The sequence below is a fragment of the Liolophura sinensis genome, chromosome 11 (assembly GCF_032854445.1).
Source record: "Liolophura sinensis isolate JHLJ2023 chromosome 11, CUHK_Ljap_v2, whole genome shotgun sequence".
NCBI classification, from domain to species: domain Eukaryota; kingdom Metazoa; phylum Mollusca; class Polyplacophora; order Chitonida; family Chitonidae; genus Liolophura; species Liolophura sinensis.
Genome location: NC_088305.1, coordinates 30,594,546 through 30,666,634, shown reverse-complemented (window position 1 = coordinate 30,666,634; position 72,089 = coordinate 30,594,546). Strand labels below are relative to the sequence as shown.

The window sequence follows — 72,089 nt, the reverse complement described above, 5'->3', positions numbered from 1 at the left end:
GACCCGTATCGGCCCGGGCGGGTTACTTACCTTCGGTAAGCCGTCTCAATGAATCAGCACTAGATAACACAGCTGTGGAAATCCGTCCTGCAACATGGAGGCACATTACATGCACACTAAGGATTCCTTCGTCGTCATATGACTGAAAAATTGTTGAGTACGACGTTAGACCCTAAGCACTCACTCATTCACCCTCATCATTTATTTGTCAAGGCTGAATGATATGGTGAACAGAGAAGAATAAACTCATGAAACGGCTAGCTAGCTTAAGCTACTACAGTCGTATGGTGATAATATTGGCACCCGTACTATAATAGCTAGCATTCCGCAGCTTCTACAGCAAATGGCACCATATTGTACCGCGTACTATAATAGCTAGCATTCCGCAGCTTCTGCAGCAAGTGGCACCATATTGTACCGCGTACTATAATAGCTAGCATTCCGCAGCTTCTGCAGCAAATGGCACCATATTATACCCTGTACTATAATAGCTAGCATTCCGCAGCTTCTGCAGCAAATGGCACCATATTTTACCCCGTACTATAATAGCTAGCATTCCGCAGCTTCTGCAGCAAATGGCACCATATTGTACCGCGTACTATAAAAGCTACCATTCCGCAGCTTCCGCAGCAAATGGCACCATATTTTACCCGGTACTATAATAGCCTAGAATTCCGCAGCTTCTGCAGCAAATGGCACCATATTGTACCCCGTACTATAATAGCTAGCATTCCGCAGCTTCTGCAGCAAATGGCACCATATTGTACCCCGTACTATAATAGCTAGCATTCCGCAGCTTCTGCAGCAAATGGCACCATATTGTACCCCGTACTATAATAGCTAGCATTCCGCAGCTTCTGCAGCAAATGGCACCATATTGTACCCCGTACTATAATAGCTAGCATTCCTCAGCTTCTGCAGCAAATGGCACCATATTTTACCCCGTACTATAATAGCTAGCATTCCGCAGCTTCTGCAGCAAATGGCACCATATTGTAGCCCGTACTATAACAGCTAGCATTCCGCAGCTTCTCCAGCCAATGGCACCATATTGTAGCCTGTACTATAATAGCTAGCATTCCTCAGCTTCTGCAGCAAATGGCACCATATTGTACCCTGTACTATAATAGCTAGCATTCCGCAGCTTCTGCAGCAAATGGCATCATATTGTACCCCGTACTATAATAGCTAGCATTCCGCAGCTTCTGCAGCAAATGGCATCATATTGTACCCCGTACTATAATAGCTAGCATTCCGCAGCTTCTGCAGCAAATGGCACCATATTTTACCCGGTACTATAATATCTAGCATTCCGCAGCTTCTGCAGCAAATGGCATCATATTGTACCCCGTACTATAATAGCTAGCATTCCGCAGCTTCTGCAGCAAATGGCACCATATTGTACCCCGTACTATAATAGCTAGCATTCCGCAGCTTCTGCAGCAAATGGCATCATACTGTACCCCGTACTATAATAGCTAGCATTCCACAGCTTCTGCAGCCAATGGCACCATGTTTTACCCGGTACTATAATAGCTAGCATTCCGCAGCTTCTGCAGCCAATGGCACCATATTGTACCCCGTACTATAATAGCTAGCATTCCGCAGCTTCTGCAGCAAATGGCATCATATTTTACCCGGTACTATAATAGCTAGCACTCCGCAGCTTCTGCAGCCAATGGCACCATATTTTACCCGGTACTATAATAGCTAGAATTCCGCAACTTCTGCAGCAAATGGCACCATATTATACCCCGTGCTATAATAGCTAGCATTCCGCAGCTTCTCCAGCCAATGGCACCATATTATACCCGGTACTATAATAGCTAGCATTCCGCAGCTTCTGCAGCAAATGGCACCATATTGTACCGCGTACTATAATAGCTAGAATTCCGCAACTTCTGCAGCAAATGGCACCATATTGTACCCCGTACTATAATAGCTAGCATTCCGCAGCTTCTGCAGCAAATGGCACCATATTGTACCCTGTACTATAATAGCTAGCATTCCGCAGCTTCTGCAGCAAATGGCACCATATTGTACCCCGTACTATAATAGCTAGCATTCCTCAGCTTCTGCAGCAAATGGCACCATATTGTACCCTGTACTATAATAGCTAGCATTCCGCAGCTTCTGCAGCAAATGGCACCATATTGTAGCCCGTACTATAATAGCTAGCATTCCGCAGCTTCTCCAGCCAATGGCACCATATTGTAGCCTGTACTATAATAGCTAGCATTCCTCAGCTTCTGCAGCAAATGGCACCATATTGTACCCCGTACTATAATAGCTAGCATTCCGCAGCTTCTGCAGCAAATGGCATCATATTGTACCCCGTACTATAATAGCTAGCATTCCGCAGCTTCTGCAGCAAATGGCATCATATTGTACCCCGTACTATAATAGCTAGCATTCCGCAGCTTTCGCAGCAAATGGCACCATATTTTACCCGGTACTATAATAGCTAGAATTCCGCAACTTCTGCAGCAAATGGCACCATATTATACCCCGTGCTATAATAGCTAGCATTCCGCAGCTTCTCCAGCCAATGGCACCATATTATACCCGGTACTATAATAGCTAGCATTCCGCAGCTTCTGCAGCAAATGGCACCATATTGTACCGCGTACTATAAAAGCTACCATTCCGCAGCTTCCGCAGCAAATGGCACCATATTTTACCCGGTACTATAATAGCTAGAATTCCGCAGCTTCTGCAGCAAATGGCACCATATTGTACCCCGTACTATAATAGCTAGCATTCCGCAGCTTCTGCAGCAAATGGCACCATATTGTACCCCGTACTATAATAGCTAGCATTCCGCAGCTTCTGCAGCAAATGGCACCATATTGTACCCCGTACTATAATAGCTAGCATTCCGCAGCTTCTGCAGCAAATGGCACCATATTGTACCCCGTACTATAATAGCTAGCATTCCTCAGCTTCTGCAGCAAATGGCACCATATTGTACCCCGTACTATAATAGCTAGCATTCCGCAGCTTCTGCAGCCAATGGCACCATATTGTAGCCTGTACTATAATAGCTAGCATTCCTCAGCTTCTGCAGCAAATGGCACCATATTGGCACCCGTACTATAATAGCTAGCATTCCGCAGCTTCTGCAGCCAATGGCACCATATTGTACCGCGTACTATAATAGTTAGAATTCCGCAGCTTCTACAGCAAATGGCACCATATTATACCCCGTGCTATAATAGCTAGCATTCCGCAGCTTCTGCAGCCAATGGCACCATATTGTACCGCGTACTATAATAGCTAGCATTCCGCAGCTTCTGCAGCAAATAGCACCATATTGTAGCCCGTACTATAAAAGCTAGCATTCCGCAGCTTCTGCAGCAAGTGGCACCATGTTGTACCCCGTACTATAATAGCTAGCATTCCGCAGCTTCTGCAGCAAATGGCACCATATTTTACCCGGTACTATAATAGCTAGCACTCCGCAGCTTCTGCAGCAAATGGCACCATATTGTACCCGGCACTATAATAGCTAGCATTCCGCAGCTTCTGCATCAAATGGCACCATATTTTACCCGGCACTATAATAGCTAGCATTCCGCAGCTTCTGCAGCAAATGGCACCATATTTTACCCGGCACTATAATAGCTAGCATTCCGCAGCTTCTGCAGCAAATGGCACCATATTTTACCCGGTACTATAAAAGCTAGCATTCCGCAGCTTCTGCAGCAAATGGCACCATATTGTACCCGGCACTATAATAGCTAGCATTCCGCAGCTTCTGCAGCAAATGGCACCATATTTTACCCGGTACTATAATAGCTAGCATTCCGCAGCTTCTGCAGCAAATGGCACCATATTGCACCCGGTACTATAAAAGCTAGCATTCCGCAGCTTCTGCAGCAAATGGCACCATATTATACCCCGCACTATAATAGCTAGCATTCCGCAGCTTCTGCAGCCAATGGCACCATATTTTACCCGGTACTATAATAGCTAGCATTCCGCAGCTTTCGCAGCAAATGGCACCATATTTTACCCGGTACTATAATAGCTAGCATTCCGCAACTTCTGCAGCAAATGGCACCATATTATACCCCGTGCTATAATAGCTAGCATTCCGCAGCTTCTGCAGCCAATGGCACCATATTATACCCGGTACTATAATAGCTAGCATTCCGCAGCTTCTGCAGCAAATGGCACCATATTTTACCCGGTACTATAATAGCTAGAATTCCGCAGCTTCTGCAGGAAATGGCACCATATTGTACCCCGTACTATAATAGCTAGCATTCCGCAGCTTCTGCAGCAAATGGCACCATATTTTACCCGGTACTATAATAGCTAGCATTCCGCAGCTTCTGCAGCAAATGGCATCATATTTTACCCCGTACTATAATAGCTAGCATTCCGCAGCTTCTGCAGCAAATGGCACCATATTGTACCCCGTACTATAATAGCTAGCATTCCGCAGCTTCTGCAGCAAATGGCATCATACTGTACCCCGTACTATAATAGCTAGCATTCCACAGCTTCTGCAGCCAATGGCACCATGTTTTACCCGGTACTATAATAGCTAGCATTCCGCAGCTTCTGCAGCCAATGGCACCATATTGTACCCGTACTATAATAGCTAGCATTCCGCAGCTTCTGCAGCAAATGGCATCATATTTTACCCGGTACTATAATAGCTAGCACTCCGCAGCTTCTGCAGCCAATGGCACCATATTGTACCCGGTACTATAATAGCTAGCATTCCGCAGCTCCTCCAGCCAATGGCACCATATTGTACCCCGTACTATAATAGCTAGCATTCCGCAGCTTCTGCAGCAAATGGCACCATATTTTACCCGGTACTATAATAGCTAGCATTCCGCAGCTTCTGCAGCAAATGGCACCATATTGTAGCCCGTACTATAATAGCTAGCATTCCGCAGCTTCTGCAGCAAATGGCACCATATTTTACCCGGTACTATAATAGCTAGAATTCCGCAACTTCTGCAGCCAATGGCACCATATTGTACCCTGTACTATAATAGCTAGCATTCCGCAGCTTCTTCAGCCAATGGCACCATATTGTACCCCGCACTATAATAGCTAGCATTCCGCAGCTTCTGCAGCCAATGGCACCATATTTTACCCGGTACTATAATAGCTAGCATTCCGCAGCTTATGCAGCCAATGGCACCATATTGTAGCCCGTACTATAATAGCTACCATTCCGCAGCTTCTGCAGCAAATGGCATCATATTTTACCCGGTACTATAATAGCTAGCATTCCGCAGCTTCTGCAGCAAATGGCATCGTATTGCACCCCGTCTTGATCAACTTGATGGGAACGTCGATCCACATAACCAGCATTTAACAAGCTTATCTTCAAACAGATTCCTAACGATACATCACATGAGGATAATCAGGAAAGAGTTGCTGACACTTTGGAAGAAAAAGCATCGCAAACTACTTGGCTTTGCTGATATGGAAAAGATCTCACAAAAATTGCATTGCCTGTGGATCTGTTGTACTGATTCGTCCGGGTTATGTCGACCTATCGACGAACGAGCGTAACGCTACAGCGGACTTGCCCTTATTTGGCGGATGTGACGCTTTTCTGATAACATCGAATCGGTTTATAATCCACGATCCAAGTCCGTAAAATACTTAGTTTGTTGTAGGACATCAATTGATACAGCTTAAAGCTAAACACAAGTTTGCAAGCTTGATATCAAGTGTTGTAATAACAGATGAGTAAGAGACATTACGTACAGATTGGAGTTGATCTTGGTTCTAATGCCATTGAGAGCTTAGTTAAATGACAACCACATATAGAAAGTTCCGTCTGACATTTGGCCAGCTTTACACGATTTTACATGCGAGAATTATAGACGTAACTTAACAATAAAGAAGATTTCTGGGGAAATCATTGCTCAATTAACCACTGTTCCTGGATCCAAGTCAGCTTACAACTGTCCGTGATAGAACAGATAAACATAGTATATTTGTTGAAGAAATAATGATGAGTAGATCTAGGTTAATGCTTGATTATGTATATATTTACCAATCGAAGTCTCTTGACACGGCTTGACTGAAAGTACAATTGGTCCCAAGGGATATCCGAGAACGTCTCCAGTTTGCTGGCAGACCTACCCACGGCCTGCCTCTACGAAATGAGAGGAAACCAGCATGTGAGGTTTGAACGATAGCGATCAGATTAGTGAGGCTCCTAGATCATTGCGCTCCTATAGCAATATAGGAGCACATATTGCGTTTATGGACCTGGAACGTCCTTATTAGCTGACGGCTGGTATATGAATGTATGTTTCGATGCATAGATTCCCAGAACTAGAAGTGCCTAAAGCGGAAAAAGATGTAGAAAAACTATATAGGTGTATTAAAACATACTCATGAATATTTCACTTATACGACGGCGGTCAGCAATGTGGTCGGAGGAAACCAGGAAGAAAAGAGCTGGGGGGAATCCCAGGCAAACACATACAGTAGTAACCAAAATCAAGTGATAACAGTTCTCATACAACTCACGCTTTATTCCCTAAAACGAGTTTAACAATTTTTGTAAGAGGCCATAAACTTGAGCCATACAAAAGCCGTAATGAATCAGATGAGTTGTGCATTGTAATTTTGTCATGATGTCAAACCAAATTGATGTGGAGGCGAAAAGTGTCGATTTTCAGTTCCGGATTTCGGAGAAATGACGACTGGTTGAGACTAAAGGTTCTTACCTACTTCATCAAATAAGCTAGCCTCCATTTAAGTGTTTTCAATGTTACGTGTGCTGAAACACGATATCCTTCCATGACAAAACCTGGGCAAATTTTAACCGGTCACAACATAACAGTACAGATATTTATTCTCTATCACCAACCTTATAGTATTCGTGTATCAACATTCTCCTATCATTGCTCCGACGCTCGTCACTTTTGCTTTAAATCTCAACGAGGACTTTGATCAGAACATGTTCAGCCTCGAGGGTCATTTAGGAGTGGACACTATGTCATTACGACCAGGAATTTATTTTCGTTTTTCTTCCTCTGCTGGCAACAACCTCGTATCTACATGTGATATACACAACTCTGATACAAACAGGTATGTTACTTATCAGTCTGAGTATAGACACGTATTTCATGAGGTAATTATTCAGGGAAAATTATTAAGGGATCATTCAAGAGCAGGCTTACAGCGAAATATTCTTCGATGATGATGCAGGAATTCTGTAATGTCTCAAATCTGACCACTCAACGCGTGTGACGTTTATCTGATATATCTGATTGGAGTTTTACGCCGTACTCAGGAATATTTCACTTGTACGACGGCGGCTAGCGTTATGGTGGGACGAACGTATGTGACGTTAATTACCCTGTATCAACCCAACCGTCTTATCACGCCGACTCCAAATTACTGGTTTTTCAAGTTCAGAATAAAAGTGGCATGCTTATTTTTCTCGACGGATGTGAAATCTCCATTCTTCTGTGCGAAGTCTTGTGAAAAAACACGCTTACTCAAAACAAAATAGCTCTTTCTTTTAGGAATTCATTAGTTGGTTGAAAGTGGATGGCCGAATGTAATTTCCCGATTTAAATTAGAAATGGAAAATTGAATTAGATCCAAATCGATTTAAAACCTTACTTACTGCTCTGTCATAAACTCTATCAGCACCCTATGAATAAAACCCAGGTTCAAATCTGTGGGAAAAGTAATTCAGAGACAAACTAACACAGACAAAATAAACCCAGGAAATTTTTTGGTATAAGATCACAGTCGGCACAGTCGGATCTCTTCTCCAAAAGAGTGAATGAGTGAGTGATTGAGAGACTGAGTGACTGAGTGAGTGCTAGGGGTTTAAGGTCGTACTCAACAATTTTGCAGTCATATGACGACGAAGGAATCCTTCGAGTGCATGTAATGTGCCTCCTTGTTGCAGGACGGATTTCCACCACTCTTTTTATCTAGTGCTGATTCACTGAGACGGCTTACCGAAGGCAAGTAAGCCGCCCCGCCCGAGTGATCAAGAAGGTTATCTTGTAAGCTCTAAATTGCATAACTGAATTAACGAAACCATCTCTGTAGCACATATCCGATGTCTGTTTTTCAGTGCCTTGTAAAGTTTTTTTTTATTATAGTAAATAAAATGTCAATATTCTGCAATACATCTGAGACACATTCTTCAAAGCAAATACTATAACATCGATGTTCTAACTTCCTTGCATTCTTCCAATATGTTCTCGTCCCAGGAATAAACCACAGACGGTAGTGGCAGATTAGGCCTGAGTTTCCGGAAGCTTCATGTATATGGAACATAAAGAACATAGGATGATTGAAGAATATAAATTGCTGTAAATATGAGTCAGGGTTTTTTATTTTGGTCCTTTCACTTCGAACATAGGCCGTCTTTTACTCCGCTTGCTTTAGGAAAACCAATTCAGTATTAGGATTACCGGTGTAGATGTAGAAACTTTTGCAACCTGTGAAATGGGACTTTTACGGGTAACGAACGCCGTAATATTGGCGCTATCGTGTACTGTAACTAGGTGATAAATTCTCATCGTATCTTTTCCATCACTAATGGAATTGCTTGTTCGTAACAGTAACAGATCGCAATCTGACTGCGCTGCAACGGGAAAGAAGAGCTTGTTAGCCGATAGTTGCGTTGAAGTATGGTCAGACAGGCCGATAGAGGAAAGTCTAAAGTGCTGTTAAGATCTCCCGATCTCAAATCTGTAAGAATGTATGCGCACGACTTTGACGCGGCTGCGATGCTTATCTAAGAGGACAACATTTGTTTTATCAAGGTAGATCATCAAGGTAGAATGAGTAATTGAATACTTGGGGTTTAACGTCCCTCGTATTCAGTTATATGACGGCCAAAAATCATTACGTGTGAGTACATATACTAGTACTGTGTTGTCTTGTGACGGAATCCATGCCGCCAAAGTGCAGCTGCTGCTTAAGTATAATGCCGAAGACACCAGGCATTATACACCACACAGTCCCATTATTCCGATACCGGGCCATCCAGAACCGTTTCCTTTCTCTCGCATTTGGTGCTAAGCGCCAAACGAGGCAGCAACGAGTACCACTCTTAAAGCCCCGGGTCTCCCGACGGTCTAACCGTTAGGCCACAGAAGCGTTCTCATTAGGGTAGGAAGACAAATTATTGATGATCTGCTTTTCAGAAAAATCTGCAGTTTCCTTGGTTACAAAACCTGTGTTTTAAAGGCACAACCGTATTGGCGTGGTGTATGCTTCACCTTTCTCATTAGTTCCTGCGAAAACGCTACTAAAATATAATTGAATACGTCATAAACTTGACTCAGTCAAACATGAGTCAATGAAACATGAGTCAGTTAAACATGAGTCAATGAAATATGAGTCAGTCAAACATGAGTCAATGAATCATGAGTCAGTCAAACATGAGTCAATCAAACATGAGTCAATCAAACATGAGTCAGTCAAACATGAGTCAATCAAACAAGTGGTAAACAAAGTCAATATTCCTCTATCCATCTCAAACGGCACTCAATCAATCGTCACTCAGTCAAACACACCGCTCTGTGACGAGAAAGCAAGGTATGAATAGTATGAGTCGATCTGTTACATAACAATATTAGCCTGTCTGTCTGTGACTGATAACTCGTCAGAAGAGCCTCAAGTGTCTCTTTTTTAAAATTTCTCCGGCGGATTACACTCATCTGTCATAGGCCTTTATGCTTCGGAGATTGTATCTGCAAACTGGAAAGGGGACGTGTGACGTGATGGCAAAATTGCATTAGGAAAATTAATCTGGTGTCTAAATTGAGTTTATGAGTTGCGTAAAAAATGAAATTCTGCAATTATCCATTGTGTTTTGTCAGCTCATTTATTTCTGTTCAGACTACAGTTTGTCAAACAAAAAAGATGCAGCTTGCAAGAGAGAAAACTAAGTTGTAGGTCGTTACACTAAGGCAATGGGGACATTTGTTAAAGAGCTGAATCGTTTGATGTCAATTTCTTGTAAGGCATCAAAAGAACGGAAAACGGACTCAAGATTGCAACTTACACATCAGGAAAAATGTCATAATAGGCAACAAATTAGTAAGAGGCATTGAACACGTTCAAATGACAGAAGCAGGTGCCTGCTGTACTGTCTTTGAGAGCTCATTTAGATGAGAGCCGGATGTGCTAAGGTCTGTCTGATGTTTCACGGTCTATATAGGATCTTTTACATGAGAAAATTCTGGTTGCTTTACGAGAGAAAAGACCTTTTAAGAAACTATCGCTCAACTTACCAGTTATTCAGTCAATAAATACAACAGCTCAGGAGAGAGCAGAAATACATTATCTGTGCCTTGAAAGAATAATGCGCTAACCTAACGCGCCATTATGAAAAACGCGGAACTAAAGTACTTACACACCGAGTATCTTGATACTGTGACTGGGAAGCGCAACAGGGACAATGGGGGCCAAGATTTGGAGCTGATATAAAACTGGAATAAAAAAAACGCCCCATCTCGAAACACGAGACTAGCAATCAAATCCGGAAATCGCCGAAAAAACTGTAAAGACAGTGTGTCTTATTCTTGTACGAGGTCCATTAGTTTAATCTGCGATACACTAAGGAGAAGTTTAGATAACAGATATTGCGAGCCCAGATGACCTTGTTTGTCAGAGAAAAGACAAATCGATGTTCCGCAGATCTAGTTATTATTGTTCATTACATTGGATAATGTGCAGCCAGTAGGATTACTAAACAAAAAGTTGTACTTAACGGTCCGTGTGAAATTGTATAATTACGAATCGCAGTTATTGTAGTCAACAATCTCTTCAGACTGTTGTCCGGATTAGTTGAATTAGTAGCACTAATGTCGCTCATCCCTCATGGCGAACAGCAGCTTTTGTCTTATGATGTGATGCAAAACGCGAAACATTTCTCACACTGGAGATTGCGAGTAAAGATTGTATTTGTGTATTTGACTGACGACATTTCAGTGATAACCAATCACGTTCAACAGGCTGAGATGCATGTATATACGTGTTATATAATTATTTGTACATAATCGACTTCCTACTCCCGTGTGAAATCGAAAATAGTAACTAAGTTACCGTCTTGATTGTTGTGTGATATAGGGAGTTGTTGTTTTCAAGAACTGGAAACTGACGAAACTGGAATCGACCGAAGCAAGGAAGCAGAATCAATTGATAACACTTCACATACAATCACGCATCATTCGGGAAGGAGTTTAACAATTAGGCAAATGGCCACAAAGTCTTGGGCCATATGAACGAAGTAAAGAATCAGATACGATGCGGAATGTAATTTACTTCATGGCGGTATTCCAAATTGGTACACAGCGTAAAAACTTGAGATGATCAATTCCGGGTTATGCAGGACTGAAGAGTGGTGGCGGGCATCAGTTCAAGGTTTCCCGCAAAGAAATTGGTTTCCAGTTGACTGTTTCTATTCTTGATGTAGAACATCTCTCTAGCGTAATGACATACCTCAGAATAACCTTGGGCAGTTAGTCACAATTGTGACACACTAGAACACTTCATAATGCAATGTGTTTTCTACGCCTGTATATATTTCCATGACACTGCAGTAAAATTGTAAGAGCACAGTTGGAAGAGCACAATTTTCCAGTCATATAACGACGAAGGAGTGCTTAGAGCGCATGTAATGTGTCTCCTTGTTGCAGGACGGATTTCCACCGCTCTTTTATCTAGTTCTACTTCATCAAGATGACTTACAGAAGGCATGTTATACTGATACGGGCAAACCAGTCGTTGCACTTCCCCTTAATTCTGAACGCCGACATATCATTTTTATATATAACGTCCTATGAAAAGAAACATTTTGCCAAAGGCACATAGAGCAGTGAGACTGCAGGCTGTAAATCCTCGCTATCTTTTCCTTGGGTGTTGAACTCCGTGATTCTGATGTTGTTGCAAATAGAACGATCGTACTTTGCAATAAATGCATCATCAGTCACTTTATTTACAATAATTGCATTATCAGTCACTTTATTTCTACTAAATGCATTATCAGCCACTTTATTTCTACTAAATGCATTATCAGTCACTTTATTTCTACTAAATGCATTATCAGTCACTTTTTATTTGCACTTAATGCAATATCATAGGTGCTGATTGTTCATGTCACATGGATCGAATGGCGTGAGGTTGTCCTATACGCTAGACTCATCTTTGCCAGTGTGAGGAACAGGTGGACAAATGATGTGTTATGAACAGAAGGTAGGTATCGATGTATTACACATCTGACTTACCGACCTCTTTTAAAAACTTTAACAACCTAAGTTTCTCCAAAAATATGGTAGTTTTGGAAAACTACTCTTTTCAACAAATACTTTGCTTTGTGTTGGTTGCCAATATCTTTTATGGTGCGACGAACTGTATGCTAACATTTTGGGATTTTAACAGAAGCAAAGTTTTCTTTCTCAAGAAACAGCAACGTTTTTACTTTTTAAAATAGTAGGCCTCTACGTGTTTTTCAACAGGATGAAACTTTAAGCTCAGCGTGGCGCTTTTGAAAGATTTGTTTCCTTGAAATTAATCACAGAAATAAACAATAGAGGCCCTAGCAGATTGGACCTGAGTGTGGAAAAGCTTTCAGTAACATAAAAATTATATAGGAATGAAGATTACAGATTTTCTAATACTACATATATGATCCACAAAATTGAGTTTATACCCTTTTTGCTTAGCTTGGAAGGTGAACCAAGGGATGCTTATGTCCGATTTGGGGAAAATCGATTCTCTATTGGGATTATGTGTGGGGTTCTAGAAACTTAATCAGGGGGCAAAATGGGATTTTTACTGGCCACCAAACCCTGTAATGTTAGCGTTATCGCCTACTGCTGCATGTTAGAATAAGGTAATAAATTCTCATCGTATCTTTTACATCGTTAATGGAACTGTTTGTTCGTAAGACTGGCAGCTGGTATTTTCATTGATGCAGAAACGAAAACACGAAGTAGCATCGACTTGGTTGCCATGACAACTTATTGGTGAACTAATTGTTACCCTGAACACATTGTACCTCCGAAAATCGGACAGGGCGATGGAGGAATGGTTCGATGATCGTGAGCGTAAAACAGTGGACCAAGACTCGCTTTCACGGGGCCAAAGTATGAGAGAGCTCTGTGGTGAACTTGGAGCAGAGCTGGAGTTCATACCCCTTGTCTTAAGGGGAGAAATGAACCAGCGAAAGCTATATTACATCCTACCTTCTTATCGTATTGATCAGAGAACGATTGTCTGAAAGAAGAATAATACTTTAGGCAAATAAGATGGAGAAACTGGTTCCATTGCATTGTTTTAATGCGATTGTATATTAAATGTGACAAAAGCACGGCAATTTGAGTAATTCTAAACTAGTGCCGTCTAATAAATTGCACTTAACACCACTGCATTTTTACCTAATTCTGCTTAAGACGTGGTACTAGTGGGCGTCTAATTTGCTACTATTTATTGCATTTATATAAACAATTACGATAAAACCCTGACTGAGCTAAATGACAAGAGGCCGTATTTCACTGGTTACGAGTGACAATTTGCCAGCTATTACACTGTCTTCGCTGCTTTGGTTTTTCTCAATACTGTACGTCTTAATTATATTTTACATTCTGAAATATCTTTGAATATGCCACCAAACGCCAGTCACCTGTCTTGAGAAGAGGATACAGTCAGAAAGCTCGGCCCCGATGTGTTACCTAACTGTATTAGCGTGTCTGTGGTTGATTGACAACTCGTCAGCAGTTAGTCTGGAATCTCCTTTGTTCCAGGCAGAGGCCTGGAAGCTCAGGAAGATTTCAGGCAGATCTTTACATCGATTTTTTTTGTTTATTTTCACCTGCTGGCCGAAAGCTGCCCCAGTGTTAGTAATTTTGAGATTTTTATCTGCAATTCCCAAAGTGACGTGTGACATAAATAAATACACCGTTATCTTATTGGAGTTTATGACTGGGATGAAATCATGTATTCCGTAATTTTCCGTTCTGTGACTCGTCCATTTCTGTTCAGGCTTCAATCTGTGATACAACAAAGGGTATGGCTAGACAAAGCTATGTGACTGATGCACGGTGACAAGGTACGAGGCCCACGATATCTGGAAAAGCGTTATAATTGACGATGGTTGAGTGACGTACAGATTCAGCTTAGGGACGTGGTTATATGGCCTACTGCTTTTACTTTCAGTGCTGTGAAATGTCTATCTGTGGTAACGTCTATCATTCCTATTTGGTCAGCTTCATGGGGTGATTTAAGAACACTCCACCCAAGCAACTGGTTGACTTCATGTATTTAATCTAAATACATTCGGAGCTTTACTGTGAATTGGGCACCTAGTACCCTTACAGCAACTACGGATAAACTCTGCCAAGTACCGGTACTAGACTGAGACTTAAGTTCAGCTCATGTTGACTTCCTCTCCGGTGCCAGATGAGAAGGTTCATGGATGGTTGTCAATATCTGTGTCCGGTTTCCTCATACCATATTGCTGGCCACCGCCGTAGAAGTAAGATATTTTTGAGTACAAAAACCCGAGTCACATAGAATAAATTGGCCAAATACACAGGTTGAAGTTGTACTAAACTTGAGCTAATTTGATAGTTGGCTTGATGACAGGATTTGATAATGAGAACTTACAATAATAGATTTCTATCGGTACATTAAATAAGCCAAAAAAAGAACAGTCAGAAATCGACAGTGGAGGATAAATAAGATCTGTTTTCATTTTGTTTAAACATTTTTTCTGTCTTCAAGGAGACTATTTGGAAACAAGTGGGTCGTGTAAATTGTAAAATGTGCTGGTACGTCGTAGTTGGCTCACTGTCACGAACATTGTCGGTGTTATTTCAAAGTAAAGTAATTTTACTGGAGCGTCAAATAGAAATGGCCAAAAATGATAGAAAACATGAGAATTTCTTCGGATATCTTGGTTGAACATTTTTCGCTTGTAGTCGGCTTCAACCGATTTCTTGAACATCTAGTCTTCGATCTGTTTATTAGCCATAGCCTAATACTGGAAAAGCCTCCATCAAGGAATCATTGCTCAATTATCCATGCAGTGAGCCCTCATAGAGCTCTTTTGTAACAGTACATCCGCCCGGGATCAGACACATCTCTGCCGTGAAACAAGGATGATGGCAGACCATCATAAATGTTTCATTTTGTAAATCGAAACCCAATATTTACCCATCTAGTCTCTTGACACCACTTTTCATTGGAAGAGCAACAGGGGAATTGAGGGTCATATAAAACGAAAATAAAAAGCCGTATCCAGAAATACGAGCCCAGCAACCAATTCCCGAATCGCCAGAAAATGTCTGACGGTAGTGTATCTTGTATCGGTATGAGGCCCATGGGTTTAATTCGTTGATCGCCGAGAAGCACAATCAATGTGCCGCAGCTCTGTTTCTTTAATGTTGTTGATGAGATTGATTAAAGTACAATCAATAGAAGTACTAGGCAGAAATGAATATCTAATGGTCGGTATGGAATTGTCTAACAAAAGACCGCAATTATTGTAGTAAGAAATCTGTTTCCAGTGGCCTAATTAGTTACATCAGGAACACTACTGTCTCCACTGAAAACATGGTAAAATGCCGAACGTTCAATCTTATAATGTTATGGAGAAACCAAAAACAATTCTAGACGTATATTTGATTTCTAATTTTGAACTAATAGTATGTAAACTTCAAGAGAACGAGATTTTACATGCAGAATGTATATTTAGGAAGCAGTTCCAAATTTGTGTCTAAAATGTATATGACTTATCCCGATCTAAATGTTAGAATTGTGGATATGAGGATTTCTCAGATCGTCTTAATCCTTTTGTGGTGTGGAAAGTCCCAAGGGTCAAACATCGACTAGCGTGGACGAAATTGGAATCTGCGGAGCAAACACACTTAGTAAGCGAAATCAATTGATCACAGTTAACATACAGCTCACGCTTAATTCTTGTAACTAGTTTAACAATTTGGCAACAAGCCAAAAAACATTGAGACATAGAAAAGAAGTAAGGTATCAGATGCCATGCTCAGTGCGAATTTTTTCCATGGCGGCAGACCAATTTGACGCGGGGATCGCAAAGCGACTGTTATTTCCGGAATGAATAGAACTGATTTTCATTCCTGGGTTTAGAGGAAATAGGGAGTGATTAAGGCCAACGTGTCCAGACCTTCCTCTAGTTAAATGTTTCTTTGCAATATTAACCGGGCGGAATCTCGCGGATTTACAAGACTTCGGGGTGTTTTGATTGGGTACAACATTACAGCGCAGAAATCTATAGTGTAGCAGAAAACCCATATATGGGTGTATCAGTGCACGAGCACCCATCTTTACTGCATTAAGTAGTAGGACTTCCATTTGAGCAACACTTGGGTTTGGAGGCTGTGTGTCACCCGATTGTGGATTAACTTTCGTTTTCTCTTCTGACAGGAACATTGCGAGCTCTATAAAAACATAGAAGCACAACTGACACGGTAATATTGCGTATCGATGTGAGTTGACTCGCACTTTATGAGGTAATCATTACAGGGCATACTAAAAGTCATGGATGAGTAACGTTATGAGTAATTCTAGACCAGTGACGTCTAATTAACCACAAGTAATTCTAGACCAGTGACGTCTAATAAATCACAAGTAATATCACTGTTTTATTTACCTAATTAATCTCAAACCATAGTCCTATAGAGGCGTGTAATTTACAACTATTTACGCATTTACATGAACACTTAGAATAAAACCCTAACTGAGGTAAACTGTCAAGAGACCGATTACGTGTGACCACCGGCTCTAGGTTTACTATCTATGCTCTCAGACATGAACATATCAGTTTTAAAAAAAGAGATGCAAATCCGAATAACCCTCCTGCTGAAATATGTTTTTATCTGCATTCTACCCAAAAGAAATGGGCGGAGAGTTTTTGTAGAGGGCATTCATCTGAACAACCCAAAATGTGTCCACGTCACTGAAAGGAGATTGTTGTTGTCCGGCCTCTCACCTTTATAATTCTAACCGACTGTTTGACAAGATGCTATTCGAATCCTTGACATGTCATGCGACTCTATGACGACACATCGTGCGACTTCATGACGATACATCGTGCGACTTCATGACAACATATCGTGCCAACATTTTTGAAGACATAGCCAGACTCATTTGCCAGACTCTTTGAAGACATAGAGTGAAAAAGCATAACATGTCACCGACTCTTTGACGATTTTTTGATGCTATTTAATCAATTTGTGATTGGAACCAAGTATGAAGTCAACAGGTAACATCTACTAGCATTTCGTAAAATATCAGGCAGAAGTTAATGATGTCATCGTCTGGCCAAAACTATTTGCAAATCCCTTATGTACATGTCAGTGACCAAGTATTGAACACGGCGTGAAATCACCAATCCGATAACAAAGCCAAAATGTAATTAAAAGCAAAATTAATGTGTCACAAGAAAGGATGATAGCTTCAGGTATAGTCTGATATAAGATTATGTGGAAATTCCTCTCTACAGAGACCAGAATTTCATCTTGTGAACGCTACCTTGATTTTGCCGCCAGGTAAGAGAGTCCATAAACAGCTGAACAAACAACGCACAGGTAGTGGCCGGTAATGGCTGTAGTCAAATGACACTTTTTTGTTACAAGACTAAATTACCATGGCAACAGCGGCTGATAAACCTATTGGCCGTTCGATACTTTTTGATTACCGTTTGGGGGTGTTTACACAGTCATAATGTTTTAAATATAATTATTATATAATTACCAGAGCAGCGTCGACAGTGTGATACTGGCAAATGGTCACATGTAACTGGTAAATATGGCACTATATATGTACACCTGGTTAATGTGTACAGGTGGGCACTGTGAGGGCATGATCGGTAGCATTAGTTATTAGCATGAGTTATTAGGCATGCGCACGTACAATGAACCTTGTCGTTCACCTGTCTGTTCGCTGTAATGGATATTCTGGGCCAATTGCAAGGGCCAATTCCGAAAACAACGTTCAACGCAAACCACTAAAGAACTAAGAAAGCACACAAAGGAAGAAATTAGAAAGCATTCTTGCATAAGGAAGCAATCAGCAGTTTCCAACGATGATGGGAAAACGCAAAGAATGTTCCCGACGAATGGTCCGAATTGTGTACCGTTGTTATTCTAAAAGTTGCCGATAATCCAAACACGTACATGTGTATCTCATTTGCCCTTTGATTGCAACTATTCATATATCCAACGTGACGATCTTATTCATCACGATGAATATACAGTCCGTAGACCCGGGTTAAGGCAAAAAAAGGGCAGAGTTATGATGCATTGTGCCAGAGATCCTGCACACGGCGTTCGTATTTACTTGCAAGAGAACTGTACTCATTGGCAAACAAGGGAAGTTTTCTAAAGCCCCAAAGAAGATCCGTCTAATTTTAAACTTTTTTCCCACTCTCCATGCTCACGTACAGTGAACCTAGGAGTTGTAACAGGCATTCACACACCACTGGGTCAATTTCCAAAACACCCTTCAACACAAACCACCCAACAGCCCAGAAAATATATAAAATAAGAAGTAAGAAGTCGGCAGTCGATAGCAATGGATATATTTTAAACACCTGAATACCGGGATAGAAATTCTGGGAATCTTACTTTACAAAAAAGAAAAGTTTGATTTTTACTGACTGTAAGTTTCCTAGTTGCAACCATATAATTTCGATATTCTGTAGCTCAGTTCTGATTAGTGATTGGAAGGTCGAATAAACCTGGATGTCAGAGCGAGAGCAATCCGGTCTGATCTGCTGTCAAAAACAAGACAGTAATGACGGTAATGTGACTGAACAACCCCAGGGGAATAATACACAGACGGGGTTAACTCGACCGACATGTCAGTCAGATTTAAGCTCATCACGAAGTTTGCCTTTCTTTTGATTTATCGCTGCTGTGTTGTAATTCAATTACGTCCAAACTGTGCACTTACATGTAGATAACCACTGTCTCCAGCGAACGTAAAGACAAATCAGAAAAAGAAATCCTCTAAACATTAAGTCACGCTTTGACACATTATATGTCTTCTTAGTTTACTTGTGTTTCTAAGTCTGTCTGGACATCGGGTTATTCGGTACCTGATAATGCAACTGGCCAGCACGATACATGGGAAGATCTGAAAAAATCAGCTTAGAAAAAACAGCCCTTTATCTAACTATATGACTGGCAACAAAAGCAGTTCCCAAAATTTTTTCACTTAAACATTAATTATGGTGATCAAGTTTATGAGTGGAAAAGTTATTTATCGAGGCATATGTACATTTCGTCTGGTGTTGTCAGAGCCCACAAATACGGCCTTCTGTGCATCAATTTCACCGTATCTAAAGAGTTACAATAGCCAACATGATGCCGTAACAGAAGTATTCCTTGTCTGATCCGTGCTGTCATTTATGCTTTGAGTCATCTGTGGATATGTATTTATAATGCATTTTCTGATTGGCCGTCTTCATAACGGCGGTGGGGTGGGGGTGAAGGGGGGGGGGGGGGGAGGGCGTAGAAGTCTCTGTCCGTGGGATGACAGGAGTCCAAATACACTGGAAGAAATCGATGAATCATACGGAACGACAGCTATCCACTGAGAGACCCAGTGGCGTTGTCAGTGCTGTAACGGGGCGCTGACAGGAAGTTCATATCTGCAATATGACGGTAAAGCCATGGGGGTTGGGGGGGGGGAGTGAGGCTTACAAGCTTGTCCTGGGAATTGTGGTTATTAGGTCTAACAAGCGACTAATACAATTTATGTGGGACCGTCTGTTCCAGTCACTCACTGTCCCTTTTTTACTTTATTTGGGGATGCCGTTGTAGGTTATTAAAGAAACATCGTATAATCAAGAAAAGTCAGATTACAAGACTCAACAAACAACGACAGTACAATATTAAATGTAAGGCATGTATGTATGTATGTATGTATGTATGTATGTATGTATGTATGTATGTATGTATGTATGTATGTATGTATGTATGTATGTATGTATGTATGTATGTATGTATGTATGCATGTATGTATGCATGTACGTATGTATGTATGGTTGTAGTTTAAAGTCGTACTCAACAATTTTCCAGTCATATGACGACGAGGAGTCTTTAGGTGCGTGTACACATATTGTGCATTCTTGTGGCAGGGCGAGTCCATGCCGCCAAAGTGCTGTTGTCACTGAAGTATCACGCTGAAGACAGTAGGCATAACGTCCCACCCATACACCAGGCCAACCAGTCATGTTTCCTTGCTCTAACCCCTCAGTGCTGAGAGCCAAGCGAGCCAGAAGCAAGTCCATTTTACAGTCTTTGCTATGAGTCGAACCAAGTGGCGGGTGGGTGTATGTGTGGGGGATCTCACGTCCTGATTTCTCTAGGGGAAATGCTTATTTACATCTCTGTCTATCGAATTACATCGGCAGTGAGCAAACTTTTGCTGACTCGCTTTTTCCAAAAACGAGATAAATTCAATCAAAAGTAGGGTTTTCACTCAACATAGAAATTGAAACGTTGTACCAAAAAAAAAAAAAGGAAATTGTAACATCTTATTATTCATTTGACAATTGAACTATCATACTTGCTTTATTATCACCTCAGATAACTTATACGGCAAAATGCCAACTATAATACCCTCCAAATGGATAAATTATTCAATTTAAATGTGCGATGTGTTTTGGCGTCAGTCCAAGACATTGCCCTCTGGAAAAAGCATTCACCAACTGATCTGATTTCCAAGCCTTGCGGGAGATAGGTTGAGTAATTGTGGCTTACACCTACTTCCTTTAATTATTCAATTAATTAAGTAATTAATTTATTAATAAATTAATATGTAAACTTCTATAAACAGATAAGCCGCAATGATATAAACTGACATCAGTTAATCTGCCAAACACACGCTTCAGTTACCTGGATTAATCAGTTTTGTATGCCAATACATCGACATTTAAATGATTATTTTCTACCCTTAAAGTTCCCTTAAGTAACCGTATACCAAACAAATGACCAAGAATCAGACAAAAATGAAAATCATCCACACATCGTTGATCCACGTTGCATGTCACATGTTTGAACTCTACGAAAAAGGCGAAATGAAACGTTGACGGCCATTTTACAACCCATGTCTCTGTAAAAGACTCGTGTTATTCTCAACACCATGCAAACGAAAACTCCAACGTCAAGGTATTCTGGAAGATCAAACAATTAGTTATTATCAGGTATTCCTTTCCGTTTTCACTCAAGAACATCAGCTGGTTGAGACAGTAATAATAATTTTGGAATAAAGATTTTCTCCGACTTGACTTTTTCATGGAAGCATACCGGTATACCTCATCACCCAAAATGCGGCAATTGTGATATCAGATGATTGAATGGAACGAAAGGCAGTAACACAGCAGTACCGTGGAAACAATATGTTGTAATTAGAAAATAGTTCAGGGTTTTGTGGTAAGGTTATGAAACAAGCTTTAACAGGACAGAAATAAAAGAAAAACATGTTTAATATGAACAACGGATGAGCAGCCATACAGGAACATATTGCTGGCTCATGATGCAAGAGTTCCGCAATGATCTTGGCGAGGACCTCTCAACGTATGTAATGTTATCTACTGAGCATTATCCCGGACGTTGCATTCTGTCACCTCCAGTAATTTGACATTCAATCTGTCTTACGATTTCAAAACGAACGTGACTTGCGTATTTGGCCCTTCGGACAAAATGCGTTAATCTGTATTGCGAAATGGGCTGGAAATGTCACCTGGAAGCCTAATGGCAAGGGATATTGAAGTGTTTCTGTGAGAAATCTAAAATTCAGCCTGAAGCTCTTTACAAAAAATCAAAAGAAATTTGCAGTAAAAATCGTGAAGCCTGTCGCAAATAAGATGAAAATGGAATGAAATGATTACAATCAGTTTTGTGAGCTAAACTGGTTATGGACAACCAAATTTAATCTCAAGAATTGAATTAGAATTGTAATGAAAGGTGATTTATTTTTACAATTGACGTTGAAGCTAATGACCTGATCTATGGTGGAGGGCTCTGGTCAAATTAAACAGAAAAATTAAAATTCGAACACAAAAAATGGCAGAGCTCTTATTATTTTCATTTTTGAACCATAAAAGCACAGTTTAAAATCTCTGCTTTGATGAGAATGTCGAGTTAGAAATGCAAAGCGTGTTCATATCTAGATGAATAAGCTTTACGATAGGTGAGGTGAATTTCGCCTCGATATGGCTGAAATATTTGCCGATCTGCTGTATATTCAGTTATAATCATTCATTCATTAAAGTGAGTATACAGATAATGTCCGTTTTAATATTTGTATATTTATTTGTGGGATCCCGGTGTAAAAACCCACGACCATCCTCCATTTTAATAAGTGTATCAAGTTGTTTAATGGTGAGCGAAAGCACTGAGTCCACATTATGTGGCTTAGATACGTCTGCATGGGATTACGTTCTCAATGCTACAACTGTCTTTAAACTGACCACAGACTTCCGGTGTCTCCCTATCTTGACACACTCGCGAGGTGTAGACTTAACCACAGCATCTAATTTTCGATGTTTCTCTGACAACACTGTTCTTGAAGTGAAATCTGGCTATGAAATCATGCAAGACAACACCCTTCTTGAAGTGAAATCTGGCTATAAAAACCAAAAGCAAGGGCATCACCAAGACATCACCAAGGCATCACCAAGGCATCACTAAGGCATCATCAAGGCATCACTAAAGCATCACCAAAGCATCATCAAGGAATCATCAAGGCATCATCACGAAGGGATCAACAAGACATCAAGAAGCCATCAACAGGGCGTACACCCTGTGCGAGATGGTGCCCAATACATGACCGTAACGTATAATGTACAGAGTGATGACAATTTATGAAATGTTATATCGTCACACGAACAAACCTACATGTAGTAGCACACTGTCCAAATACATGTGTCATGCACCTGTCTCTGTAAAGGTAAAATACACACACTCTATACAAGGGTTACAGTAGATAATGAATGGAGGCAAACAACAAGATGGAGGTCACATCCAGGGCTGAAATAAGGAGTGTCAAGGAACAGCTTTAATGGAGTGACAATTTTAGACTGTTCGTGACAACAATGCTTATTTGTGTATCTGCCATGACAGTAGAGTTGTCATTCTTTTTCGAAGATCAAAGCGACTGTGTATCGGGTAGGTACGATTTCTCGTGTAGATCACCAACCTTTTGAGAGACTGTGAGAATCGGATCAGGTGAGTAAAGCTTTGATCTTGGCGCTAGGGAAGACAGCTCTCCAATACCTGAATAAATCCTTTTAAATAATAAATACATGTATATATGACTGAGGTGGAAAAGCACTTTTTCCATTCGAAGAACCGGCAGAATTATTTCGTGATTAAAATCTTGTTATACAAAAAAGAAAAGTGAGTTCTTTTTTACTGACTTTGCGTTTCCAGAGTGTAATCAGGACATCTCGATAGCTTAGTTCTACCACGTCTGCTCTGTTTCATCGTCTCTCTTTCGACATTATAGACTAAACCAGAATGTTAGAACGAGTGCAATCCGGTCTGATCTTGTGTCAAAAACAAGACAGCGATAACTATTAAGTAACTGGACAAGGCGAGGGGAATAATACACAGGCGACTTTAGCTGGACATATATATATATCAACCAGACTCATCACGAAGATTGCCTTTCTTATAATCTTATCGCTTCTGTGTTGTAAAACAGGTATGTTTGGCGAAATTACAGTTAGATAAACACTGCGTAAAGTAAACGCAAAAATAAATTAGGAAACGAAATCCTCTAAACATTGAGTCACGTTTGTGACACATAATGTGTCTTCATAGTTTACTGGCATTCTATGTCTGTCTGGACGTGTGTTTATTCGGTACCCAGTAATGTAACTGGACAGCACGATATATACTTCGTTAAAACAGGACATGACCTTAAAGAATCGGCTTGATAAAAAGAGGCTTTATTTAAATATGAGAGTGTTGATCGAGCATTTTGCACTAGCATGTTTATGATAGACGTCATGTTAATGAGTGGCAAATCACGGAGTACCTGGAGTAAACCACCGGCCTTTGACCGGTATGTGCCAAACTTCTTCACTTAATGCCGCAGAAGAAAAATTGAGGACTGGATTACAAAAACGTGCTCCAAATTGCCACAGGACTAAGCGTCGCAGAAAGCTTGCGTTTTACAAGACAATACAACATATAAAATAACCTAAGTTTCGAAGGAAATCGAAATAGTCACATAAACTTTAATCGGCAATTCTTACGAAGCCATCAGATATGCTCTGTTAGACTACATTACGCTTATATGATTAAAACGCAAAACAGGATTCACATGACGTCAGAGAAAACAGCTACGTTCTGGAGTTATCGATATAGCTTGTGCCTAATTGGTTGAAACTAATAACATGGCGCCGCCTACGATTTTGCGCGGTTTGTCTTATTCTAAACTGCGATACCACGGATAAATCACGTCACAACAATAAAGGTACACATATTAAACTATGTGGAATACTTTATGAATGGATACATATATGCAGCTGGAATATTGTCTTTTAACATCTGAGCCATCAAGGACTCCCTTGTCTTTATGACACAGTATCAAAGTAACACGGTAGTCAGTATGAGATCATTGCATGGGAGAAACATTTCTTGATGGAATAGGTGATTTCAGGTATGCCCGCTTATGTTTGTTTGATGTTGTGTTTGCTGAGTGGCCCTCTGCCGGAGTTTCGTGAAGCTTTCTTGAACACTGGATGTCAGAAGTTTCTGTCCGTGGGATGGCAGGAATTCAAACATATCGGAAAAAATCGTTGAATCAGACGGATTTACAGCTGTCCACTGAGGGACCTAATGGCGTCATAAGTGCTATGATAGAGCGCTGACAGGAAGTTCCGGTCTGCAATATGGTGATAATGTAATGAGGTGGTGAGGCTTACAAGCTACTCCTGTAATTGTAGTTATTGCGTGTAACAAACAACTTCATTCCAGTCACTCAGTGTCATTTTTTTCTTTCCCGTTGTTAGCGAAGAAACATGGAGTAAACAATAAAGTCGGAGTGCAAGACTCAACACACTACTGCGGTAGTTTTCTAAATGTAACATATGTAGGTATATATGCTTGGTGTTTAATGTCGTACTTAACAACTTTTCATTCATATGATGACGAGGAATCATCCATGCCGCCAAAGTGCTGCCGCCACTGAAGTATCATGCCGAAGACATGAGATCTGACACCCCACTTCAACTCCTTGCTCTAACCTCTCGATGCTGAAAGCAAAGCGAGCCAAAAACAAGAACCACTTTTAAAGCCTTTGGTATGACCCGACCCGGGTTTGATCCCGCGGTCTCCCGACGGGTGATCTTGCATTAGGCCAGAGAAGAATATATATATATATATACACACTCAGGTAAACATCATCTGCATGGTATAAATCATCTTCTACATTTTGTCACAAATCCCGGTTTTTATATCAATATATAGGTACATGTAACACAGACATCTGAGCTGAGGGGGAGTACCCACTATTTAAATAATTCCAGTAGTAAGCACAGAACTGCCTCACGTGGCCACTTGATATGCCCATGGTACACAGAAATTACCATTCCAACATATAATACTAAAGATAACAATGCCCAATTCGACTTAAAACCAAGTCGCCATTTTGCGGGAAAACATGGCCCATTATTTTTCAGGTTTGCAGTGCCGACCATAGTTACGGGTGAAAATAATATTTTACCACTACTCCACCAGGTACATGCACGTGACAAAACATAACTGTATTAACAAGCCATGGACGACCAAGTATGGAACGAATTAGATCACCTATCATCGTTGATCGGAGTAGGGTAGTGGGTGGGTGTATATCTGAGGGACGGGAGGGGGGGGGGGGGAGGAAAAGATGGTGGCTCTATTTACCAAGGACTTCCATTTGCTGGTGACCTTTTCCATGCGTCCAAATCAGACTTGAATAAAATCAAACAAATTTGCCTGTAATTTCTGCCTTTAGTTCGAGGCACTTTTGGCTGAAAGGTTGCATGCGATACACAAATGGCAGAAAAGGTTAAGAAAATGGCCTCCCTGGATTTTATAATTATGGCTCAACACGAGAGGTTTTGTAGAGTGTCAAATAGCAAAGGTATTATCAAAAGAAGACCGCATAAACAGGAAGTGAAAATCAGGGGAAAGGCTATTCAAAACTGACTCTATATTCCTATTTGTTTTTTGCTCACTGTATTTACGTCACATCCTGATTTCTCTAGGAAAATCCTTGTTCACTCTTTCCTTATCTTTTTTGAAAAAAAACGTTTGGAAATTGATATTTATAGTTTTATTTACCTGGAGATTTTCATCAATATTTTCCTAATTGTTACAGTATTACATGTATATTGCTCATATTCAAATCTCCTCTCAGATTAAACTGATTTGGTGTTGCCGTTTTGTGAGCCAGGGTAAATGTTTGTAATTTAGTCTGGTATCATAATTATCTTGTTTGTTTGTGTGCAGTCCTGAAGTTTTGAACAATCAGCAACAAAGAACTGAATAGTTATGTCAGTATATAGTGACTATGGGGGTGGAAATAATGCCGTTCGTCAACAGAAGCTTTTAGCTGGAGTTTCTTTATGGAATTATGCCTAAACATTGTCCCATTTTCTCCGTGGACAGGTTTATGGGCTGGCAATAGATTCCATAGAGTCTTAGAACTGTAAATATAAGCGTACGACATTCATATACCAATCATAGTCTGTAAAAGGCGTTCCAGGTCGATAATCGCAAGTTCCATTTCCAAAACAACGTTTAACACTAGCTCCCAAAGACAAAGGTATGTAAGAAATTATACAAATAGGTAATAAAACTCGGTAACACACAAGAGAGAAGCGGTTATCAGTTTTCAATGGTGCCGTGCAGATAGTGAATATTCCAGGCATGACTTCCATATCAAAGTTCAAATTCGTAGTCCGTGAATGAGTATATGTAAAAACTGAAACGTTGGATTATGCAAATATCGTGTAGTTACCAGGAAATATGGTGGGACAGAGATGCCATATATGTACTGTGGACACAGGTTTTCACATTCTCTGTCTGTCAAATTATTTCGGCAGTAAGCAAGTTTTGTTGACTTCCGGTTTTCCATTAACGACATAAATTCGTCAGAAAATAGCCTTTTCACCCGGTGTAGAAATCGAAACGCTGTACCGAAAAAAATGTAAATTGTACCATCTTATACGTCATTTGACAATTGCAATTTCATACTAAATTTATCATCATCTCAGATAACTATTTGGCAAAAAGCCAACTGTAAAACTCTCGAAATGGATAAATGATTCATTTTAAGTGTGCAATATTTTTTGTCGTCAGTCCAAATTGTTGGGCTGTCCAAAAAGAACCCACCCCAAAAATTGATTTGATTTTCAAGCCTTGGTGCAGGGGATAGGTTGAGTTATTGTGGCTAACACCGGCTTCCTTCCTGTCCACCTGCTGATTAGAATTTTACAGGATTACATAAGAGGATGTGAGTCTTTAGGTATCTGCTGAATTATAGTAGCATACCACATCTAAATGTCTATAAGTGAAATACCGTTAAGGACATTAATAACCTCTAAAAAGGACAAAATGAAACAAACTCATTTTTGAGATAATAGAACGAATAGACGGCCATTATGCAACCTATGTCTTACTGTTTGACACTCGTGTTTTTCTCTCAACAGGATGTGAAATGAAAACTCCAACGTCAAGGTAGTCTGGAAGATCAAACAATTAGTTATTATCAGGTATTCCTTTCTGTTTTCACTCAAGAACATCAGCTGGTTGAGACAATATGTTGTAATTAGAAAAGAGTTTATGGCTTTTGAAGTAGGATTATGATACGATCTTTAAAAGGACAAAAAAAAAAACCTTTTTAATATGAGCAACAGATGAGCAGCCATACAGGAACATATACTATCCAAATAAAGAAACGCATAGGTGTTTTGTTTCATTTTAAAATGAAATAAATACATTTTGTCTTCATTTCATGAGCAAAATGTGTTTTAATATTGTTAATAGTCACAGTTAGCACACATTTTATTCCTCAAAACATTTCTTGGTTGAAAATGTTGAGTTTGGAGGCCGTTTTTGGAAGAAATAAAAAATACAGCACCACACTGCATCACGTGCAGTCTTACACGCCGAACTTGCGCATGGAAAGCATGTAGTGTGTGACTATAAAACCGCAACTTCGGGCCGGAAATCGGCGTCTTTCAAGTGGTGTTTTCAAGCTGATTCAACATGCCACGTCTTGACACTGTCACAAGAAATATTGCCATTGGAAGACTTCAAGCTGGAGAGTCCCAATCGTCCATTTCTAGGCGTCTACACGTCAGCCAGAGCACGATTTCACGGCTTGCTGCCCGCTACGACAATACTGGGACAACAAATGACCGTCGGCGTTCAGGTCGACCACGTGTCACTACAGCAGCCCAAGATCGCTACATAAGGGTCCTCCATTTGCGTGACCGTTGTGCTACAGCTGAAAGCACAGCAGCCAGCATACTGGGACTGAGGAGGATATCAGGTCAGACAGTGCGGAACAGGCTGAGGGAACATGGAATGAGAGCCAGGAGGCCCTATGTTGGGATCGTGCTGTGTCCTCACCATCGCGCCAATCGCCTCCGATGGTGTAACAACGTGACAGCATGAAATCTACGCAGCTGGCGACGCATTTGGTTCAGTGATAAGTCCAGATTCCTATTGCAGAGACGTGATGGTAGAAACCGGGTTTACAGACGTGCTCACGAACGTTATGCCCCTAACTGCGTACGCCAAGTGGACAGATTTGGTGGAGGGAGTGTGATGATGTGGGCAGCAATATCGTATACTGGTCGTACAAATCTTGTCCACGTTCAGGGAAATCTTACGGCCGTACGCTACCGAGACACCATCCTGCAGCCACACCTCTTACCTGTCATTGACGTTCAGCGGGAGTTGTTCCAGCAGGACAACGCCAGACCGCACACGGCACGTGTCACAAGGGACTTCCTCGCCGAAAACAATGTAAATGTGCTACCCTGGCCGTCCCGTTCCCCGGATCTTAACCCAATTGAGCATCTGTAGGATGAACTTGATCGACGTCTACGCCAACGTCAACCTCAACCCCAAACGCTTCAAGAGCAAGTTGCATGTTTGCAGGAGGAGTGGCAGAACATTCCCCAGGCCTCTATCCAGCGTCTCATCCAGTCCATGACAAGGCGTGTCAGAACTGTTATTCGTGCCCATGGTGGTCACAACAGATACTGACATTCCACTCAAGTGGGAGACTCATTGTGAGTGTCTTACCTCAAGTTGATGGCCTTGTTGTCTAGATATGGACCCTTCCTTAATCTGTGTAAAAAAATATTTGCAGAATAGCAATTCTTATTTAGTTATGCATAATTGAAAAGGCTGCATCACCTCCGCAAAAAACCGGGTTATGCGTTTCTTTTTTTGGATAGCATATTACTGGCTAATGATGGAAGAATTCTGCAGTGATACTGGCGAGGACCTCTCGACGTGTGTGAACTTATCTACTGAGCATATATATACATAAAGTCTTAATTTCAGTTCGGACATTAGTATTCCACCAGTAGACCATGGAGGGGCGTTTCAAGTCGATAACCGGAAGACCCATTTCCAAAACAATTTAAAACACCGAAGAATATGTAACAAACAATAAATAAATCAGTAACATATAAAACTGATAACATGTAAGACAGGAGTCTTCAAGTTTTAATCAAGCAGACGAGACAGTCAATTATCTAGGGATGAAACGCAATTAAAATCGAATATAAATATATATATATATATATATATGTATTTTAGTCACGTTTCGGGGTTGGCTGTGAATCTATTTTCGTACCGTATATAATTCCTTAGTTCTTTGGTAATTTGGGCTAAACGTCGTTTTGGGGATTGGCCTTGCCATTATTGACCCGGAACGTCCTTCTTGGCTGACGGATGATACTTGAATGCCTGTTGCGACGCATAGATACATATGGTGAAGATGACAATAAGTAACGTTATGACTGTTATGGGACGGGCCATCTGTCTGACCCAGGTCGATTAGAGAAGCAGTACACATATTTATAGGGAACATGCTGAGCGGTATACAGATATCAGTAGATTCAGCCTCCGTACTGAGTCCGTGGCTCAGTTAGTTAGCGCGCTAGCGCAGCGTAATGACCCGGGAGCTCAACACAAACCAACAAAACTCTAAGAAAGCATATAAAGTATGGACACCATGAACAATAAACGGTAAACCAACCTGTCAGAGTTCAACTCCAAGCATGCAGCTCATAGAAAAGCGTCATCCAAGGTGAAGCTATAGTGTGGTAATAGGTGCTTGGTATGAACAATCTCTCTTACCGATGATTTTCATGCACGATTTTTATTTCGAATAGAAAAGTCAAATGTGAAATCTGACACTGCATCACCCACGTATACACCCTGTATTTTTTGAATTTATTTATTTATATGATTGGTGTCTTACACTGTACTCAAGAATATTTCACTTATACCACGGCGGTCAACATCATGGTGTGAGGAAACCGGGCAAATCCCGGGGGAAACCCACGACCATCCGTAGGTTGCTTACCATTTCAAAATGAAGGTGACTTGTGCATATTTCGCCCTTGAGACAAAATGCGTTAAACTGTATGAGAATTGGGCCAGAAAGTTCAGACCTTTCGTTGTACCACCCGATATATACACTATTTATTTATTTATTTGATTGGTGTTTTACGCCGTACTCAGGAATATTTCACTTGTACGACAGCGGCCAGCATTATGGTGGGAGGATATACACTATATAGGTGACATTCCAAATGACATATGCGTCAAGGAGAAAAATGGGGTAGCCTACACGTATAGTGAAGACAAGTTATGAAGCCTTACAGTGTATTTATTTATTTATTTGATTGGTGTTTTACGCCGTACTCAAGAATATTTCACTTATACGACGGCGGCCAGTATTATGGTGGGTGGAAACCGGGCACAGCCAGGGGGAAACCCACGACCATCCGCACATTGCTGGCGGACCTTCCCACGTACGGCCGGAGAGGAAGCCTGCATGAACTGGACTTGAACTCACAGCGACCGCATTGGTGAGAGACTCCTGTGTCATTACGCTGCGCTAGCGCGCTAACTAACTGAGCCACGCAGGCCCCTTCAGGACATGTGTAGACTTGCTTGACTTGACCTTCATCATAACACCTGCATTTTTGCTCTGATTGTGTTAGCGGAAATGACGATTTATCAAGTGAGTTTCTCTGTCGATAGACACGTCCGAACATCAGATGGGTAAACCTTTGATCTTTTTAACGCTGGATAAACAGTTCGTCAACTCCTGGAAAATTGTGTGATGTAATAAATATGCATGGTTGACGGAAAACAGACAAATTATGAGAAATTGCAGAATGATTTCAGGACAAGATCACTGCGGATAATATTCAATAGTCCTTTGACTTATAGAATACTTCTTTCCGTGGGACAAAATACCATTATTACAAGGAAAAAAACTGAATCTGAAACTGCAAACCCATTTGCTGGAAACACCTTTATCTACTGTAAGATGACGCATTGCAGCCATTGTCTCACTGGTATGAGATCATGTTAAACTAAGAACAGATGGACAGATAAGTGTTGGAACCTTTATGGTTGGCCACTACGTAATTTCCTTGTCTTGTAGCCAAGGTTTCCACCACGCTGAGAACTGCTTCCGCACTGCACTGGTACGAACGTTGCTGTTGAGAGCTGACTTACTCAAGAGGAAACAACGGAAAATATCAGACTAAGCTTGCAGAAAATGCGATCAAAAGTACGTTTCCACTGTTGAAGTGAGTTTGCATTATGATTGTGTCTAATTCCGCTTAACCCGAGGTTAGGAACTGTATATTCATCGTGTTGGACATATGAACAGTTGCCATCAAAGGGCAACTGAGATATACATATTTTATTTTCGAAAACCTATATTTTGGCATGGTTCGGGGTTTGAAAACTAATTTCACTCAGTCGTCTAGAACATACCTTTGGTCTTTCCTACATCACTGAAAACTGTTGACTGCTTCTCTTTGTATGATTCTGCCCTATTTTCGCATTTTATGTATACTTTCTCAGCTCTTTGGTAGTGTGTATCAAACCTTGTTTTGGGAATTGGCCTTGCGATTATCGTGTATAGTCTGCCATTCCTTTTCTCTCTCGACGATTGTCTTAACAAAGACGACTGGCCGCAGGACCAGATGACTGATTATCCTGTCTGGTCCGGAGACAGACGAGTATTAAGTAACTGGTCATGATCAAAAGGCTGTTACACTGTCTGGTGAGTAAGGTGAGTAAGACACAGGAGAATAAAGCAAACACGGCTTTACGATCTGCAAAGGGCTGATATTTCTTTTGACTTGACTGTATTGTTAAGATTGTATTTGAAATAAAACATTTCAGCATAAATGCGTGACCACGGTCAATGTCGGTATATAATTATTTCAGTTTAACTATGTTTTGGAGTACTTCCAAAACCTGGAGTTTCTCGCGTTTATATAGCTTGTGAAATTCATTTTCCAGACTGTTTTAACGAGATTCTTATTTGACCACATGCACTGATGTAAGCATTTTTGCTTTTCCTTTAAAGGAAAGACATGTATAATAACTGAAAAAGAATGGACCGATTTGATAGTGTTAAAAATAATATTGTCTTGCTCTATCTTAACATCATCCTCTGTTAATGTGAGAGATCATTACGCTGTATTGATTCAGATAGTCCGTTTGTGAGATTCCGACACTTAATGCCGTAACAATTCAACCATTATAAAACAAACCTCTACTAGCCGTGAGGTTCCGAGCATGTGTGTTTGGTGCCCAGTATCTGGGAACCCGTCTTCCGAAACCCATCTTCCGGGCAACATTTCAGGGATATAGATCACAGCCTCGACAGCTCTGGATAAGAATCAAAAGTTATATTTAACAAACTAACAATGTTTTCTGTAAAAAATGACCCAATAGTACTCAGTATGAGCCAATATTAGGCATAATCGAAAACAATCACAAAGTTTTGAATGTCCAAATTATTTCTTTCTTTCTTTTATTTATTTATTAGTCTGGTATTTTACACAGTAATCAAGAATATTTCACCTATACGACGCTGACCAGCATTGCGGTGGGCTGAAACCCGGCAGTTCAATGGGGGCAACCTACGACCATCCGAAGCTTGCATAAGACATCCCCACGTGTTCTGTAAGTCTTTTAGCTGACAACTTGATTAAGTCGGGCAACAGATGGTTAATAATCCAGTGTTTGACGACAGGCGAGGATCTATGTAATTAATAAACATCGAAAGGTCGCAAACTACTAGATGAGAAATTAGAATGATCCATACCAACTACAGGCCCTTTGATGGTCGGGATGGACAAGTAACTGGTCTTGTACAAAGATTAATACACTGGATTGTACAATAAGTCTACAGATGAACATTCGATTAGTCTTTCCTTTGGGGAGATTATTGTTTGCATGTAATTAAAAAAAAACAAGTCAACATGATTGTATGACGATGTTTGATATAAACATGAGGAGAACTACAGACAATACTGTCAAATTTAATGAGGTTTTTGTACATGACTGGTTTTGTGCCTTGATTGTTGGCCACATATATATATCCCACATATTCAACGTGTCCTGTGATAACTAGGCTGCTCCCTGTTTGGACTGCAAAGATAATCTGTTAAATTTTTAAAAAGTCTGTTGTCTGAGTTACACTATATAGATCGTATTTGTTATTACAGCAGTGTTTCTGTTAAATATAACACACAGATTCTGTTACTTGAACATAAAGATTGTATTGAATTTACTGGATATTTTCTTGGTATAAAAACCTATGGTGTCACAGTAACAGAATACACTTTACAATCACGTTCTGTTATATACAGTGGGGAGTTCCTGTACGTGGGCGATAACTCACCGATCACCCCGGGACATTCCTAGTCTGGAATCTAATCGCTCTTAGCAGGCTTAACAAGAGTTTAGTTTCATCCTTGTTTTGACCTCGATACAACCATAGCTGTAACTATGTTTCTGATTAAACAAAACAAAGTTTACCGGAAAATGACTGAAGTATTGAAAGTGGTCAATGAAAACAGCAATGTTCAGTAAAATAATAGCATATTTCACCATCTTAACATTTTAAAACATTATAACTGTCGCCACCAATTTGAAAATACGCCATTTATTCTTCTCTTATAAAATCTTTACACCGTATTTATCCAGACAGCCCATCTGGTCAGTTTTGTGGCTAACAGAGTCGCTTACAACCAAAACTGCAGAAATTACCCTCAAAGCCTTAAATGACTAGGGGATAAATATTATTTGAGTGAAGACTACAGAGAGACAAAAATTAATTGTTGGCAAATGCTCACAAGTGTTCGGTTTAATCCGGCCTGTCGTCAATTTACTCCGTTCAGAGTACTTTTATTGTAAATGTTCACATTAACACATAAACCCTTGCAAACTGTATTCCCCATATACCACGGCATAAGCGAAATTGAGTATAAAGTGCAGTGATATTATATTACAATACATTAGACGTCACTGATCTAGAATGGTATGACAGCCTAGAACTGTATGACAGTCACTTTGAGATCCGGTATGAGATATTTCCGGTGTCCAAGCAGATGTCAGGAAGTGCTTACTATAGATCATAGGGTGTCTCTAGGCTGTCTGTCAGAGGTTTCAGTGGAGGACAGTTCTGTTCTGTTGGAGGGTTCTCAAGAGGAAATTTTGTCTGGGTACAGGCTATTGCGTGTCTGTGTGTCAGAATTCCAAGCCCGTCCATGAGCTCAATGTCTCGTATGAAATTCACGAACGGAATAGAATCGCCTGTTGGAAAACATGAACAGAACCTAGAGGCCTCCGTGGTTAGTTAGCGCGCTAGCGCAGCGTAATGACCCAGGAGCCTCTCACCAATGCGGTCGCTGCTCATGCCAGCTCATGCAGGCTTCCTCTCCGGCCGTACGTGGGAAGGTCCGCCAGCAATGTGCGGATGGTCGTAGGTTTCTCCCGGGCTTTGCCCGGTTTCCTCCCACCATAATGCAGGCCGCCGTCGTATAAGTGAAATATTCTTGAGTACGGCGTAAAACACCAATCAAATAAATAAATAAAATAAATAAATAAATGAACAGAACCCTTGAACAGGGCAAAGTCAAAGTCATTTTAAAAAGCCGTCAAATCTATGGGTTGAACCAGACATTCGTAATGCAGCCGTCAACCGATAAGGACGTTCCAGGTTAATAATCGCAAGGGCAATTTCCTAAAACGACGTATAACACAAACCACCAAAGAACTAAGAAAGTACACAAAGTACGAACATATTACGGAATCATGCAAAGAGAAGCTGTCAACAGTTTTCAGTGATGATGGAAAGACGCAAGGTATATTCTAGGCGATTGAGTGAAATCAGTATTCAAATTGTCTACCATGCCAGAATGTCAGTTGTCCGTAACAAAATATGTATCTCAGTTGCACATTGATTGCCATTCAACATGGCGATCTAAACTATAAGCAGCAACAACGCATAGGAGTAACAATATTGGGTTGATGCATTTTGTGAAAGTACAAATCGTGTGTCTCGCCTTATACTTAGTGTTCTATTAAGCGCTACACAACTTAGACAATCTCAAAATATGTCAGTGTGAAGAAATCTAGAGAATGATCGCTTGTACATAATTCTTTCATGGACTTTTCGAGCACATAGATTCCCCTATATATCATGCAACTAGATAATATTTTCTGTTATTGTCTGGTTTCAGACATTGAAAACTGAGAATTTGTATTGCCCCCCACGTCATGGAATGCTTGATTTTGTGTATGTGAATTATTGTTAATAACTGAACTAGAAATCAATTCCATTAAGGTCAGATCTACTATCTACGCCTTTACTGACTTCTCGCCAGATGTCTGGTGTCTCCCTCTTTTAACATAGATTATACATAAGTACCAATAATAAAGATTATCGTTTCAAAGGCGACTTTACTTCCCAAAGTACATCAACAAGTACTGGATTGTACAAATATGACCAGACTTGAACAAGTTTTTACTTGGACTTTGTATCAATTCAATTCAAGCACACCTGACTTTAATGAGACTGACTTGGACCATGCGATCATTGGCTTCAATCGCTCATTTCGTGCTGACAAGTGGTACAGAGAAATCAAAAAAATTGTTTCCTTACCAATCATACTGACAAAAATTCCTGGGAGGAAATCGTCTTTTGTCTATATATAATGAACAAGGACTATGATCATGGTGATTTGTTTGAATGGAGGCTCATCAAGACTGTCCATGGTTCCTTTATACATACCGCTCATTCACTGGGATACTTTTCCGGCTGAAATGAATGCATGTTTAGTTGGTGGGGATTTTGTTTATTAATTTTGCATTTAATTCTGCTCAAACCATACAGTCACAAAGATTGCTCAAGTCGTTAATACCAGAGTGTTGCTAAAGTTGCTGGGAAGCAGATTGTTTAAAGGTGCTATAGTTATCAGTGAGGTATTTTTGGACATCGTACTGCAGTTCTTCGCTAACAAATTGTCTTACCGGTATTGGGAAGTGAAGTTGAAGTTGAAGTGAAGTTAATTGTCGCTGACCAGTCGAATCTGTACAGACACATGACCTGCTGTACAGACAAATGACCTGCTGTACACACAAATGACCTGCTGTACACACAAATGACCTGCTGTGCAGCTACCAGCTCAAGGGCTGAATCAATGGCTACCTCTGTAGCAGTCAGACTGTTCCTTAGATATATGTTTACTGCTGGTCCAGTCTTCCTGGGTCAGAATCATTGGCCCACTTAGCAAACGACTTTTTTTGACTGGGTATTCATCAGCAAATCTTATAACAGCAGACAGGGGAATAACAAGACTCTTCCTGCGCTCCCTTGAAAGGTCAAGCTTTGCAGTGACTGCTTCAGAGATAGCCATTGCCAGTTGTATGAGGCTTAGGTTGACGACTGGTGTACGCAGAGATTAAGGTACCAGGATTGTCTCTTCATTCTTTGGTCTTCTCTACAGAGAGGTGCAATTCTTGCCTGTATTCACATGATATTTGCTAATTTTTGTTCTTTACACTTTGGTTCAAGTATGAATGAAGCCTTTATAATAGCTATCGAATATCGTCGGTTCCTTTTTCTAAGCTATGTTGTTGGTGTCTCGTTTTTATACCTTTGTTAACCACAGTTGGAGTTGTAGTTGGCCTAACTCTCGTACATACTTGGAGCCCTGCATTCGTCTAAGACACTGAGTATGGGGAAACAACCCGGAAGTGACAATTTCACCCTCGTTAGACGTACACGGTAAAATACGCAGATTATCACACTGTCGCTTATATCTGTTTCGAAGCATAGATGAAAAGGATATACCTAAAGCACTTGTATCGAACGAGGGAGGGGAGGGGCCTGGCAGAGATGGTTTTATTAGTTATAAATGTTTTAAGATTCCAACTTTTTAAAATAGTGTCGGAGCATACACGAAGAAATGAAATAATCTACAGATATATAAAACATAAGCCCGATCAATGTGCCCAGGCTACAAGTTAGACGAATGCAGGGATCCAAGTATGTACGACAGGCCTACTACAACTCCAGCCGTGGTTAATAAAGGTACAAAAACGAGACACCAACAACATAGCTTAGAAAACGGGACAGACGATATTCGATAGCTATTATAAAGGCTTCATTTATACTTGAATTTAAGTGTAAAGCAAAAACACTAGTAAATATCATCTGAGTACAAGCAAGAATTGTAACTTTTCATCGAGGGAACCAAACAATCCTGGTACCTTAATCTCTCCGTAGAAAAGACATTTGTACACCAGTCGTCAACCAAAGCCTCCAAAAGTCTTTTTGTGGGTAATGGTTTATTTACCAAAACTCGGTGCTTCTGACAAAAACCAATCCTTATACAACAAACCAGTCACAACACTAATATACGGAATGTAAGTAAGACGTGCGTAGGCCCAAATAAGAGAATAAAGTTTATGTACATCAAACACCAAGAGCGTCCACGAAGGAAATGTCACTGTATTGTTTACCCACAGGCCTTGTCTCACATTTCCTGGAATTCTATCTGATAATTCAGCAGGCGACGAAAGTCGTGTTTCGCTATAGCCGCTTCCGGGCAGTCTAAACTGTCAACACAGACAGTGTGAGATCATCTTAATGGATAAAACATCTGAATTGCAAATGACTGTAGTAACACAAGACATGAACATGTGGCTGACTATGGAAGCCGGGTAAGGCCATTGTCGTACCATAGTTCCATCGAGTGGGAATAGCACGAAGCGATGACACGATGGTTCAAAGCGGTGGCACGAAGCGATGACAGCATCGTACCATCGATGAAAACTACATGTAGAACATACATTATCCATAGAATTATAGAATATTTGTGAGACATACAGACCCTGGTCATATGAATTGTGGTCAGTGGTGCATTGACGTATTCCGGAGGACTGAAAAGTAGTGTTACCACGTGACAGAATACTTAGAAAGATTGAAATCAGCTGGTAATCAAGGTCAGAGAACGTGATGCGGTACATGTACGTCTGTTTACATATTTATATAAAATATTTATGCAAACATCACGAGCAAAACACTATGTATACACACGTACTTGGAAATAAAAAGAAAACCCCATCTGTTTCATTTAAAGCCGCCTGCCAGATTCACCGTGAAATGATGTCTTCCGATGTTAATCGTCCACAAGCATCTGCGATTATATAAGGTACGTTGAAACCGGAAAAAAATCTCGTTCAGGCAAATTTTTCCGATGTCTGACAGCACTACATTTTAGAGCAGAGTAGTGAGTTAGCACACAAGGCAACAATCTCACTTATCAACTACGATGGATACCCACACTGTCGTTTGGATGAACAACACATGACGGACATATCTGACATTGGTTTTAACGCCGCCTATGACAGCCCTGTTCGCTCTTAATGTGGAAATATCGTGAATTTCTTTTTTCTTTGATGCAAAAAGAAAAACATGCGCCAAAGAAAAGCACTCATTGATAGGACAGTCTCTTCAATGTATTAATAGATGTAAGATTAAAGTAATAGATGTAAGGTTGACACATTGACACCCCAAAGAGGTTTCTGTCCATTTCACGCTGTACTAAATGTAAGACATGTATCAAGCTGAGCGAACGTAGTACTTAATTCCGTACTTTAAAGCTTCCTCCACAGAAATACCTCAGATGACTGTCTCGCTTCGCCAACGGTTCTAACTAATGTTTCCTGAAATTCTGTCTGGTAATCTAGCACGGAAGTCGTGATTCAGTCAACGTTCCAGCCAGCCAACACCGTTTAAAATGTCAACACGGACGTACAGTAAAAACCATTATAATGGAGAAAAACCTAGGTACAGACTACAGCATGTAAAAGCTTCCTTTGTGTGCAAGTTGTCTCTCCTACATTTTCTTAAAATCGGCAGATAAGAAAATAAACGACGTACATGGTTTCCTCTCATCCTATCCTTTCCATATTCACCTATATTTATTTATTTATTTGATTTTTTGTTTTACGCCGTACCAGTTGTAGTATTTTTAGTATTTTAGTCACCTGTTTTAGTATTGTGTGAAGCATGTGAGAGGCGTTATTGTTTGTGTGAGCTATGTGAGATGCGTTATTGTTTGTATGAGCCATGTGAGAGGCGTTATTGTTTGTGTGAGCTATGTGAGTGACGTTATTGTTTGTGTGAGCTATGTGAGATGCGTTATTAATTGTGTGAGCTATGTGAGATGCGTTGTTGTTTGTGTGAGCTATGTGAGAGGCGTTATTGTTTGTGTGAGCTATGTGAGATGCGTTATTGTTTGTGGGAGCCATGTAAGAGGCGTTATTGTTTGTGTGAGCTATGTGAGAGGCGTTATTGTTTGTGTGAGCCATGTGAGAGGCGTTATTGTTTGTGTGAGCTATGTGAGAGGCTTTATTGTTTGTGTGAGCTATGTGAGTGACGTTATTGTTTGTGTGAGCTATGTGAGAGACATTATTGTTTGTGTGAGCTATGTGAGAGGCGTTATTGTTTGTGTGAGCTATGTGAGTGACGTTATTGTTTGTGTGAGCTATGTGAGAGACGTTATTGTTTGTGCGAGCTATGTGAGAGGCGTTATTGTTTGTGTGAGCTATGTGAGTGACGTTATTGTTTGTGTGAGCTATGTGAGTGACGTTATTGTTTGTGTGAGCTATGTGAGATGCGTTATTGTTTGTGTGAGCTATGTGAGAGACGTTATTGTTTGTGTGAGCCATGTGAGTGACGTTATTGTTTGTGTGAGCTATGTGAGAGGCGTTATTGTTTGTGTGAGCTATGTGAGAGGCGTTATTGTTTGTGTGAGCTATGTGAGATGCGTTATTGTTTGTGTGAGCTATGTGAGAGACGTTATTGTTTGTGTGAGCTATGTGGGTGACGTTATTGTTTGTGTGAGCCATGTGAGTGACGTTATTGTTTGTGTGAGCTATGTGAGAGGCGTTATTGTTTGTGTGAGCTATGTGAGATGCGTTATTGTTTGTGTGAGCTATGTGAGATGCGTTATTGTTTGTGTGAGCTATGTGAGAGGCGTTATTGTTTGTGTGAGCCATGTGAGTGACGTTATTGTTTGTGTGAGCTATGTGAGTGACGTTATTGTTTGTGTGAGCTATGTGAGAGGCGTTATTGTTTGTGCGAGCTATGTGAGAGGCGTTATTGTTTGTGTGAGCTATGTGAGAGACGTTATTGTTTGTGTGAGCTATGTGAGTGACGTTATTGTTTGTGTGAGCTATGTGAGTGACGTTATTGTTTGTGTGAGCTATGTGGGAGGCGTTATTGTTTGTGTGAGCTATGTGGGAGGCGTTATTGTTTCTTTTCACGTGTATATATTATCGCGTGGATAACATTTTTCTTGTTTTCAATTTTACGTACATTGCATAGGGATGCACTCCAACAAAATTTACAAAATCAATATTAAAAAAAAACTGAACTGTTTAAACAATTATAATTTTTTAAAAATAAATCAATAAGTATTAAATTTAAAGTATTTAGATTAATAAGCCATCTGCATAGGTTTCAAAAAGGTATAATAACGTGTATAAAAAAAGAAAAAAATAACGAGTCATCAGCTTTCATGAAAGGTTTGCTCAACTAATCAGCCTGCACACTTGACTTCGCGGTAATAAGCCGAGGCAGCGTTTACCTTTGACAGTATGGAATTTTGCCAAACCATCGGCACGCAATCTATGACATTTGTCTGCAGCTCTTTTAGCAGAAATTGGGTTGTTTTTTCTTTTACGCTGGAATTTATGAGGGAATTTACGAGGCAACAATTGGTCTTTGGAGATCGCCCCCCGCAATGATACGCCCTCTCCACACACTAGTGCGCGGTATTGCTGAAGAAAGGAGCTCTTTTGGAAGGCAATTAAGGGTTGATTCGTTGTAGAATGGGACCCTTAGACCAAATGCGACGAATAAATCCTACCCGTTAAAAATAGCTACTGTTTTTTGAGAAGTACGTCGCGGCTCATTAATTGTTGGTAGCCAGGGTATCGGAGAGGCTGTAGTAAACAGTAGTGGTTGATTTACGGGTATAATATATCAATAAGGCGGCGTGAAAGAGCGGAGGGAACTTGTGGCCGGCTGTACGGCGGTGTGCACCAGACGGCTTGTTGAAGCTCATTCAGGCGTACAGAGCCGAGACGGCACGGAGTTCTCTAACGGAGTCCACGCACGGAGCCATTAGCTCGCTGATTCCGGGACTACGTTCAAAAAATGCAAGACAGCGCGTTCTGTTGGGCACAGGAAATCTTAATTGCTTAATTAGTTTCGTTTGCTTAGTTAGTATGAAGGCTGCGTGGATGTACATGGGTTAAATCAGTGTGTGCATGTGGAATCTCACAGTGTATAAGCGTTGTGTGTGTGTGTTCTTACCAGGGATTACTTTACCTTGGATATGACATGCCTGCTGAGATTTATCTAGGACCTTACCCAGACGATATCGTCACCTTATACAGGTAATTGCCTTTTTCATATACGACTTCTTTCGGAATAACATAAAAGCCGAGGTGGGTAACATAACGAATTTATTCGGACAGCATTTCTTTTACGCTTCTGCTCTAGCGACCTTCTGTAGTCTAAAAAGTGTTTTGTTAAATTTAACATTGTATTTTTCTTTCCGTGTGATAGTACAATTAACTATTTTACTGCAGTCTAATATTATGTTATGGGCAACACGATACACCTTTACCTTAACAAAACAAGTTCATCTCATGCTGGCTTCCTCTCTGACCGTCTATGGGAAAGTCTGTCAACAACCTGCGGATGGTCATGTGTTTCCGTGTGTTCCCGGATTCTGCCCGTTTTCCTTCCGCCATAATGCTGACCGCTTTGGTATAATTGAAATACTCTTGAGTACGGCGTAAAACACCAATCAAATAAATAAATACATAAATTACTTTAACAAAAAGATTTTCTGTTGGAATAACGGGACAAATCATATACACCACACATAAATAATGGTTTTAGCAAGGACATGACCTAGCTTGGCATCACGTAACGTTCTGTCTGTTTAACCGAATCCTTGTTAGAATGTGGCACTTGTCTCACATCATTGTTTGTCTGTTAATCTGTTAATTGTTAATTGTTAATCAGCTGTATCGTTCATCTTATTACCTATGTGGCTAAAATGAACAACTTGACTTTCCCTTTCAATATTCTCATGGTTGTCAGTCAATGATCACAGTGACCGATCCTTAAGCGTATTTATACCCCGAAGCATCGCTTACAGAATAAACAGAACTTAAGCAGAGGGAAGCCATTGAGTAAAATGCGGAAGCATTTCCTAGCTAAAGTAACTCGGGCCTAAGTTGTGAAGTCTGTTGTTGATTTCTACCTTTGTGGCGGCGATTTAGGAGGAAAATGGTGACATATTACAAGAGAACAGTGGTGATTCTGTCAACGATGAAAGGGTACCGCATTGAAACTAGTACGATAATGCTCTTTACTTGGCTGGTATCTACTGCCTCTGGTAGACTAGTGAGGCGGTTTGCCTCACACTTAGATATTGGTTGGTCGAAGTCTCCTCACATCCTCCAACAGCCTAGTGAAGGTACATGTACACCAACGAAGCTGTACAGCACTGCTTCTGTTAGTTTGACAATAATCTATTTTTTTTCTCATATGGGCATTGACAAATTCTTGAGTACAGCGTTCAAAAACATTCCAGTGTTATTGGCCTATTGTCAGATTCTTGAGTATAACGCCAAATAATAATTCGATTCTATGGGAGCATTGTCCGATTCTTGAGTATAGTGCCAAAGAGAAATGCGATAATTCTATGGGGGCATTGTCAGATTCTTGAGCATAGTGCCAAAGAGAAATCCAATAAATTAATGGGGGCATTGTCAGATTCTTGAGTATGTTGCTAAACAAACAAATTAATTGTATAGGGTATCGTGAAATTTTTTACTATAGCGTCAAACAGCCATCCGGTACTAAGGTGGCACTGCCAAAGTAATAGGCAAGACCTTAAGCAAGAATCTGATTCGTCGTGGTATTGTCAAACCCTTGACGTTAAACCACAATCTAATTCTCTGTGTCTTCGTGCCGAATCTGGGGAACAATCACCACAGGAATTTAAGTTATCACAGTATACTGATAACGGGCTTACCAGCTGTTTGCTTCCCCCAGGATTATGTCAACGCTGTGTCAAGCGAAGAAGACAACGAAACACAGCGCCCTACCTAACTAAATGTAAGGTGAAAACAACATTTTGTTTAAGACGATACGGTTTCATAGGACATGTAGAATCCTAAGTAAACGGTTACACATAACTGGACACTTCTTTGAAAGAGAATGGCAAAGATCCTGAAGGCGGCATTAAGAGTTCCCAGTTGCAGAGGCATATCGGTATTGAATGGACCATTGTCGCTCACTATAGACCAGGTAATACATCTAAAGTAACCTAATATTATACTTTGAATCAGCTCACACCGGACGCCAATATCATCATTGTCTGCCTTTTGTGTAACCAGCTTTGGTATTGGGCCTTCCTGAAAAAGTCACGTGATATTACTAATGTATTATTAATTATTAGTCTTTAATCATACATCGGATCATTTTTGCTCATATGATATTGATTCAGTGGAAAATTATTTTAGTCTATACAACGGTGAAGAATGTCTGCCCACATGTTGTCGGAAGAAACGCATGAAGAATAACGCGTGAGAATAAGTTTCTGCGTTCTGTTTAACTTGTCCAGCCGCACACGACGTGGATGCTTTGTTTTATCGAATGTTAAACAGGTGCATCGGACTTACACAGGAGCAAAACAGTAGTGATGGCAATCTTGATCATTTGGCAACACGTTTACCCTGTGGTTTGATTAATGCCAAACATCCATGCAGGACTAAATGAATAATTCGAAATACATTGTAATTCAAAGAAAATATTACTTCCCGAGCATAACATATCGTAGACATCTGGGTGACAAAGCAGAAATGCTAAAAGTCCATATCATTTTTAATGAAATAGTTCCAGCGACACAGTGATGTTTCATTCCAGTTTTTGCGTCGCAGTTTATGGTTAGAGGTGTGTATGAAGCAGTGACGTAGTTCACAAACACTGCAGCGTCACAGTTAGATTAAAAGTACATACAATCACTGGGAGTGTATGTTAAGTGTGATGACAACACATCATTTTGAGGAATTCTAGACCAGTGATGTTAAATTGTAGTTAAGATCACAGCATTTTTTACCTAATTCTGCTTAATCCAGGGTGCTAGGGGATGTGTAAATTGCTACTGTTTATGCATTCACATGAACAGTTAGAATAAACACTGACTGAGATAAATTAACAAAGAGCCTTATTTCACCTGTTACATGTTACCATTTGCCAGCTATCACACCGTCGTCGCTGCACTCTTTTTACTCTCTATGCTGCACGTCTTTAATTATATCGGTCATTGTTTTTGAACATGATGACTTAACAGTGGCTATATTCTCGGCTCAGGTGACGATTACGTTTGTCAAAGAAATGACCAGGGGCCAGTTTCACAAAGATGTCGTACATGTGCGATAATCACACATAGGACGATGACATGGTAACAGTGACGCACAAAATATCGTACGAAAATGTACAACAAAAAATGTCGTTCTCCACTGTGTGAAACTGGGATAAGATCCACTCGTACACTTTAAAGGTGAATTTTCAGCTGGAGCAAAAGTACTTAAGCACAGAGTTCCAATATACGTATCATATGTCTGCTGCACGAGACTTTACTGCTTTTACCATTTCTCTTTTGCCATGTGGAATTCATTTTACATTCAGCAGTATTAGACTGTAAGCATTCAGCAGTATCAGACTGTAAACATTCATCAGTATTAGACTGTAAGCATTCAGTAGTATTAGACTGTAAACATTCATCAGTAATAGACTGTAAGCATTCAGCAGTATTAGACTGTAAGCATTCAGCAGTATTAGACTGTAAACATTTAGCAGTATTAGACCGTAAACATTCAGCGGTATTAGACTGTAAACATTCATCAGTAATAGACTGTAAGCATTCAGTAGTATTAGACTGTAAGCATTCAGCAGTATTAGACTGTAAACATTCATCAGTATTAGACCTTAAGCATTCAGTAGTACTAGACTGTAAACATTCATCAGTAATAGACTGTAAGCATTCAGCAGTATTACACTGTAAACATTCAGCGGTATTAGACTGTAATCATTCAGCAGTATTAGACTTTAAACATTCAGCAGTATTAGACTGTAAACATTTAGCAGTATTAGACCGTAAACAGTCAGCAGTATTAGACTGTAAGCATTCAGCAGCATTAGACTGTAAGCATTCAGCAGTATTAGACTGTAAACAGTCAGTAGTATTAGACTGTAAACATTTAGCAGTATTAGACTGTAAACATTCAGCAGTATTAGACTGTAAGCATTCAGTAGTATTAGACTGTAAACATTTAGCAGTATTAGACCGTAAACAGTCAGCAGTATTAGACTGTAAGCATTCAGCAGTATTAGACTGTAAACATTCAGCGGTATTAGACTGTAATCATTCAGCAGTATTAGACTTTAAACATTCAGCAGTATTAGACCGTAAACATTTAGCAGTATTAGACTGTAAACATTCAGCAGTATTAGACTGTAAGCATTCAGCAGTATTAGACTGTAAACATTCATCGGTATTAGACTGTAAGCATTCAGCAGTATTAGACTGTAAACATTTAGCAGTATTAGACCGTAAACATTCAGCAGTATTAGACTGTAAACAGTCAGCAGTGTTAGATTGTAAACATTCAGCAGTACTAAACTGTAAGCATTAAGCAGTATTAGAGTGTAAAAGGTAACATGACATTTTAAGTTAACGATCGATAGACGTTTTAAAAACATCACACTCCCAATCTACGACAGCAAAAATACATTAACATTTGTTTGTTATCAAGAGGTGTCTTTCAAAACACTTTCTTGTAGTTTTTACACGGCAACATGGCCAGAAAGAGCCTCCAGTGACTTGACCAGCTATACCTATGTTGTTTCTACACGTTCCCTGAATATTTTTGGTATGCTCTACACATTTGTATCTTTATCTCGACGACTCTGATTGTAATCAAAGAAACCAGCATATTCACCAGTCAGAAGTACCCCTCCTGTTCATTCGCCACTTCACTCAAACCTTTTGAATGTTTGTTTTCCCTTATCTTTTATCGACATATCCTGTCCATCAGATGTGAAAACCCTCGGAATATGCGTTTTCTAAAGATGTGTAACCCCAAGGCAATATAGGATCAAAAAGGTTTAAGTGGCGGCTGATAGCTGGGTGATGTTTTCTGATGTTGGTGTTTACTGCTATTAGCGCTCACGATGCAGTCCACTTTGGCCAGTTGCCTCTAATGCAACCGGCGAAAATTTAGTTACCAGAAAAAATAGACCTAGGGGCATTCTGACTCTTATAACAGTTATAGGCCGTGGGAACACCTCTAACGACTGGCAGACAGAATTGCACTAAGCAGATATAATATAAAATAGGGAGCGTCGGTGGACGAGTACGCGAGCGTGCCAGCGCAGCGCAATGATTCAGAAGTCTTTCACAAAGGCGGTCGTTGGGAGTTCAAGTCCAACTCATGTTGGCTTCCTCTTCGGGCGGAGGAGGGAAAGTCTGCAGCAACACGCGAAGTTTCTGCCCACCATAATACTGGCCGCCGTAGTATAAGTTAAATATTCTTGAGTACGGCGTAAATCACCAATCAAATAAATCGATTAATCAGAAGACTGTTACTGATTGAGTATCTCCACACTGCATGGATATTCATATTGATAACGGATGTTTCAGTTTTCAAACTTACAGCTGAAGCTCAGTGTTAAGATATAAAGTGAATTGATGGTGAGATATTCCGACTTTTTCTTTCAAATGAATAAAATTGGTGTGAAATTTGAACGCAGTATTCAGATGCAGTTTTCTTCTGTGTAACTGATATGCAGTTCTAAGGCTTATATCTAAAGTCAAGTACTCAGATTTACAACACCTGGCTGCAGTTTTAACCAGTTTGTGATCACATTATTGTCACATTGACAATTTTGCATATGAGCAGTACGGATATCCATGTAGCAGGGAATCATTAAAAGGCATGCAGTGGTGACACGCGCTACCTGTAAGCCTACTCCCAGATTCTTCGCGGTTTCCGCCCCCCTAGATATTAGCCACGGCTGCGCATAAGGCAGGCACAGGAATCAGCTGGTCTCAGGACGTCTGTAAGCACCAACAGGTCGATACGGCATTGTCAACAGCAGGGTTTTGTGAGGTCGATTTAGATGAAGACAGAGGTCAAGCGAAAGCATTTGACATGTAGAATGCTTGGAGAATGACGATCAATACGGGACTAATAGCGCTGTCCGGTGCGCCTTTTTTTCACCAACAGTAATGTCTTATTCAAAATGTCATAGTGAGTAGCTTGCGTGAACATAATTGCCTACACAGGCCCCTGTAAATGAGATTGGCATGCGCTTTGTTATAAACCATCCAGTTGTATTCCCATGATGTTGCAAAATAAATATACTTTCTTTTTGCAAATTAGCTCTTCAGTTCAGCCCCGTATTTATTCCTTCATTAAGAACAAATGTAAGTCTCATATCACCTAGGAAAATAAAGCGGGACAACTATCCAAATTTAATGACCTTTCGAATTTTAAGAAACTGAAGACCGTATAAGTTGCAATAGTTGCAGTAAATTACTGACACCACCGAGTTTACTGGTATACAGGTATACGTATGAAAATTACCGCTAGACGACACGACTTCGTGTACAATTAGCCTATAGCTAATCCCAGGCGCATTGTCATTTGCAGTAACAAAGTAACTACACTGTAACTATAATGCTTTTGTTAGCTTGCCTCTTAAATAGCGCATGTAAATCGATACGTGTAAGTGCTGACAGTAGTTAGTATTATACAGAAGAACGGGTCCAGACACATGGTGTACCTACCTGAATTCTACTCTCCGTCCTCATATAAGTATTGGGCGGTCTTGTAGGGCAGATGTTACTAAAGTTTGTTTGAACAATGTTATGAGAAAACCTCCAGCTTTTGCAGAGCAGCAGACCATACGCTCTGCTAACCTATATTCTCCACAGAGTTATAATAATCTAACGGCCAGTATATAGAGGTAACGAGCAGTTAGCTACAGAACCACACCAGGTAGGTTACGCGCAGGCTGCGCACAACCCACGGTTGTAAAGACAAAACAGGAGATCATTACGCTGCAGTATAGTCTCTGGCACAACATATCACACTGCGGATACCTCTCATCAATATTCAGGTAAGAATAGGAATATAGGTAGAATTACAGGTGCAAATCCTGGATTAGGAAAAAAGAAAAACAACATCTAATGGCGGGTCACCTATGCGATCGTGCGTTTCGGTCCACCTCATGCTGGCTTCCTCTACGGTCGTTCATGGGAATTTTTCCTCTGGGCTCTGCCCGGTTTTTTTTCCCACCATAATGCTGGTTGCAGTCGTATAAGTAAAATATTCTTGAGAATGGCATGAAACTCCAATGAAATAAATAAATGAATCAGATAAGCAAAGCAGTCTTTCTAGAACTGTGCGATATATTTATCGCATGTAGGCCATGTTAAATGTATTGGCTTGTTTCACAATGAAGTAGTAGCTTATGTAAGGGTGCTCGTACAACCCCACTAAAGTCATTCCTTTGGTAGCCGCTCCTTATGTTGGCTTGTCGCATATCAGTAGAGAGTGGGACGTGGTATGGTGGTTAGAGACGCTTGCCATTGAATCGCTAGGAAACACAAGGTGCGGGTTCAAGCCCGATCTTTGGCGGGTAATCTTCAGATTCCCCGCTCTCACTGCTTGTTGGACCTTGCTGACGTGGCCGCTTTCGCAGTCTAACGTTAGTTAAAGATCACCTTTCTTCCACCAATATGGTGTATGTATCTGTACGTCACAAGTGACGTCACAAGTTCGTCAGTAATTTGGCAAGTCGTTGGTTTACGCCGGACACTACAGTGTTTTGCACCCATTAAACTGACCGTCGTCTTCATACCAGTGAAAAGATTTTGAACAACAATGAAATAAATAAATGTCACAAATAAGAAAGTAACCCAATGCTGGAGGCAACTCATTCATCTCATTTTAGTTCGATTCGTGGTTTATCTGACATAACCGAATGCCATAAAACGGCGATATGTACTGTTTCCGAAACGCCTAGGGTAACATGTGATAAGTAGAGAAGAAGGAATTTCTTATTGTAGGTGTGTATAAGGAGTTGGATGTTTGAAGAAAAGGCATAACGCGTAGGTATATTGCTCCTTGCCAAAAACAGGTCTTCGTTCGTCTGTAATGAAATGTTTTTTTTTCGCGCCCTAAATTTTTGATTGTTTGACTTTAGAGATCTTATTGTTACCAAATCTGATTACAACACCAGCAGCATTTTGAGCTGATTACAACACCAGCAGCATTCTGAGCTGATTACAACACCAGCAGCGTATTGAGCTGATTACAACACCAGTAGCAATTTGAGCTGATACAACACCAGCAGCATTTTGAGCTGATTACAACACCAACAACATTTCGAGTTGATTACAACACCAGCTGCATTTTTAGCTGATTACAACACCAGCAGCATTTTTAGCTGATTACAACACCAGCAGCATTTTGAGCTGATTTCAACACCAGCTGCATTTTTAGCTGATTACAACACCAGCAGCATTTTGAGCTGATTACAACACCAGCAGCATTTTGAGCTGATTACAACACCAGCAGCATTTTGGGCTGATTACAACACCAGCAGCATTTTGAGCTGATTACAACACCAGCAGCATTTTGAGCTGATTACAACACCAGCAGCATTTTGAGTAAATCTAAACCAGTGACGTGTTATTTACTGCCCGTAACATCACTGTATCCTTAACATAAATTTTACCTCTTACAACCATGGATCTGAGGATGTGTGATATACTACAAAGTGAGCAGTCACATGAGCTCCTGCAGTTATAAAAAAGAGGGTTTATTCTACCGGCTTACGTGTGACAATTTGCGGACTCTCACTCTGCCTTTACTTTTCATCCCCTAAGTCTTTTATGTTAAATTAAGTTTACTACATTTCAGTCGTAAAAAGTGTTTTCTTTTCCTTTAAAAAATACACGTGATCCTCGTAACAAACGACATTAATTCTCAGATTGAACTCTACAAGTACACATTTTCTGCTTCATAGCTTTAGGCGAAAGGGCCATACATTTTTACCATGTCTGTCAGTTTCCCTGTCCCAGCTTAAGTTCTCGGCACTTTTTCAGCGTCTATGAGAACTGAAACCTTGATACTTTGGTGCCCTAGCAGATCAAGCTTGGTTACGATGTATGTATTTATTGTGAACTTCAACTGTTCGTGCTTGATTTTATGCACTTTCATTGTAAGTTACTGAACGTGTTCATTATAGGTTACAGCACTTGAAATGACCCATTTTTCCCCCTGGGAACCATTAAGGCACTAAGCCCTAGGAACCGATAGGGCACTAAGTTCTGGGAACCAGTAGAGCACTAAGCCCTGGGAACCAGTAGGGCACTAAGCCCTAGGAACCGATAGGGCACTAAGTTCTGGGAACCAATAGGGCACTAAGCCCTGGGAACCGATAGGGCACTAAGCGATACTTTCATACATATATCCCAGTACCTTGCAAATTGTTTAATATGTTCTCAGCACAATGTGACGGAAGGTTATGTAATTCTTGAAAGGTGACAAACTTTCAAATAAAAAAACAGCTCCTAAATCCATCGTATTGCTAAGTTTTTCTTCACTGGCTATGCGTCTGTTATGTTGGTCTGTTAAAATCCGGGTTATGGACGAGACATTCTCAATACACCTGGGACCAATTCACAAAGCCATGTCTGACTCTAGGTTAAAATTTGAAATATCGTTTTATAGCTTATTTTTGAGCTCTAAAAAGAGACGTTTGGACCACGTCATCAGTGCTTCCTTACAAAAGCGTATCAAAATCCAAACATTAACCGTTGCGATGAAATTTTAATCTTTGACTGAAGTCAGAAATAACTTTGTGGAACCGGCCCCCTAACAACTACATAAGGTAGTGACGGGTTAATGCATGACTGTAGTTGTAAAATCTTGGTTTTTTGACTGATGCGTCCTTTGTTCCTTCATACATTCAGCATACATTCAGGAATTATTGAAATTAAAGGAGAAAAAAAACATTTAAAGAGAAATCGAAACAAATGTTAAAAATCATATTTACAAATAACTTTCACACTCTATCATATGAAAGAGGGTTTCCTCTTGGATGCTCGATGGACGGGAAAAGCCAGGAGAAAACAACACTAAGGTGTTCTAAGTACAAGTGGCATTGAATCGTGGGGATTTCCTTAAATATCAAACAAAAATGGGTTGGAGAGACATTTTACAGACAACTTCACAAGCAGATGAATGTCACATCAAAAGTGTTCTAATCTTGTTCGTCGTGAATTCCTTTTAAGACTTCAAACATACTCATACAGCATAGTATTTCTGTGAGAGATCCCATCACCATGACTTGAACAAAACATAACCGTACGCCTTCGGTAAGACCACAACATACATAGATCGATTTGTACCGCACGAGATACATGTTGCCCAAGGCAGAATGTAGCCTGAGTTCACCGACTATAGCATGATAAACTGCGAACTACCTTGTATATCATCATATACTGTAGACAGAACAATCAATACTGTCTTCCTTCTGGACAGTATTATATAACAATGTTTGTCTGTGAACACACCCAATGAATGATATATCAGTGGGGATCATTAGCGCCATGTATACGGCCGTGCCAGACTGTGTAAACTTGGGCGGTTTCATTGATATTTCTTTGATGTGTGCTCTTGATCTTCGTCATCCCTATAGTTTATTTACTGTGGTCGTTGGTGAACTCCGTCCTCACGTGGTTTTATTTACGTGACAAAGGCCAGGGTCATGAGTACCGGGAATAAACCAACGCCTATCGGCACTTACCTGGCAAACCTACTGGTTTTAAGTCGATATTCATTGCTTAAAGCCTTTCATAAATAATTTACAGCCTGTAAGTCCATGGACTTCTGTTATAATCCGCTGTAATTCAAAACTTGAACTTCATATACACAAGATCAGGTTCAATATAGATTCGAATGCAGTTTCTAACGTCTTTGACCAAAATCAGATGGAGACTTGGGCAGCTTGTCATGGTTGAGTGGTTAAGGTGTTTTTTTTTTGGTCAAAATTTAGAGTTTTAGTTGTTGTGTTCTACAATAAAAATATTAAACATCTCGTAATAGGAAATTTTGTTAAAACTCGCAAACAATCATTATCAGGGTGTAGCATTATAGGATGTTGTCAGCCATATTTTACATGCAAATGGTAGACGCTAAGCTGGTCCTGCGATCTCATTGATGAAATTAATTCGGAAATTTCCAGACCATTTGCATAAAATAAAGGAGTTATTAAGAGAAATAATATATGCTGCTATTTTTTTCTAATTGTTTTCAAATAATTTTCTTCATTTCCCTTTAAATCACAGCCATCGTTTTAGACAAGTTTTTCAAGAATCTTTTGATGTAAAAAGCCAACATATCCTACTTTAATGGCTGTTTCTTATTATGTGTCGTAAACAAAATATTTATTTCCCTTCGCTTGTTTCCATTGGCTTCATATAGAGTTACGTAATTTTACATGGATTTGGCATGCTTTTTAGCATTGAATTAGGAGACAGAACGTTTGTCCGACTAGAAGGTACGCCCACACGTCGCCTGCTGTGCTTGTCTGCTCAGTGACATGTTTACTACAAGCCAGATTTCCTGAAGACGCCTCTCACTTCCGTGACTTGCTTATTCAGGCGTACACGCCGGATAAAATGCATGTGAGTAAATTTCCTTGGAAGGAAAGGCATGGAAAGGATTTCCGCTTTCCGCATGCGCGCTGCGAGGTTCGGCTTGTGGTCGACCAATTCACGGAGTATCGTTTGAATGGCCGAAGTGACCAGAATCCAGTTGAATGAAGACCATGGCGGCTAAAGATCAGATCCTGCCAGCGGTAAAAACGTAAAGACGCCCTCCAGAGTTGCAGAGACGATATCACTATATGTACACAAGCCATTAACTATCTTATCCTTGGATAAGATAATATTATATCTTGTCTTCTCAAGGTGACAGTGTCTGTATTAGCGGGCAGAAATCATGCTCCAACAGTTACCCACATAGCTCCAGAACGTGCTGCCGTCTCGATACATTAACGGACGCTTGATATGTTTTGTATCATGCTCTAACAGTTACCCACATAGCTCCAGAACGTGCTGCCGTCTCGATACACTAACGGACGCTTGATATGTTTTGTATCAAGCTCTAACAGTTACCCACATAGCTCCAGAACGTGCTGCCGTCTCGATACACTAACGGACGCTTGATATGTTTTGTATCAAGCTCTAACAGTTACCCACATAGCTCCAGAACGTGCTGCCGTCTCGATACACTAACGGACGCTTGATATGTTTTGTATCATGCTCTAACAGTTACCCACATAGCTCCAGAACGTGCTGCCGTCTCGGTAACTAACGGACGCTTGAGTACCCAATCAATCTTTTGATCCCGTCTTCCCTAATTGAGACAAGGGTACAGTGACATTTACCCAGTATCGCTCCAGCCACTGAACCAGCTACAGTGGTCGCGACCCGTCAGTCCTATTATCTAGAATCCAGTAAGAGTTCTTATCCAAAACTTTGGCGGCTCCGAACTCGCCGATAATTAAGCTGAAAAGTGGCGTCTAACATGTCCAATCGTCTGTAACCGGTTTAATACCAAGCTTGTTGTGAAAGGAAGTGTCAAATGTGGGGTGTGTTAAATTTAGCACTTTAGATATTGCATAAGTATATGGCGTTTGGGTATACTATACATGCTGACGCCCTCTGTGGTCGGATGCGGGAAGGCCCGCAGCACCCTGCGGAGGGTCGAGGGTTTCCTCCAGCATAATGCTGACCACCGTCGAATGAGTGACATAGGTTTGTGTAAGACATCGATTGAATGATTAAATGAATCAAAACACATGTAGTTTCACCCACACAGCAAGTTCATGGAACCTAAACCTGGTGTGTTCAAGCGATAAAAACAACATTTTTATACACACAACAAGGTCTCTTTACCTAATAAAGGAAAGAACATATGAGTTCACAGCTTTGGGCCGTCTTGACACAGGTGGGAAGGACTTTTGCGAGTTCCCCTTCGAACAAGAGCAAATTCACAATTCCTCTTACACATTGCAAAAAGTTAATGTCTAGTTGGATGAAAGCCTCCGGCTATGGAAACGGCCAATGTTAAAAAATAGAATGTGAACAATTTTACCGACGGACGGCTGTATTTTCGCAGATAAAATGATATTTTAGGAACGAATGTGGAACCCATTTAACAAGGAGCGCATGCGCTACTTACACATGTCATGTATGACGACTTGATACCGTCATCCCTGGCTGTCATAGATCGCTCTGTAGTATTTTGAAAAAGGACTTGGCTGTGTGGATTAGTCAGTTTTGGGTTGGTTACGAACCATGTTTGAAAAGGAAAAGTTAAATCACGCATTCTTAAAGCTTAACTTGGTTTCTGCAGCGACTGTGAATACCTCTGAACACTGGGGAATGAATAATAACCATGTCATCCAGACTGTCTGTGAACAATTCACTACCGAGTTCATCTTAAGCGGCTTCTTTTACATACATTTTTGTGATCTAGTACTTCTTTAACTTTTCAATTTATCTGTTTTCAGATGAACAAATGGTCTGAAGCCTTACGCGTTTTTCTGGGGAGGTTTGGATATTGGATTCATGCGACGGATTAGTTTAGGTGCTTTGGAGGGTTTCCTCGTTCATCGGGAGTAGTCCTTATCGGCATTATCCAATCGGATTACAGTACCGACGATAAAGTGGATTAGCCGGACAGCAGTTGCCATGGAGATGGAAGTCGTACAGTTCATGGCGCTCTTTATAATGATGATCTCATCTCAAATGGGTAAGTTTGTGGTAAACGGCGATATTATTCGATTATCCCCACTAATCGATGACAACAAGGCAGTTCATCGCAATTGTTCCTTTCGCTGTCTACATCCTGATACTACTAATATCTGGCGGACACCTTTAACATTATCTGCTTCACTCCTCCCTTGGGGCCACGTATGGGAGATGGATATTTTACTTCATTATGTCCTTTCATGAAGAGTTCATGCCACGCTCATGCCTCTTCGGTCGCATGCGACAAGGTCTACCACCAACCTGCGGATACTTAAGGGTTTCCCCCAACCTCTTCCCGGTTTACTCCGTCTTATAAGTTATATATAAATTCCAATGAAATAATTATGAAGATACATTAGGTGAACTGGACTCCATACCACGTTTTGATATCTAAAAATGAACATTGAACTGACATAAACATCGTACGGATTTATCTCCAGGTTCATACCATATGGGGACTTTTATCAGTTAGCGCGAAAACTAAAACATGACGTCATTAAAATATATTTTCACTTTTATAGATATATTCTTTCAGTTCAGAATATCGACTCTGTCCTTCGACTTAAAAATAATCGTAAATAATGAATTTAATACTCATAATAAGAACATTAAGAATATCTGTGGATGGCCGTGGATTTTCCCCGGGCTCTGCCCGGTTTCCTCCCACCATATTGCTGCCCACCCACTCTGTAAATGAAATATTTTTGAGTACGGTGTAAAACACCGATCAAATAAGTAAATCAGCTGACGAAAGCACCGCCTCTCTGGACATGGCAAATATAACGAGCGGTTGGGAAATTCTTTCCATGCATTGTAACTATGTAGCACGCGCAAATTTGCAATAGTTGCAACATCGCGCGTTAAGCTGATCTCATAGGTGAATGTCCCTTGTTAAAAGATAGGATGTCGACAATTTGACCGACCGACTGACACACCGACCGACACACCGACACACCGATCGACACAACGACCGACAGAACGACCGACCGACACCGACAGACACACCGAACGACACAACGATCGACTGACACATCGACCGACTATCATAACGACCAACTGACACAACGAATGACCGACACAAAGACCATCACAACGACCGACACACAAAGGACACAACAACCGATGCAACGACCAACCTACACATCGACCGACGCACCGATCGACCGACACACCGACCGACTGACACACCGACTGACTGACACATCGGCCGACGCTACGACCGACACACCGACGGACCGACACAAAGACTGACACACCGACGGACCGACACAACGACCGACGCACCGACCAACCGATCGACACAGCGGCCGACACTACGACCGACACGACGACCGACTCAACGACACACCGACCGACACAACAACCGATTGACACAACAACCGACCGACACACCGACCGACTGCACAGAGTGATTTATACAGCTTGTTGTCGTAGTTAATGTAACCGACAATATACTTAATAGTACCACAGCGCGTGTCCGGAAGGAATCATTTGATCACTTGTTACCCGTCCATGCCGACCGTTGGTGTCATTCGATAACTCATTTTTACCACACACCCTTCCTAACCCCCGACTAATTTATCATGCCTTTCGCCAGTCTTTCATTCGATAACTCATTTTCACCACACACCATTCCTTACCCCTGACTAAATTGATCATGACTTTCGCCAATCTTTCAAAAGTGATCTTGTGGTGTCTTTATGTACATCGCTAATTGAAACACGGTAATATCTAGCTAAGTTCTTGGCTAAATTCAATCCCAACTGGCCCACGCTGTTTAATGACTGCACTGTCTTCATCTTATGATAGGGACATAATTATGTTAAAAGTAGCCAGTGTATGTTTTTTATACCAAGTCCAGGTATAATTAGCGACTGGTTTATTGGGGTTTTGAATTATTTATAGCGTACTATCTGGTTTGCATCCGCTCTTACTTTTCCAAACATGTTGTCAGCAGTTCTTTAACAATCAGCTGGGTGAACACTTTGTATTCGATGTTGATTTCGTACAAAAGAGATTAAGGCAAATTGTCATGATTCTAGGAGATGGAGAATCCAGACGCTTGTCTTTAAAGGTTATGTGGATGCGTTTCTGCATTCAGCAGTGGGTTATTTCTATCCACTGCTAAATACTGATTACAGGTAAGTCTGGTTGTGATCACTGGAGCTCTCCAGAATGATAATGTTTACCAATGGCAAGTTTCTTTCGTCGCAGCATTCGCTTGTGGTTGCCTTTCTTCTACTTATTTACTTATATCTTTGGTGTTTTATGCCGTACTCAAGAATATTTCACTTGTACGATGGTGGCCAGCATTATGGTGGGAGGGAAATGAACCACGGGAAACCGACGGCCACCTACAAGTTGCTGAAGACCTTCCCACGTACGGCCTGAGAGGAAACCAGCGCGAGCTGGACTTGACTGGTGTGTATAATCCCTATAGACCTCGGGCGTTAGGGAAAGTTCTCCCTCCTCCAATGAAATAATTCCACGATTAGTTCTAAGGGATTGATTATATGAGCGTAGACGGCGGCTTGGGGATGTCCCGATCATTTACCTGCTCCGCGCCACGGATGAGTCAAAATAAAACACACAATTCCCATGCCTCTCCAAACCGGCGAAAGGCGATTTCTTTCTGTAATCTGTTAATTTTCGGCACGTACACAACATGAAGATTGGGAATATTAGAACTGGCTTTAAAGAGGGTTATAACGAAGTTAAATTTTCCAGAGCCGAATACAAAAGGCTGTTTTTCAAACATCCGGAAACTGATTTAAAGGGCTTATTTTATTGGATCCCCGTTCGAACCATGATTACCTGGCAAGTGTTGTATCAGGAAAAATCTGCCACAATGAACGACTGTCGATTGAGCTTTAAAATTTAATTTCAGATATAGATTAAAGTAAAAAGTCCATTATAACTATGGACTCTGTTGGTAGTCAGCTGACGATAAATTCTGGATCTGCTATAATAAAAGAGCTAAAGTTTTTGTCATTAAGTCACGGCAAAGCCAAATTTCCATTGTTCTCTTTCTTATAACTTGAATACATATGTAATGCGTTACTAGTATTCACCACTTCATTCCGAAGGCAGGGACGAAAATAAGACTGTACATCTTAGGCTTGAAATGTGTTGGGCAGGAAAGGACTGCCATTGGGCTGGGTCTACCGTACACGTCAAATTATTAATTATTTTACACATTCTTTACCTTATTAAGAAATAAAATGTAGTTTGCCATGCTCAAATCATGAAGGTAATGCACAGCAGGTGGTAGTTGTCCACTGTTTGCGGCCCCACGTTTTGAAACAATGGACAACTTCCGCCTGCTGTGCATTATCTTGGTGATTTGAGCATGGCAAACTACGTTTTATTTCTATTCTAACATTGAGTTATAAAATAATGAAGCCGTGCGGCGAAAAATAACACCGAAACAACCGTTCTGTCCTTTTTTTGTTAATATGTAGCGGTCTAAGTTGTTTTGTTTTGGTTATTGGAAGTCCATACCAATGGAATGGGTGGGAAATATATCATCCAATCAGAGAGAGGCACGTGACACTTGGTGACCAATAAATGCACATTTCAAGCCAGCATCTCTCCATGTCAGTTCGAGCTCTAAATTCCAACATAACAGTTATGCGACGACAGAGGAATGATGATTGTAAGTCAAACTAATAAATATGTCAGAAGTGATCGATTTATTTCGTAAAGAAACGTGTAGATTCAGTTGTAGCCTACATGAAAGGTGCTTTCTAAGATAGTAGCGTTTCCAAGAATTTGATGACCATGCGGAGCCCATTTCGTCAGACTCAGGCCTACAACTTCTTGAACTCGGTTCATACTTTGTGTCTGGGAGACAATAGCTCCCATCGTGTGCATGTAATAGCAGCAGTCCGCCGCTTGTGGAGGGGCTACAAGTAGGAGAGCGTTAAAAAATGCATCGTTGCGCATGTTGCGCGCATCCAGATGTAGTATCTAGAGGCTTGTTGTTTGATGCCACATCTTTATATCTCATACATGGGATAAATGCCTACTGGCATCATGATGTCATTTATGGGAAATAATTCACCTTTAAACTTAACTGAAATATTCCTGAGTACGGCGTAAAACACCAATGAAATAAATAAATAAATTACACGTAACTGCATAACCATTTATATGTAAATTCATTTTGCCTTTGTCCTCGGAAAATGTGTGCTGTCAAATTTTGAAGAAAACAGACGTTTTGACAGCACAACCTAGCCCCCTATTTTATAAGCAAAATGAAACCGTCCCAGCGTCCATGACGAGGACAGCAACTGTGTATAGATTGTCAATTTGAGTACACTTCGCTCACCTTTGCTCTTAGTGTTTAAGTTTTTGGAGGTATGTTAGAATTTTGCTTTATCCACGGGAGTAAGAGGGTCCATAAGTTGCTACTTTTTAATCATTTATACGAACAGTCTTACTAAAACTATAATTTAGGTAATCTGACAAAAGGCCAATTATCACATCACCGTCACTGGTCTGGTTTAGCTCTCCGGTGTATAGTCTTGTATTATCGGATACACGGGTTTTATAAGCAATTATAACATGGATATATTTTCTGGTTAGATCAGGGAGAAATTCACCCGTGCCTCTATTTACAAGTGAATCGTTACCCAATGCAGCGATGGATAAGTTCACGCAAAAAACCCCCTCCATCAGCCATTAGGCTGAGTAATTACTTTCAAGCCATTTGTTCGAAGACATTGACAAATAAGAATAGCTCAAAAGCAGACAGGCGGTGCAGTTAAACACTGATCTCAGCACCCTCTCCCTCAGAGTCACCATAATGCTGGGTCTCTTCCGGAAGAGGCCTCACCATCAATAAACAGTGCGCTCACAAACTGGATCGCTGCTCTCGTATACAGTATCTCCCGCGGGTATCCTTAGTGCGCTTTGGTGACCATGTGATGAAGATAGAGGCAGAACTGGAATTTTGTGATACTCCACAATGATTTATAATTCGGGAATTTTACTCGAGACCGTTTTTTCGTTTGTTTTTTTGTTTGTTCTGATTTAACTTCTCATTCAAGATTGAAAATGATTCCCCTAGAATATCAGCGGTTAAGATTTCAGTAAAGGTCTACTCCAATTATGAAGACGGTTTTGAAAACATAAGACGCTAAACTCGCAACAGATGACACATTCGTCAAAACGAATGCGCCTGTGGTTTCCAACTACAAACCTTTCCAACTTCAAATGTTTCCAACTTCAAACATTTCCAACTTCAAATCTTTCCACCTACAAATCTTTCCAAATACAAACATTTCCAACTATAAACATTTCCAAGTACAAACAATTCCAGCTTCAAATCTTTCCAACTAAAAACATTTCCAACTACAAACATTTCCAGCTAGAGACCTTTCCAACTTCAAATCTTTCCAATTACAAACATTTCCAACTATAAACATTTCCAATTACAAACCTTCCCAACTTCAAATATTTCCAGTTACAAACATTTCCAACTACAAACATTTCCAACTACAAACCTTTCCAACTACAAACCTTCCCAACTTCAAATCTTTCCAACTACAAACATTTCCAACTTCAAATCGTTCCAACTTCAAACATTTCCAATTGCAAACATTTCCAACTACAAATCTTTCCAACTACAAACCTTTCCAATTACAAACATTTCCAATTACAAACATTTCCAACTTCAAATCTTTCTAACTTCAAATCTTTCCAACTTTAAACATTTCCAATTACAAACATTTCCAACTACAAACCTTTCCAACTACAAACATTTCCAACTACAAACCTTTCCAACTTCAAATCTTTCCAACTTCAAACATTTCCAATTACAAACATTTCTAACTACAAACCTTTCCAACTACAAATCTTTCCAACTACAAACATTTCCAACTTCAAATTTTTCCAACTACAAACATTTCCAACTTCAAATTTTTCCAATTACAAACATTTCCAATTACAAACATTTCCAACTACAAACCTTTCCAACTTCAAACATTTCCAACTGCAAACATTTCCAACTTCAAATCTTTCCAATTACAAACATTTCCAATTACAAACATTTCCAACTACAAACCTTTCCAACTTCAAACATTTCCAATTGCAAACATTTCCAACTGCAAACCTTACCAACCTCAAATCTTTCCAACTTCAAACCTTTCCAACTTCAAATCTTTCCAACTACAAACATTTCCAACTTCAAATTTTTCCAATTACAAACATTTCCAACTTCAAATCTTTCCAACTTCAAACATTTCCAACTACAAACATTTCCAACTACAAACATTTCCAGCTTCAAATCTTTCCAACTAAAAACATTTCCAACTACAAACATTTCCAACTACAAACCTGTCCAACTTCAGATCTTTCCAACTACAAACATTTCCAGTTACAAACATTTCCAACTTCAAATCTTTCCAACCACAAACATTTCCAACTTCAAATTTTTCCAATTACAAACATTTCCAACTACAAACATTTCCAACTTCAAATCTTTCCAATTACAAACATTTCCAATTACAAACATTTCCAACTACAAACCTTTCCAACTTCAAACATTTCCAATTACAAACATTTCCAACCACAAATCTTTCCAACTACAAATCTTTCCAACTACAAACCTTTCCAACTTCAAATCTTTCCAATTACAAACATTTCCAACTACAAACATTTCCAACTTCAAGTATTTCCAACTTCAAACATTTCCAACTACAAACATTACCAAATACAAACCTTTCCAACTTCAAATCTTTCTAACTGCAAACATTTCCAATTACAAACATTTCCAGCTACAAATATTTTCAGCTACAAACCTTTCCAACTACAAACCTGTCCAACTTCAAATCTTTCCAACTACAGAGCTATGGGCTGAAGAACAAATAATAACTATGTACTAAACAACAGTGGATACAAATCTCTGTTAGAGTCGATGGAAAGCAGCAGGGGACAAAGATTTCATCTATCGTCAAAACTGATAACTTTACCGAGCCTTACACTTGAAAAACGCCTGTGCACAAATTTGCACTTGTGATATCGTGTTGTACATGCCATTGTGGATATGCTGCACAAATTGGACACTCTTACACATTTGTTTTAATGAGCAGTATAGAAACATTTAGTGAGTAGTTTCAAATCATTTCCGGTCTTCACCGTCATGGCTTTGAGAAACAGCTTACGATACAGCCATAATCAGTTTGATAATTGCTTGACTGACATAATTACACCATGTTCATATTATTTACCTCTTGACAGAATTCTCCATTTTTCAGAAACATCCTTAATATCTGCAAGCTTCAGCCCGTAAGGCTTTTGTCACGCACCTTCACACCTCTGACAATGGTATTTAGAAACGATTTAGTTACATTGAAATATTGAAATGCTCTGTTTGTTTCATGTCCCGATACTTTGATGCTTGTTTTGATGGATGGGTCTCACCTTCTAGCATTTGTTAGATCCTGCGTGTTGTGTGACGATTTCAAGCAATGTCACCAGTTATCGCTGCAAAAACTAATGTGCCTATGCTATTCCATCAAACGCCTTCATTCTAAGTTTCTTATATTTTACAGTGAGTATAATTCTCTTGCAAGCAGATGTGGCCAGAGCATCCAGAATCCACTCTGCTTTATGGCTGTGCCTAATCCCGCTTAACCTGGGGCTAGGAACATTATACTCACCGTGTTGAATTAGCTCACCACATGAGATTTACGAATAGTTGCATTCAAAGCGCAACTCAGATACATGCTTTATCATAGACTACTTACCATACTATCATGGTACACGATTGGAGTACTGACTTTACTCAGTCGCCTAGAGCATTCCGAGAGGAATGCATGATTCTGTCCTAATGTCGTGCTCTATATACATTCTTAGTTCTTTTGTTCTTTGTATTATTAGTTATTTTGGGAATGGGCCTTGTGATTTTTGACCTGGAACTTCCAGTTTCGTTCACTGTTGGTATAAGATTATCTGCTTTGAATCATAGATCCATTTACCCGTACCCTGGGAAGACGGTGTTTATTCGTACCCGGTGAAGACTGTGTTTATTCGTACCCGGGGAAGACTCTGTCAGTATTTACACATCTCAAATGTGGGAGGTTTTGGAAGGAGATTCAGTGCGTAAATTCTGGTCTGCATATTAACCTCGGTACGGTTTAGTCCTGAAGCTAGTCTAGCCCAGGGGTCAAACCTGGGTCAAGATCTTCGACCACAGTGGTCAATCTAGAGAACATCAGCTGCAGATGAAGAAGTGTGGTTCATCACAGTGCCTAAGAAGCTGCTTATCTGACCGGTCTTAACAGTGTGACGGCTGAAGATGACACACTGATCGATCGTTTCACCACGACTAGTGTTACTCACGATGACTCCTCCTGCCAGGAAATGTCTTCATGGAGTCCAGCAGATGGTCACCCGAGACCAAATAGGCGATAAGTTTATTGGCGATGGTCCTTTTGTGAACATGTCAGGATGGTCCCCTGGAGTTTACACAGTAATGACTGAATGCGCACTCTGTAGCTCACTTAACCTGGATTCTGATCGAGGCCTAGATACTGGGAAAGTTCTTTAGGTAGCAATAGGCCCTGTAACAGGCTGCTAATTGATTATTACCCTGACTGTATCCGACGGTTAATCTAATAATTCCCCTCTTCATGTTTTATCTGAAGGATGTCTAAAGGTGGTGATGATGTCGACCACAATAAAAGACAATGGTTATTCTGGTTCCTAGTTGCGACGCTCATATGTTTGTGACCCTTGTTTGTGATTTCCTTTCTTGAAATAGGTACCTGGCTCAAAAGCCATCACTTTGCATATCGCAATACGTGAGCAGATTGGTTGACTTCAACGACTTTTCCCTGCGATGAATGATATAAAGATATAATCAATGATATAAAGTTGGTTGTTTACGTGAGTTAAATGTCATTACCTGTGTGTGGTATCAACTGCGAAATTACCAAAAAACAGAGGTGTCATGAGGATTTTCGTACATAATACTTTATACATTTGTGTGAGAAGTAGACAGAGAGAGTTGTAATGCAGCTTAACACTGATTCTTTTGAGCTTTTCTTTGTCGTTATATTTCTTGTATATACCAGAATATGGTCGAATATAAATTTACCTGTATTTAACATCAAAAGATCCTTACACTCTAAAAAATCAGCCAGTTATGTATCATATTCATTGCCAGTCAAGTCGATATATTTAATCGGGGTTCATCTCAACTCATCAATTTATCGAGGCAAGGTGACTCTCCATCTCTACAATGACTCAAGGCTTTATCACTTCACCTAGAAAACGTTATGATCATGGTGGTCATTATGGTCGGAGCAACTGACCGCGTCCGAGAGAACTGTTTTGTAGAGGTCGTGGTTGAGATCAGAACTTTTCCTCACCCTTAGATATAATTAATTGGACAGTGTTATATAAACCATTTGTAGAAATTCGACTTCTGGAGATCCCTCAAGAAATAAGCGTCTTGCTGACCTAAAGCCATGCTTGTTCTGTTTTCTGTTGACTATTCCTTTTTGGTGTTTCATACACTCAACAGATACATAACCTGACCAAATTATGAATGACAATTATGCTTATTCATAACCGAGTCTAAATACGTTGCCAGATGACACAAGAGCTGTAGCAGTCACATTACTGACGAAAGTAAAGCTCTGATCCAAGAAAAAATATCTTTTGGCCGTACAAAGCAAATGATGTTGTGATAGGCAGGTCACAATTTCCACTGTGTCTCCTTTTATGTGGCTCATTCTACCACGGCTGTTCTTGTACCATGTATTTTGCATCGCTTTTGTTCGTAGTCATGCTCTGTTGCGAGAAGCCATTACAGTAAAACATGAGTGTGGTAATTTTAGCCGAAAGTCTGTTGTTTGAGTGATGCTGGAATGTATTCTGTCATTGCAGCAGATTGTTCTGTTAAATATAACACAATTATTCTAATAATTCAACATAAAGATGACATTAGACTAACATGATATATGATGGAGTTTCACTGGCAGAGTTTTTGTCTACACCCGCGTTGGCTTGAAACGCTTTACACGATTTGCTTGGGTCATTATAGTTTAAATATTTTTCTACCACAGCTGTTCTTGTTTCATCGCTTGTGTACGACGTCACGTACTTTCTTCCATTGTTCATATGTTGAAATCAACAACATAGCAATCTCTTTAATTACCCATTGTTGATCATTGTGCTTGATAACGGTATTAGTATATAGTATACCGAAACGTCGCCCACTGAACAAATAGAAGTTGTGATCCGTATATTTGCTATGTTAAGTACCAGTCCTATTTCTGTACATTTTTGTATAATCTTAGTATCTTGGAATTTTAGCATAATTATGCATCAAGAAGAGCACACACGTTCTTTATTTTATTATTTATTTATTTGATTAGTGTTTTACGCGGCCAGCATTATGGGGGGAGGAAACCGGGCAGAGCCCTGGGGAAACCCACGACCATCCGCAGGTTACTGGAAGACCTTCCCACGTACAGTAGAGGAAGTCAGCATGAGCAGAACTCACAGCGACTACATGGGTGAGAGGCTCCTGGGTCATTACGCTGCGCTACCAACTGATCCACGAACGCCCCCGCACGTATAAATATACATTATGATTAAGCATGAAGAACTTTCATATATACGTATATTCACAGACAAATTACAGCGACATGTATTCTGTTCATTATGTCTGTGTTCTTGCAGACAGTGTGGTTGGACTGAGATGCTGGCAGTGTATAGCAGACAACTGTTACTTAGACCCGTCGGAGAACTACAAAGCCACTCAGAAGGAATGTTTACCCGGAAGCTACTGTCAGGTAACAGTTAGTGGTTGGTTTCTTGATGAATCGTTCGTGGTGTTGTTTGGTTGGCCTATGGCTTCATTAGCTTCGTTTCCAGATAGACTGATAGTTTTTTTCCCTCACACATGTACATGTACGTCTTATTGATTCGTAAAGTAGCAGAACGATCCTTTCATGTTAACTGTGTCATGTTAATGCGTTAGATTGCTGGTAGTAATAACTTAAGTAGAATTGATATACTGATGGTCAGTCACTCTTTAAACTGTCCAATGATGCATTAAATCTGTGTTAATTATGTATTTCGTACAACTCCTCTCAGTGGCCCATTTCGCCAGGACGCCAGACTTGAAGGCGTCAAAAACTGGATTATCCATAATGCAGCATGTACAAATTATTTTTATAGAGTTTTTCCCACTCTTTAATAGATTGTATACATTGACAATTGATTAAGTACTTTTTCTCCGATGCTATAATGCTCAGTGCGTTTTACACATAATTTGTTTTCTCTCTTCAGAAAGTTATTTATTCTGATCGCTTCAACAACACCACAAATCCCATCTCAATCGTCAGGAGCTGTTCTAGTCGATGTACCGACAAAGACAACTCCCATAACTGTACGCTTTCAAAACGAGGATGCGTCACGAGACATTGTTGCCAAGACTCTGATTTCTGCAATGGCGGAGCACGGTTCGAGTCTACATGGCAGTTTTTCTTGGGATCAATCTTGACGCCATATTGGCTGGTCCAATATGCAAGAACGTTTGCACATGGATGATAAGAATGAGGAACTCTAACATTGAAGTGCTATAATGACATTTTCTCAAAGAATCTCTGTGGCAATATCAGGGATCTTTGAAAGCGAGTTTTTATGAATACAACTTCTTACGAATGTGTGCATGTGTTTGATAACACAGAAGACAAAGTGGTGCGTACCGATGTTCCTGTCACAGATTTTTTGGGACAGCAGCGCCATAGCTGGAGGATTAAGTGGACTGTCACCGTGACATTATGATTAATCAGTTTACAGATGCAAGAAGAACTGTGTGAGGAGCGTATTTGCCGTTGTTCAACAACAACATATCTGTGATATTTCTGTGATCTATATTTCTGTTGTATATAAGCCATGTGCCAGTAGATGAATGCATCTATGTTTATACGTATGGGACGGGGCAGCTGTGTGCGTTCCTGGTGCGACATATTGTCACTAATCCACCACGGACAGCGACTAACATTTGTGAGTCATGTACATGCTGCTGAATAGTAGTAGAGATGCAATGCAAAAAATATAGTGTAACTTGTGTGGCTTTTACATATAATTAACTCGTATTAAAGACTAACTTTAAGATTCCAAGTAAGCGTAGTTAGTTGTGCATGGAGAATAGGTAAGTCTGTAGGGTTTTATCAGCGGACCGTTTAATGACGACAGCAACTGACACTTGTCTTTTTTCTAATGTTCACGCTATTTGCTATTTAATAATTGAATTTCTGACAGTGACAGCAGGCAACTGTAAATACATTTTCTTAACTTTGTCAATATTGAATTTGTTTTAAATTTCTTAAAAGCAGTTTGCTCTGGGTGTAAGTATTTATAATCAAAGCGTGACTTCAATATGGCTTCGTGTTTGACACCGTTCCACATTTTAAATTGTGCTAAAACGCCTCCACGCCTAGTTTAGGAGAATTGCAGTTCTCATACCAATGAAAACATAAGAGTGTTCCTCTTAATTCCGACATTTGCCCTTGATGAACTAACTTTATGGAATACTATTTAGAATTTGTGATACAGATATTTTTTCCCGGAAACATACCATTCGAGTGTATGCATAGCCATTCCACTTTATCACTCGAGTGTTTTTTTCAAGGAATACCTGCTTCAACTCTGAACCGTTTAATATATATATATATATATATATATATATATATATATATATATATATATATATATATATATATATATATATATATATATATATATATATTTAATATTCCTTGGATCACATACAGTTACATCCCTCAATCTCCGACTGTTTGTCTTGGAGATAACGTCCGATCTTTAATTGGCAAAATCTACTGAGGTAGACATTTCCAGAAAACAACAGTAATTTAAAATCATTGAGAATCTGGACCTATTCGCCAGCTCTTCTAAACGTTTCTCATTTTGCCAAATTCATGAACTCGTTTGTGAAATGATGTGTAGGATCCCCTTGGCTCTGCTGAATTAAATCCGATCTCAGGACGCTTTAGGCACCACGTTAGTCCACCTTCGTCGGCGACCGACTCCAATAATAGTCTTGCTACTAAGCTGCAGATGTGGAAACGACGAATATGAAATAATTTCTTAAATATTGCTCTAGTTCAAGGTTTTAGACGATTGCTTAACCAGTGTACCTGGTAAACATGCGTAAGTATTATTGCTGGAATGGAGGAGCAAGTTGATGTTGTATTGTGGGATATACTATAGTTAAACAGGACACGGGAACGGTTCCTAGGCTGGGGTACTGCAGTCATCGATCTGGATGATATTTGTATTAGGTAGTTGGAAATCCATTCTGATCTGTGTAAATGGTCTGCACATCTGAACATTGTCGTCGATATAGATATAATGTTCGTGTGAAGAATGAAGACAAAGAAGGGTATCTGTATCTGTGTACTCGTTGACGATGATTGCAGTCCCTTTGTCATCCTAATACACGCTTACACAAGGTCATCCAAACAAACACTCAAAACGAGTATAATGAACACAATTATGAAGACTAATTACACCAAGCCGGGAAAGTAGATAGAGTACAAATTCGACCAAATTGTTCCCGCAGTGATACAAACAAATGCAATAAACAATCTGATAAATTAACCATATGCGATAAGCCAGACTTAAACACTAAAAAACAACACAGTCTAGCACGAAAAAAACATATCCACACGTCCGGCCAAACCAACCACCAAAATCCTCTCGTATAACTCTCCCAAGAGAGAGAGAGAGAGGTGGGGGGGGGGGGAGGGGGGGGGGGAGGGAGAGCAGAAAGTACCGGTAAAATCGTAACACCGATAGTCAAGTGCCGATGGAAAACAATCTGAACAGAAAACACAACACCTGAGCTTATACAGGGGCACTGACCAGGGAGAGCTCACCCAAACAAAGCCAGCCAAACCAGGACTGTTGTCTAGAACTAAGTGGAGCTCCCTGCACGGAAACGACATGGGAAAGAATGTACCACAACAAGTCTACCCTCACTCTGCCCCACCAAACAGGGAGAAACATGAGCAGAGAACTTTGTGCTGTCTAATTAAACAATTTGAACACAAAATGTCCCGATCCTCGTTTAGCTTTCTGCGGGTCTGTCGTAAATGGGAAAACTTTTATTTAGCTTACACATTGTGGTGTTCTCCAACTGGTGGAAGCATTTTACAGTTGCAGTGTGAGGTAGCTGTGGATTGTGGAATTAATGGGTTAATGCTCCAAACAATGTTTTTCACAATAGAAATGAGAAGGGAATCATGCCGTTAGTAAGTGAAATGTTGATGTCTCTTTTGCCTTATTCAACAAGCTGATTCCTCATTTGAAAATGACATCATCCGCTCTCAGAGCTAATGCAGGAGCGAAAAATCGATTTATGAGCTAAACTTTACATAGCTTTTTGCTCATTGTATGCATTAAGGTGAATGTAGGACTATAGAATTGCAATCCTGTATAACTGAGTGAATAGTTGTTGATTTTATCTTTTGTCATACACAAGAATATTTCACCTGTACAACGCCAATCAATTACAGGTTGGACGGCACCACGCATAGTAAAGCTAGTGAAAGGTTACCGGTCTTGATTGTAGCAGTTCATACCACTTAGTCAGCAAAACTCAGAAGGCACCAGCGGTTATATCTGTGTTCAGAGAGTGTCTTGATAATTACAAGAAGATAAACCGTAAAAAGTTCCGGAATCAGGAATATCGTTAAAATACATGCAGACAGAAATTAGTGTTTGTTTTAAACTCATATCATTGTGCCCTCTCACTGCCACGACCCGTCATCCCCGCTGCGCATGTATGCCACATATTAGCTATCTTCACCATTTCAGCTTTTGTCATGATTTAAATCTATGCGTCGAAACAGCCGTTCGTATGCCATCCGTCAGTCAGGATGGACGTTCTAGGTCCATTTCCCAAAACGACGTCTAACACAAACCACCAAGGCAATAAAGTACATAAAGCACAGAATTAGGGTGGAATCATGCAAAGTGAAGCAGTCAGCAGTTTTCAATGATATGACAAAGACGCAAGTAATGTTCAAGTCGAATGAGTGAAATCAGTATTAAAACCGTGTACCATGCTAGAATATAAATACTTATCTCATTTGCGCTGTGGTTGTAACTGTTCATATATCCAACGTGGCGATGGAATTCAACACGATGAATATATCTTCCCTACACAGAAGTGAAAGATTCTGGATACTTTGTCTATATTTACTTACAAGAGAATTAAGCTCATTGCTTAAAAACTTCAAAACTTAGAAAAGGCGTTTAACTTGAAATGTTGATTAAAATCGCCACATAACACATAGGGTCTGACAAATGGTACACGGCGAGATATGTAAACGCCATATGCAGGACCCTTTGGGATACTGGTATCCAAGTAAAGATAGTTTACAAGGTCAAGATTAAAACTATTCTTATTGTCTTACAGTCTGTGAGACAGAAACCGTTTTGGTCTTTGTACAAATACAGGTCCATTTAAGAGTCTCTGGTTTCCAGCGAAGGTGGGTATAATATATATCTTTCACAGGTTTTGCTATGTATGGATTGTTCAAAGCTAGCAGTTGTTAGCTATGGGTTTTTTTTTTTGTTTTTTTTTTTTTTTGTTTTGTTTTTTTGTTTTTTTTTTTTGTTTTTATGGGGGGGGGGGCGTCACATGCAGAGGAAGTGGCTGTCATCTGACAATGCGTTTTCTGTTTTATCATATATTATCAAGATAGATGAACAAGAACACACATTTATTGCTCTTTCCTCTATCACGCTTTCAGCAGATCAGAATGACCGTAGAAGCGAGACTATTATTGAAGTCAGTCGACGACGAAGGCGGACTGACGTGGTGCCTAAAGTGTCCTGAGATCACGATTTCAGCCTTGATAACATCGCCATTTCCTGCAGCGGAACAACGTTGTCAGGGTAGAGCTATAGATCTTTCTGCGTCCAAAGGTTTTTTTTAAGCAGGTGATGCAGCAACGTTAGAAAAATTGAAGAAGAAAATCCGCACCTAAGAGTATTTATTAATAACGTGACACCAACTAAGTGCTGACTGAAACCGCAAATGGACTCCTTGTCAGATCAAATTTCATGCAAGGCCCATAACAATAAGTGAATTGGATGATTTGTTCTGATGCCATGACAAAATGAAATGATATTAATTTATTTATTTGATTAGTTTTTTTCAAGAATGTTTTACTTATACGACGGCGGAAGCTTTATTGTGGGAGGAAACCGGAAAAAGTGATAACTTTATATATGTGATAATAGACGACTGTATGTAACACAGTATGATGGCAGATCGCATGCCACTTTTTGACTTAATTCTGCTTATGCCACGATTCTAAGAGGCGTGTAATTTGCTACTATTTAAGCATTTACATGAATAGTTAGAATAAAACCCTAACTTAGGTTAACTGACAAGAGACCCTATTTCACCGGTTATGTTTGACAGCTATAGCACTGCCGTCGCTGCTCTGGTTTTACTCTCTATGCTGCACGT

General features: G+C 40.2%; 1 protein-coding gene across 1 annotated transcript; it reads left to right on the top strand.

Moving 5' to 3' along the window:
* The first annotated feature begins 41,914 nt into the window (after positions 1-41,914).
* Positions 41,915-67,888, top strand: LOC135478014 (uncharacterized). Its single transcript, XM_064758267.1, has 4 exons — positions 41,915-42,041; positions 55,321-55,562; positions 66,257-66,369; positions 66,869-67,888. Exons 2-4 carry the CDS (start codon positions 55,502-55,504, stop codon positions 67,127-67,129), a joined length of 435 nt encoding a protein of 144 aa, XP_064614337.1. The 5' UTR covers positions 41,915-42,041; positions 55,321-55,501; the 3' UTR covers positions 67,130-67,888.
* The last annotated feature ends 4,201 nt before the right edge of the window (positions 67,889-72,089 follow it).

What these genes read in the sequence shown, in the direction of transcription:
- LOC135478014 (XM_064758267.1), top strand. Translation starts at nt 55,502, where the DNA reads ATGGAGATGGAAGTCGTACAGTTCATGGCGCTCTTTATAATGATGATC. An exon ending in GATGATCTCATCTCAAATGG is followed by an intron (nt 55,563 to 66,256) that starts GTAAGTTTGTGG and finishes GTGTTCTTGCAG; the next exon opens with ACAGTGTGGTTGGACTGAGA. An exon ending in TACCCGGAAGCTACTGTCAG is followed by an intron (nt 66,370 to 66,868) that starts GTAACAGTTAGT and finishes TTCTCTCTTCAG; the next exon opens with AAAGTTATTTATTCTGATCG.